The 72,089-nt window shown below is 38.2% G+C and overlaps 2 protein-coding genes across 7 annotated transcripts; both read right to left on the minus strand.

The window, feature by feature from the left end:
- Nucleotides 1-1,939: 1,939 nt before the first annotated feature.
- On the minus strand, nucleotides 1,940-17,833 carry tbca (tubulin cofactor a). Its single transcript, XM_007241204.4, has 4 exons — nucleotides 17,646-17,833; nucleotides 9,444-9,549; nucleotides 7,837-7,923; nucleotides 1,940-2,244 (listed from the first exon to the last, which is right to left on the minus strand). The coding sequence occupies exons 1-4, from the start codon at nucleotides 17,696-17,698 to the stop codon at nucleotides 2,164-2,166; spliced, it is 327 nt and encodes a 108-aa protein (XP_007241266.2). The 5' UTR covers nucleotides 17,699-17,833; the 3' UTR covers nucleotides 1,940-2,163.
- A 6,866-nt stretch (nucleotides 17,834-24,699) lies between these two features.
- On the minus strand, nucleotides 24,700-36,372 carry LOC111194130 (uncharacterized). 6 transcript variants are annotated; one of them, XM_049466627.1, is made up of 12 exons: nucleotides 36,269-36,372; nucleotides 34,111-34,191; nucleotides 32,202-32,317; nucleotides 27,998-28,111; nucleotides 27,727-27,869; nucleotides 27,561-27,645; nucleotides 27,301-27,448; nucleotides 26,927-27,120; nucleotides 26,696-26,846; nucleotides 25,968-26,095; nucleotides 25,516-25,588; nucleotides 24,700-25,351 (listed from the first exon to the last, which is right to left on the minus strand). In XM_049466627.1, exons 2-12 carry the CDS (start codon nucleotides 34,175-34,177, stop codon nucleotides 25,116-25,118), a joined length of 1,455 nt encoding a protein of 484 aa, XP_049322584.1. In that variant the 5' UTR covers nucleotides 34,178-34,191; nucleotides 36,269-36,372; the 3' UTR covers nucleotides 24,700-25,115. The 6 variants fall into 6 exon arrangements, 5 of the variants coding, with proteins under 5 accessions (XP_049322584.1, XP_049322583.1, XP_049322582.1 ...); XM_049466626.1 differs by lacking the exon at nucleotides 36,269-36,372 and adding an exon at nucleotides 36,067-36,203 and having other exon boundaries at nucleotides 27,998-28,102; XM_049466625.1 differs by lacking the exon at nucleotides 36,269-36,372 and adding an exon at nucleotides 36,067-36,203.
- Nucleotides 36,373-72,089: the final 35,717 nt, after the last annotated feature.

The following is a 72,089-nucleotide window of genomic DNA, read 5'->3' on the forward strand; positions in this document are numbered from 1 at the left end:
AGTTTGAATCCAGGGTATTTCATGTTTTGTCTGATCAACTTTTCTTCTTACTTATATTAATTCTTAAGTCTGCAACACATTCCAAAAAGTTTAGACATTAGAGGATTCACCAATTTATGACACTTTTTATTATTTATATATATTATTATTTGGCACTAAGGTTCCAATATTCCTACAAACACATCTAAAGGTATGTAACATAATAGGGTCATTGTCCCATTTTTCGTTCTGGAATTTTACACATTCTCTTTTTTATCAGGATTGCAGACTGCCAGCACACTACCCATACAGTCTTCTTCCACTTCATGGCTTATGCAGCATGCGGTTTTGCATTGTCTTGCTGAAAAATGCATAGATATCCCTGAAAAAGATGTCACTTTAAAGGCAGTATGATGTTGCTGTAAGATCTAAATGTACTTTTCTGCAACAATACTTTGTTAGAGAAGTGTACCCACTGGCACAACCTTATACAATGACAGAACCTGACTTTTTGACTTCTTGCTGATAACAGTCTGGATGGTCCTTTTTGTCTTTGGTCTGGAGCAAATAGCATTATTTTCTTTCAAAAAAAATCTGTAATACTGATTTCTCTAAACACAATACACAGTCCATTTCAGAAGCCTCTGAGCACAGAGAAACTGACACCTCTTCTGGACATCACCAATTGGTCCAGAGAAGTAAGTGACTACTATTATGATCAAAGGATGGCTGGTTTGAATATTGGGTCATGCTGCTTGCCATTGGCAGCTGGCCTATGCGCTTTGTGGGGGACAATCACAGCGTTCACTAATTATCCAGTAGTTTCTTTGAAACATTATTCATACCTTTTAAAAAATTATGTAAACCTATTTTAAAACAAACTTTTGTGCGGTGTCTCCTGTAGTGGATAACAGGCTTCCTACCTACCACTTTGCCTCCATTTTTATTTTAAAAGCAGAATGTTAACTAAGAGACAGAAGGATTTATATTGAAAAATAGTTCCTCAAATATAGCAGTAAAAAAAAACATTTCTAGAACAAAAAATTGTGAAAGGTGGAGGAAGATTTGTAGTGCTTAGATTTGTTTCCTTTGTTGCCCGTTTCGTACGTTCATAAAATCTACATAAAAATAACAGTAACAGTAGGTAACATTTGCTGTGATAAAAAAAAGACTAAAATATATCAAAACCTTATGTTTCTGGGTCTCAGAAAACCCTTTGCCTTACACTCAACTTGTTGAAAGAGGACATTTGAGTGTCTGTGTGATCTTAATTCAACTTGATTGTGGAATCTATACCAACTGGGAGAGTTGTTAGGTCAAAGACCCAGCTTTAGACCACTTTCAAAAGATCTCATCCAAAAATCACTCAACACACGTATTTCTTTTTGTGTGTGGAATAAAGGAAAATATTGTCATTAAGTTTTATAGCATTACATGTTTTGATTGATAGAATGACAATTATATACTACACAAACTGTATTATTATTTTATTTTGTTCTGGTTTTGGTAGTGTACATTTTAAAATGATCAATTCTTTCAAAGCAAAAAAAAAAACATTGCTGAGGACATTATTGAAGACAAAATTAAATAAATTTGACAATACACAGTAATTATCACATCATTGTGACATGTAGACAAAATCCATAAGTAGCAACATACATCTTAAAAACTGCTATCCAAAAAAATTCCAACTAAAAACATGACTAATAACACTCTAAAACAAAATGTGCAGTCAGTCAGAGTTTGTCAAACCGCAACATCCACAAGATGCTTACAAATCCAAACTGTGTTTTTTTTTTTTGACATCTCAGCATCTCCAGTGACTTCAATAAAACATCTTGGAGAATACACTGTAACTGACTGCAACAATACTACTAAGGCTGGGCTCATCAACATCAGGAAAAGAAAGGGTGACAACGCAGTGTAGTAAGAATGTTTATTTTTTATTTAATGTTTTAATGTTTATTTGATGTTCTGTGTAGATGTGAACACTCAGAACGTTGAGGATCAGGTGGCACGTCAATCCGCAAGTTAAAAATAAATACAAAAAGGGAGACAGAGGAACAGACATCTGCTTGCATTGACATTTCTTAACAAGTGCTGACAAATGGAATGGACACTTGGGACTGTGTGTGTGAGTGAGAGTGTGTGTGTTTGTGTGAGAGTAGGTAGTGCATTTCTACATCATCCTTCCAGCTTGACAGAGTCTAAAATGCTTCTGGCCTCCTTGTATTCCTCTGTTTCTGCAAGATCCTCCTCAGTTTCCTGCAACACAAAACACTGCCAGTCAGACATCACCAGCAGACACAGATCTCAGACGTCTGGGAATCAGTTACTGACTGATATCACTGATACAGACATCAGAAGATCCAAAGTCCTTGTGTACAGAGAACAACAAAAAGAAGATTCACAAAGTATCTTAAAAAATTCTTCTAAGAGTGCAGTTCAAATGTGTACTAAGTCAGTAATGCTAAATTATGCTACAATGCAGAACAAAACAGAATGGGAGGAGCTGTAACTAGGGGGTGGGGTAGTGGTAATGATAAAAGTGCAGTGATGCATGTTGGGATAGTTATGCTTAACTACTGTGCGTTAGGACTAAACAGGTTAGCAGTAACATTAGCATTTGTGTTATGTACTAACTAGGGTTGGGCGGTATCCGTTTTTTATAGTGTCAGTAAATTAACACAGTATACGGTATTACAGGAATTTGTATAAGCTGCGCAATTTAAGTCTGTCTGACTTGAACTCCACTTGTATGAATGTTAAAATGAGAATGATAGTGTGAAATAAGAACACTTTTTGTAGCGTTGGATTCTGAAGCTCACTTGATAAACTAGCCTCTAGTACAGATACATATCAGATAGCATCAGACAGCTCAGTACAGCTGTTCTCAACATAAGTACTGATGATAAAAACTCGGAGATAGTAAAGTAAGTCTTAATCCTATCTGGACGCGATTAGAAAAACAAAAACAAGAGGACTAGTGAGTTTTTTGGCTTTCTCCGGCACATGACATCGTGTTCAGTAGCTCCTCCATTTCCACTTGCTGTTGTAATTACGTGGATCTCTGTGGAAACACGCAACCAAAGTGTAATCATGGTGCGTGGCAGTAGACAAATAGGTATTTATAATAAACGCGAGGTGGCAAAACTCCGAGATGTGTGTCAGGGCAGGAATAAAATTACCAGAGGACCACAGAGTTCAGCGAAAAACAGTAGGTAATTCAGCCTGCATTTTTCTCAGCGGACCTCTAAGAAAAACACAGACATGGTCATTTTGGACGGGACTAAATTCACAGAGGACCCCCCCATAAAAGAGAAAATTACCCCAGGACCCCCTGAGAAACTAATCCCGTCCAGACAGGGTTTTAAGCCAGCTAAATCGGCGTCACACTACACGATTTTGGCCCAGTTTTTCAGTTGCCGACAGTTTTTTGTTGATCGCCAACAAAAACTCTGCTCTGAGGGAAAACACTCTTAAATAGCTGTTAAATAATTTATTAAAGAATAGTTATAAAATGAATACTTCCAATCCTCACTTAGTTTATTTCACATTTCGGAAATGTTATCTTTGCTTTGATTGGGCCGTAAAAAATTAATGACGTGGGTTGAAGTGAGTGAATAGAAATAATGATAATATGAGCTGTGTTAAAATGAGAACCTTATTTGTTTTTAAGTTCTTACAGCAACTAATGGGGTGTACTACACCATTTAATGTAAATACTGTGAAAGCTTAATTCTCGTTTGTTGGTACGGATGTACTTGCAAGCTTGACTGAATTAAGTGTATATTAAGTGAGTTCATGTATTTATGCTATCGTTTGCTGCTGGTTTTGCTTACCTGTTCATTTCTGTCTGGTGTTTAACTGCTTAGCGAACATGGGCTGCTTAATTATCCTTCCTTACCTTCATTTAGTATTTCAGCAGATTAAAAGGGGACGACTGTAGGCTAATACATCTCATTTTCTCAACTCAGCCACTTCACCGCTGCAGTGCAGGGGGGGGGGGGTTGGGGGTGGTGCAGATTCCCTGTCACTCTTATGCGTATAAGAGATGTTCAGGGCTGAGTGGAAGCCACTATCTGTAAATATTTCAGCAGATCAGCAGATGTGTCATATTTTTGATCACAACACGCTGTCATTTCTGAACAGCAGAGGTTATGATTAAATAGCGCTTTAACTAAGGGAAAATTCACCTCATTAAAACCATGTAACAGTAATTCAGAGCCTACGAGAAACACTGTGTGATCTGATTAGGGATGCAAGATTATGCAGGAATCACACAATACACTGACATGACAAAAGTCATGGGACAGCATTATGTAACATCTTGATAATGTAATGCCCCTAAGGTGTGAGGTGTTATCTTGTGAATGAGGTTGAACACTGGGCAGGAGAGGGGGGCAATCTCTAGGCACCTTACAATTCAGAGATCTGCCATGCGATTTTAAAACGATTAACGATGCATCTTGATGCTTCTTTTTGTTGCATACAGGATTTCTTTTTCCTCATTACATTACTACTTGGCATTTTACAGTAAAGTATCTGTAATGATTCATAATGAATCCTGCTATTTAACAAGCTCTTTGACACTATTTTTATGCACTTGAAAAAAAAAGCATAATGATTTAAATTAATGAAATGATCTATAAAAAATATATGGTTAATACTGTTAGGGCAATATTAAAACAAGCTACAAAGGAAAGCAGAAATCATATACCAGTGTAATGTATATACAGAGCTGGTTTTAATGTTGTGGATGATCTGTGTTTGATCTGCAAATAAATAAAGTATTATGCAAAGTATATAATAGAGTTTTTTACTGTAGTATAATATCTCAGGGTTGTTCTGATGCTTTTTAAATTTTAATATTGTAATGTCCTGAGTAACTGAGTTTAACAGAGTTTGAATAAACTGCAGCTGTAAAATAAAGTGTAGCTGCATATAAAGGAGATCTTTATATTTCAGATATTTCAATATTGATTCAGAATCATCCACTTCCTAAAGCTTACTTTTTCACTAAATAGGAGGGAGATATATACTAAAAATAAGACATCTTGTTTAACTAGTTTAGCAGTTTCTACTGACATTGAGTGAGAGGAACAAAAAAACTTTAAGGTGGAATGTAAAGGAAATGTTCATGGTAACTTGCTTGCTTAATGCGAGTGAGATATCAAATTTCCTGACATTTTGTTTAAATAATCTAGCAGGCTTTAATAACTGAGTGAAAAAGAAAACACATCAATAAGTGTTAGCTTTCCTATAAGAGCATGGCATGTTTTTGGAAATGCTGGTCTCAATTTGCTGGTCTACAGCTGAAGCTGGCTCTCAGGTTCTGCAAATAGATGACGTTTACATTGGAAAAACAGGCACATTTTCAAGACTGATCTCAGGTTTATATGAATCGATATGGGATCATTTAATTAAACATTGATTTTAAACGAATAAAGGATCTTTAAACCCACCCTTAGTGGGTAATGATCGTAACCAGCGGCGTCTGGTTAGAGTTAACATATGCAGACCTGCCACTACATATCTCAACTCTGAGTAAACTCTAAAGAGTGTTGAGCTAAAAATCCCAGAAAATAAGCAGATTTATAAACACTTACATCAGCCCTTCTGACACCAAAAATCACATTGAGTTTTCCCCTTATTCTGTTGATTGATGTAGACATGACTGGCTTATTTAAATATAAGTGTACAGGTGTCCTGATAAAATGCCAGGTGTGTGTATGTCAGTACAAATAATTGTGATATTTCTTTATAATGCAAATATGCGTTTACTGATGCGTTTACTGAAGATTCAAGATATTAGCTTCAGCCTAGAATTCACATATTGGTGCATCCCTGCCTGTACTATATTAGCATTTGCATATATGCTTTTTAAAACACACCTGAGTGGTCCCCTTTAACACACACACACACACATTCTGTAATTAGCGTAGCTCCCTTGTCTCCTTAGGTCTGCTTCCTCTGCTTGTCAGGAAACAGGAAGTCACAGAGAAAGAGAGAGCGACAGCACATGGACACTGTCTCAGTGACAGACGGACCTCTCTTTTTTAAAATCAGAGGTCTTCTCAAATATGTGTGTGTGTGTGTTTCAGGTTCCAGGCTGAAACACTAATCCTGCATATAAATTCTGCTGCTGTATCTTTGCCAGATGTTTAAAAATATTGCAGCAAGGAGAAAGGCCAGAGGTAAAGGTAAATTAGGCCAGAGACTGGTTTAGTTATCAAGAGGCTGGAATTCCTGATCAGTGTACCTTTATTTATACCATCTCTCCTGTAGGGGTGGGAATCGTTTACTATCTCACGATTCGATTCGATTCCGATTTTGGGGGCCACGATTCGATTCAAAATCGATTTTTGATTCAAAACGATTTGAATTATAAAAATTTCTGCTTCTGGCTTATGAATCTTATTGAAAAAAAACCCTCCATAATATACACTGGTCCTGGAGCAAGTAATGTGTTACAAAAACAATAAAATGTGCAGGAATGTGGGTCCTCAGTGACAGAGGAATCACTGGGATATCACAATGACGTTAATGAACAATAAATAAATAATAAATAACACTGCTTTATTACCAGGCTACTAGCGGTGGTGTGTAGGTGACGCTGCTGGGCTGATGTGATGATAGCACTGGAGCGCTAAAGTTCAGGAGCAGCTGCTGATTAACTAGTTAATTTAAGGTGGTTGTATTTCTTCAGAAAGGGGGCAGGAGGTGGAGAAATTAATTCATATGGTCCATTCCTTAATTCCTCTGTGATGAGGAGCTGAAATTAGCTCTGATTAGCTTATTGTATTTTTCCGTTCCGCCTTAAATGCTGCAGCCCGCTGCCACCTGTAGCGTTATTTAAGGTGGAACTGGAAAGTTAGCTAATTAGCTAGCTAACAGTTACTGAAACTAACTACTAGCGATCTTTTTTATGCTTGTTATGAAGCATTCTGCCATAAAACATTGAAACTACACGTTAATCTAAGGTAATATAGTGCTTGTTCTGCCATCTTACCGGTGATTCTCAAACACCTACGCTCTGTGTGTGTCTGGAAGATCTCCGTTTGAAAGGACAAGCGCTATCCCCAGGGTTGCCAGGTCCAACAAAAATACCCAGCCCAAAATCAGTCTAAAACCCGCCCCTCAGAATCGATTTTGGGACATTTTAAATCGATTCTGAATCGTAGTAAATGAGAATCAAGATTCTTATGTGAATCGATTTTTTGGCACACCTCTACTCTCCTGTGTGTGATGCAAATTCTAATTTCTTTAGAATAAGTGAAACTATTTCAATACAACATCAAAATCTAACAATAATGAAACTATCTATTTACTAACTAACTATCTATGTAAATCTATTAATAAATTATATATTACATTATATAACTATAATGTATAGTCAAATATACACCAACATGTGAATTAGGGGAGGACTTAATGGCAATAAAATTTGATCATGAGGATTTCCCACATTCCTTTAGATGAGAGACCCCAGTTCCAGATCCCAGCCCAAATCGAGATAAGATGATTCAAGATTTTAGAGTTTATTTCCATAAACACAGTAAAACAGGCACTTTAGCCTCAGACACACTAACTGTATTTTTGCATGCAAGTTTGATTTTGTTCTACTTTTAACTTTTTAAGGTTGAAGCAGATCACAGTACCCGTAATTACAGCTCTGATGGCTCAAAATATTTTAATCAAGAAGTGGACAGATGTAATTTTTTGCTTACACCTAACTAGCATGAACACCATGTTCCATCTGGTGCAGAGTTCTACACACATACACTTCTAAAAATGACTTCTCAAAGTGTCTGAGTTCATTGAGGGGAGTGTGTGTCCGTGTGTATGTGTTCTCACCAGCAGTTGCTGCAGGTCAGCATGAGCAATGGATAAACGTCGATGACAGTCAGGAATCATCATTCTGGACTCCTGCAGCACCTCCATCTGTTCTTACACACATCATCGCCCACAAAAACACACAAACACACACACAGATTAATTTATATGAATATCAAAATTAGAAGAAACATTTTGAAGAACCACCAAGCCCGGCAGGAGATCCTGCAGATCCTAATTCAGACGAAATCGACATGAATCGGTTACCATCTTTCCATTTGTCTGTCTGCCTCTGTGTGTGTGTGTGTGTGCAACCCATCAAATACAAAAGGAGACATGTGTGAGGGTTACATCCCCAGAGCTGCTCTCAGTGTGGAGTGAATGCTGTATTGGCTTATCGACCTGTCAAAGCGAGCGCGCACACGCACGCACACACACACACACACACACACACACACACAAAAGGCGTGGACACATATAGGCATACAATCGGCACCCTCTAGTGCAAGGCTGTCTCAGGTAACATTATCAGACACACACATCACAGCAAAGCTCTCTCCACATCCACACCAGATGTGGGATTAGACACAGAGTGAGCAAGAGAGATACGATATGAGAGCGAGAGAGAGGGAATAACAATAACAATAATAATAATAATAATAATAATAATAAATTATTATTATTATTATTATTAATGTATAATGAATATGTACAAACAATACATTATTAATATTATTGTAGTTACTATGAATTATATATTTTTATGCAAATATATTTCTTTTTTTTAATCCCAACTTTCAGTTTGCAATGCACAACACATTTATTTGTTTTTTTTTCTTCCTCTCAAAATCAACTAGTGTATGTCAGTAACTGGCTGAATGTAAGCTAGGAGTAAAGCTAACTCCATTACCTACAGAGAGAATAAGATTAAGGCACAGTTTCCCAAAAAGAGATTAAACTTAGTCTTGGACTACACAGCATTTTGAATGGACATTTTGCATTCAAAGGAAAATATAGCATAGTATTAGGCTTAATCTCTGTCCAGTAAACAGACCCTAAAATTTCAAAAAGTTAAAAAGATTAAATGAAATTATTTTAACACAAATCCCTTTGTGCGGATCCTACATTGATTCTTTTAATTTCCATTTAAATATTTATTACTTTCAGTGTTTGAAAGTGATTTTACATTGATTAATCATGTTAAATCACAGAAAATTATCAACCTGGCCACTGATTAATTGTAAGATATTGCTTTACCTGTGTCACACATCATACTGAGCATTTCCATCGGCACGCATTTTTAAACCATTTTATTATTACTTCATTATGAAAATATAAACTGTTCGAAACAGTTGGGTTCAGTAGGCTGTCCTATTCTGCTGTGGAACAGGTTTAAAAAATTGCTTAAAAAGGTCATAAATAATGTCATGATTCATCATGGCTATGATTAAATATAATCATATTGCACAATTTTAGCTAGAAGCATTTTAGAATAGCAGTAAACCCATAACTATTTACAGTGCAGTGATTAATATATGTGCATATGTACAGCATGCACATAAATACATACATGCGTTTTAAAGGTGCATTTTGTTATGCTGAGCGTGCAATCAGATCTAAACACAGACCTGTTTCTTGATTAGATACTCGTCTCCTGCCTCTGCTTTCAGCTTCTCAATCTTCTCCTCCTGCTGCTTCGCCTCCTTCATGTACAACACCTCCTCTTTAGCCAGCCTGCAAAATAAAGATGATTAGAATGATAAGCTCAGACAATCAATACTGCTATTTCTTCTCACACTGTTTTGAATGCATGGCACATTCTTTCAGTACATTTACCAAACACACATATACATTGTAGATTAATATTAGTCATAAAAAAGTAAGTGACACATGTAGAACTATGTAGCAAAGAAAAAAAAAAGTGTTTGGCCTCCACAGTCCTCTGACCTAAATCCAACTGAGCTAAATGAGGCAACTCAGAAGATTCTAAAGTATTAAAAAAAATCTGGTTTGTTAAACACATTTTGTTTGCAAAATAATTACAATTGTTACTGTATAGCTTTAGAATAGTCTTCAATATTACGATGAGAAATGTGCCCAAACTTTTGATTGGTACTGTATATTTAGTTAACCATAGTGTAAAAACAAAAAGCAGCTTCACATTTGTTCGTCACATGATTTATCACTAAGCCTAGATGCAGTCAATCGGCTAAAATGAACGAAGATCAGGAGGAGTTCTGAGAGACCAAATTATGGGGGCGTAATTTAAGTCAAATGATGACAGTATAAAAAGTGTATTATGCAAAATTAGCTAATTAGAAACATTTGCAATACTGTTGCTCTGAAAACACAATAGTGCTTTTAATGAATAGTTTACATGTAATTCAGATCCCACTGTTTTTTTAACTGTATTATTATTATTTATTTATTTTTTTACTTTTATTTTATGTTATTTTATTTAGACAGTTTTGACAGTTATGGCTGTGTATTAGCTATAACTGGTCAATCAGACTTGTATCAAAAGCAACAGGAGTTGCATGTTAATATATTGAGGAAACATTTATGAAGAAATAATATTATTATTCACCATTAGCCACTATTATTAATAAAACCTGAGTAAAGGAAAAATTAGATTTTCTAAGCAATTAGAACAATGGGATATGAAAACAGAACAGCACTACCATCTAGTGGACAGTTTATACACAACACAAAATCAACCACTGTCCACCAGAAATTTTTACATGCTGTGAGAATCAATACAATACTGTAAAATATAATATCTCAATACTTCACAATATATTATTGGAAACCTCTGGATTATTGCTAATACTAAATATGTAGGGGCTGTTGTCAAGCAAATCTCTCAACTGGCTGTAATTTGATTTGATCAAAGTTCTGATAACCAAACTTCAGAAGTACTCATCCCTATCCAGGCCATACAGCCTACAGAGGCCATCAGTGAGCACTCAAAGTCTACACATCTCCCTGCATCCCTCCATCCCTGTCGTTTATCTGTGTCTGTTGTACACGTCAATCACAGCTACATGCTTGTTAGCAGCACCAGCGTACGGAACACTCACACTCACACACACACACAGAGCAGCAGCGCTTCAGTTCCTTCCTGATCGCTACGCTAATCTGTCTCTTAACTCCATTTATCTGACACACAGACACACACACTTACACACACACACACTGTACTGCCCCTTGTAGGATTAATTGATCATCAATTTAGCCCCTAATTTGGACTAAGTCAGGTGGCAAATGGGCCACTTTTACTTGATTGTTACTGAAAACGGGCCGCGGGAACATTGATAAATTTTGATTATTTATCAATTACGCCCAAATGAACTAAATGCATTGAATAAATTCGGGCGCTGATGGTCGTAATGGAGTTTGAAAATATCACTATTGATAATGATTCAGGCTAATAGTCTTTTTCCGTCTGCCCGCCGCCGCTTGTCCGGATGACATGGCGTCGCAGAATTCATTTTTCATAAAATCACTCGTGTGTGTGTGCGTGTGCGTGCACATCAGTATGTGTGTGTGTGCTTGTGAAAGCTCTTCCTCATTAATCAGACACACTCCAGACAGCGCATGGTATTGCAGATCCGGCCGCAACTCTCACTCATATTTTACATCAATTACGCTTTATTTAACAGCCCTCTTAGCCATGCACACACGGCTTAAATACTCAGCATATGCTCAGGTAAAGTGGTCTCTTAAATATGAAAACACACATACACACACACTTTTTGGAAATAGAAAGAAAGATGAAGGGAGGGAGGGAGGGGGGTGGTTTCAGAGTGTGAGGAGAGATAGATGGACGGATGGGGGGGTTGGTGAAGGCGAAAGGTGTTGAATAATTCCAGTAAAGCTGAAGGACAGGCTAATGAAACCGCGCCACGCTGATGTTAATTTCTTATTTCTGCCTGGGTGAAATAACAGGGGTGGGGCCCGGGCCCGGGCCGGGGGCTTTTAAATGGGGCTGCCAGCATGGTTTCCCTCAGCGTAATGGAAAAAGCATCTCTCTGGAAAATAGAGAAAAGAATTAGAGGCGACACACACATTCGCTCTCCTCTAATACTGTATTTTTGAGGCGCCGAGCCCCCGGCAGCACCCGGTGACAAAAGCAAATTGCTGTTGTCATTTTATTAAGGGCATCCGCTGAGCTAGGCCTGAAACGGACGGCTGGATTGCAACACACACACATGCCCACACAAATAAATAAATAAATAAATAAATAAAAATACATGAGGCTTATTTGAGCATCGAGAGGTGAAACGGTGAAAAGGGGGGGAAAGGAGGGAAGAAAGAGAGAAAGAAAGAGAAAGAGAAGCAAAGGCCAGTGAATGGAGGGCAGTGGGGGCTTAATTTTGTCCTAAGCTAAAAGACTGACCATTTGCAGGCTGGGGTCAGGCCTCTGCACATCACACAATGAACAATAGCTGCAGCAGCAGCAAAAAAACAAGTTAACCCAAATTTTGCACTGACTAACAAATCAAAAAGATGTGTCGCCAAAATCAGAACTTTGTGGGAAAAACAAAGACAGACATAGATATATATAGGTAGATGTTGTGTAAAAAAACTTGTAGGTCCAAAACTGTTAACAAAAAAGGAATAAAAATCCTCACTGGCAACCAGAGTTATTCTGATCATTTCTATTGGTCCAAAAATGATGTATTTAAGATAATGTGAGCTAGTCTAAAGAATAAAGCTTGAGTTCAGGTTTATCTTGGATGCAACAAACAAGTCACCTTAATGAATGAGCTCAAATCCATTACCAGCTCACCTGATTTAAACCTAAGATCTTCAAACCACTGATTTTACAATGCTGTATGCTAACTATAAATAATACTAGATTCCTATGAGAAGTGCTTTATCAAATTTAAAGATATATCAATAAACACAGTGATGTACAATCTCAGCTACTTTTTTGTATGAATATTAAATGCATTCATTCTAATATATTATTTAACTGCCTAAATAAGCACACTTACAGCCCAGGTAAGCAGTATGTCCTTCTAATTTACACAGACCTAAACCATGTATAGTACTGTGCAGTTGAGTCAGTATGTAGATGGGTAGTTTAGGAAGGTATGTATAATTAAGGAGCATGTTTCTGTATCAAAATGCTGTACAGGTTTGCTTTAATATAAGAAATTATAGTGCTGGCTGTGTCAACCAATCTGAGTCAAATTCTGTAGACCACGTCATTACAACAAAACGCTTAATTAAAGAAAGTTATATTCTCCTGTGTGACCTTATTTCACACAGCAATATTACCAAGTTTCTGCTAATGAGACAGCATGTGTGACACCAACCAAGTCAGCTTGGCTAGGGGGATGACCTCATTTATCACATTAGCCATTACATTCCATAGGATCTGAAGCTATCAGTTCTAAAGCAAGATCTGTTAAAAGGCCAGATGGACGAACAGACACACGGCTAGTGGTCTCCAGTCTCTCTGAATTTTTTGGGGGGCAAAAAAAGTCAAATGTAAAAAGTAAAAATGTTGCTAGAGACGTTAAGAAAATGTCAAAGTAACTGATATTACATGTATATCTAAAGAGCTTTCACACTCTTAAAAGATGAGACAAGAAAAAGGCTTAAGTACACAAATGTACTAAAGGCTAATTAGCCATGCAGCCTTAGACTGAGCTCTACAGATCTAGATCTATTTAAAAGACTGCCGATGTAAAACGCTTCATTAACTGAGAATCTAAATGCTTAAATTAAAGTGTGTGCAAGTCAGGGATTCCTAAACGTTCTCAGGTAGTAACTCCGACTTTTTCTCACAATCAAAACTCAGCTCATTTGAAAATCTGCCACTACAGCAGACTGTATATTTATAACAGTGAATATCACCAGGCTCATACCATTTTGCACACACTGTAATAAACGATAAAACGATGGTTTGACTAAAGCGATTCAGAGCTGTTAAGCCATTTTGGCAACACATGCTGTAGTAAAAAGAAGAAACGGCAGCAGACTTCTCACTCTGCACGTGAAGGAATTAGAAAATGTGTGGTCAAATCAACATTGAATGTATATATATATATATATAAAAAAGCAAATCTATCTATGTCTCAGAGTGTTTAGTAAGGGTGGAGCTAAAATATGACAAAACTGTTTTTTGTTAATTCCAAGTATATATTACTGCAATAGAATAAATTAAGTTTCATTTAGTATAAATATAACATTTTCATACAATAGGAAGAAACAAAAAAAAAGCGCACTTGTCTATTTAAGAAACAGCAACTTACCAAGTAATGTAACAAAAATTAAAAAGTAATGTAAAAATAAAAATCTACCAAAAACTAATATTTAAAAAATATCACAATTATTTTAATAGTGTACATTTTTAGATATTATTGATAGGGGTATTGTGCACCCTTAGTCTATTATTTGATAAGATTTTAAAAAAACTGTATATCTTTAGGCATTTTGGACAATTTCTATTTATGCACTGAATAAAAAGAAAAACACGTGTAGCATTGCTGTGGAACTGCTTATTAAGCTACATGTAATGATCTGTTTTTCACATAATGTAAAACGATATATACATTTAATAATTATATATTATGTCTTAAAAATGGATACTTAACAGGTAAAGCAAAAACTTTCTTAGCCTTCAAAGAGGAGTGAAACAACCATTTACCATGAAATTTATAAAGAAATTGATAATGAATATATAAAAACAGCTTACAAACTTGATGGCTGAAGATGGTTTAAAAACAGCAAAATAAAAAAAACAAAATATCAATATTTGTGTCAATATATACAGAAATTTTATGAGCAGGCCTCATGATGGCGCTCAGTGCTTGGGCCCCTCCAATTGCCACTGGTGATGTAATGGTTGGGACAGTCTATATAAATCAGGGTTTTCGATTTATGATACAATTTCATGTGAAAACAAAAATATTAGGTGATTACTTTAGTTACTAACAACCACACTGCGCTTTCTCTCCAAATGAAATAGAGAGAGAGAGAGAGAGAGAGAGAGAGAGAGAAAGAAAGAGAGAAAGAGGAAAAACGTGCACAATTCAAGAGAGAGCCCATCAGCCTGACCACATCTCACGGTCCTGACAAATTAAGAAATGCAATTCAGCACTACGGCAGCCAAAGGTGGACAAAATCAATAATGTGACCTGCAGCTGACGAGGTGCTGCTCACGTGAACATGAGTGTGTGTGTGTGTGTGTGTGTGTGTGTGTGTGTGTGTGTGTGTTTTCGAAGGCTCAGGCTGGGGGAAATCTATAGCAGCTAGAGCTGAGAACATACAGCAGCTGGTTCAGTCCTGATCTGATCAATAGCGACTGCTCAGTGAGAACAGGGAGCAGGAAACACACTTTACAGAGCCATGCTTCTGGATCATGTTCAGCCCATTTCCTGACGTTTGGTGGCACTGGTACACTACAGTGAGCAGCTGTAGAAATAAGGTAGCCACTTTTGGCATAAATAACTGTCCTACGCCAGCCTATTCCAGCAAATAATATATTTGACACAGCACTTATAAAGTTGCAAAACAGCGAAAATTATTTATTTTTGAGTATGAAACCTTGTCTGCCATTCTAACTTGGAAAATGTTCAATTTGCATTCGACTAATATGTTTTGCATCACACAAACACACTCTTCGGGGAATATTGAACATTCAATACAGACTGCATTGAGTTTGCATTGCCCTTAAATTCTATCAGTATATTTTTGTGATTACAATACAATGAAAAATATTTTATTAATAACAAGAATATACTATTTGTTTCAAACAGCAGAAAAAATATCCAAACCTCTGTCTATTTTGTGAGCCCTGAGAACAGGTCTACAAACATTCCACGCTTGTTTCAACATCAGTGCAAATGACTGCTTTATTTGACGAGATGGCATTGGCGAATACTGCTGGGCAATTCACTGCAGAACATTTCTACTCTCCATATGATAAAACACGAGCTTTCCTGAGCAACCACTTGGCACGTCAGGCACCGAGGAACACAGCATCACAATTTTACCACCCAACCCTAGTTGTGCCCTTTGGTCAGTTGGTTTTGTACTCAAACAGGAAGTAGGACAATGACAGGGTACTTTGAGCTGTCAGGAGGTGGTTATAATTTCTAGGACACAGTACATACTGTAGAAACCAGGTATGTGAAAGAAATAACAGCTAAAATACTCCACTGCTTTTGGTGCCTAAATATCTTTTAAGCATTGCAAGAAGGAAAAGCAACATTCCAAATTGGTAACAACTTTTTTGGAATATGCTGCAGGCCTAAAATTAAGGAATAGATGGACCAGATTTGAGTAACTTCATATGTGGTCCTAAATCTGGTTTGTATCTGATTCATGGACATGCAACAAGAATGTGAACGGTAAAATCTAAATTCATGCGTCTTTTTGCTTTTACGCATGCGCTACACGTTTCTCTCTTAAACCCACACATGTCTTGGTGAAGCTGTGCCAGCTATAGCTGCAAAAACGGCAAAAGCAAGCCGCCTAGCCTCTTTTCTCCTCCCCAAATGAATCCACGCTCGACGGTCAAAAGCGAGCATTTATTTTTTCACCAAGCTGTTCATGCAAATTCCATTACAAAAAAATAAAATAATGAAAAGGCTCCAAACACACCCAATTATTAATGCACTGCTGAGAAGAGCACATTGAGCTAACGTGATCTACATTCACTCACTCAAGACCAGACATTTCCTTACTTCAGTGTCATTAACAGCATCATCAGCATCATCATCATCGTGATCAAAAATGCTATATTTATTTTATACCATGGATGACTGTGCTTGACCACATTTGCCCCATCATCAGTTATAATTAGTGGTGCTAACATATACTAGACCAACATGTAAAATCAATAGAATGGCATCATATGCCTGAAGGTGACTCAGCAACCCTGAGTGTAACAACAGTGGGGCCTATGATGACAATCAAGGTTAATCTGTGAAAGAAGCATCAAAATATGATCCTAATAATCCAGCCTAAAGCAGTGAAGAAGTGAAACTGTGTTCCCTGGAATTATGATGCCATTAAAAATTATCACAATAAAATTATCACAATATAGAGACAGATATTCAAACAAAAGCAAACAAACCCCCTTTGAATAAAATTGATTTAGGAAATAAATGTATGAAAAGCAGTCCCTATAGTTGCTTAGTTCATTCAGTGTAGGTTGATGAATTAACCTACATCAGATATTCTACGAGTTATTTTAGACGAAAGAGATATGACGATAAAATTCGTGTCATTAATCAAATCTAGCGTGCAGTATCTCTCATTAATATTTACTGTGATAACTGACTTACTAATTCATAACTGTCTCAGTTTCACATTAATATACTGTCATAGTCATAAAGGCAACCCAAAACTGCTTAAAAAATAAATAAATAAATAAAAGAACTGCAGGCTAATGACAGCCTCGTGAGCGCTAAACAGCTTCATAACACATCACTACGGAACGTTAGCTTAGCTTACTCTATTGCTTAGATAAGTAGTAGTTTACGTTTTAATAGACTATATTTAATTTTTATTATTCCTAATGCACTCTAAGTTGTTTGAAATTTGAGCAGGACAACAGCGGGGCTAATTAAATACGCCTAGCACACCAGCTCTGCTGTGCTTTGCTCTGCTGTGTTGTGCTATGCTAAGCTAATTTTGAAGACAGAGCACCGGCCAAGATTTTGAGCGCTTCCGCCACAGGGCGTCTCCACTCGGTACGAGTGTTCCCTCACAGGCCGGTGTTACGCCGCGGCCTTGCGCCGGGAAATTAGCTAGCACGAATGCTAACCCACACTGGCATTTCAAATAGCGTTGCTCATTCATCCACTTACCGTTTAACAACCCCGGTTTTGATTTTTATCTGCCGTATCCTCGGGTCCGCCATGATTAAATAGAAACGTGGATATAAATCGTGACTGACTAGCGAAAAAGAACTGAAAATAAACTAATAAAGCCGCGAAAACGTTGCTAGCACAAAGACCGCGGGCTCCACAACAGTGAGAGCAACTCCTGAATGAATCGTTCCAACCGATTCTTTTCCATAGGCTGGATGAACCGATTCGGTGAAATGAACTCCATACAGTGTTAAACACCATGGTGAAAACTGAAACAGATTCCAAACATAATATTTTACACTTTATCCCCATAAAATAATAAAATAAACTGATGTTATACATATTAATATAATTAATTTAATTACTGAGGATTGACCGAATTTCGGGCGAAAACAGAACCAATAACCAAAAAAAAAAAGAATGAATCCTGAATACTAAACACGTTTTTCCCCACAGACTTTCTTTCATTTTTATGCTTTTTACCAGCATTTAACGTTAATTAATTAGGTAGCATTAATTTATTTTATTTTGTCTTGCTTTTTACACAGTTAAATATTTATCGAATACAAAACATTGAACAGGTGGCCTGCCTTCACTGCTAAAATAAATTATAGAGAAAAAAACTGCAGTATGACTTAAAGTCTAATAAACGAGTCATTGTTTGATATAAGCAGAAAAGGTGCTTTTTAAATACAAGTCTCTGCAACCGTGTTTTTTTTTTATGTTAGTGTTATGCTGGACGTAAACGACACATTACTGAAGCTAGTTTGACTTCACTAACAAGCAGAATCAGAACATATCAGATACGCTATCTGTCACTTTACATGGAGAATAAGAGACAGAATAAAGTTGACTTTTCTAATCACTGATGAGTTTAAAATAAAGCTGTAGGAATGAAAGAGGGCTTGTCTTAGCCAATCACGGTGGGGATGACACTAATTATTGAATTATTGTGCCTCAATTGCTCTCTGCACGGCACGTTCGAATCATTACCACGAACAATTCTAAAGAGTCGGTTTGGTAAACTGAATCAAAAGACCCACTGGATCATCGGGGAACAGATTGTGCGCATGTGCAAAGCCAGTACCACAGTGAACGTTGTTCTGTAGGCTGCAATACTAGTATAATATAGTATAATACCATCACCATTACTATCACAATTATCATTGCCAAAAAACGTCAAAATTGTCTGATCAATCAGGCCGTTTTCCCATGACATATTTTCCCAGGTCATTATTTACCCCAGTTCTACATAGGCGTTTATTTCTATATTATATATATATATATTTATATTTAGATATTACCCAGTTATTGCAAAGGTTTGAATTTAATACAGCTTTTACCCATGCCTTTATTTTACACAGCTATTGCCCAAACCTGCATTTTACCCCGCTATCAGGCCTTTATTTCACCCCGCTATTACACAGACCTATATTTTACCCACCTATTACCAGCCTATTACGCTTTTACTCAGCTATTACCCAGACCTGTATTCTACCCAGCTATTGACCAGTCCTTTGTTTTACCTAGCTACAGCCCTGTGTTTTACCCATGGTATTACTCAGGCCTGTATTTTACCCAGCTATTACCAAGATGTTTATTTACACAGCTATTATCCAGTTATTACCAATGTCTGTATTTTACCCAGCTATTACCCAGTTATTACATAGTCCTATATTTTTGTCCATCATTACCAAAGCCTTTATTTTAACCAGTCATTACCAATGCCTGTATTTTACCCAGCTATTACCCAGTTATTACATAGACAGTCATTGCCAATGCCTTTTTTTTACCCAGGTATTAAAATTCCTGTATTTACCCAGCCAATAAACAGGCCTGTATTGTAAACAGAAAATACAAAACCTGTATTTTACCCAGCTACTTCCCTGGCCTGCATTTTACCCAAATAATACCCAAGACTTGTATTTTAACCAGCAAATACCCCTATTACCAAGGCCTGTATTTTACCCAGCTATTATCCCACCTTGTATTTTACCCAGCTATTGCACAGGCTTGCTGAATTACTGAATCACTGCTCTCCAGTGATGCTCTTTACTGAAAAATTTATTATTTACTTTAATTCTCCTTAACACGCTTTTCATTCCAAAATTAACACGCTTAGGAAGAGAAAATGAGCCATTAGGCTTTTTCTTAAATTCCCTGTTTTATGTTTGCTTTTATCAGTTGGACACGTTTACAAGAGATGGGTTGGGGGTGGGGGTGTCTCAGGCTTATTAGATGATTTTTCTCTAATGAAATAAATAAATAAAATCAGTCGTCATTAACTCCTGTTTCAGCGAGGCTAAAGAGGTTAGAGAGAGAGGGCGAGAGAGAGAAAATACTTATTCATTCTCACTGCTACCGGAACGACCTAATGATGTAGGATTTCAGACTTGTCACGCGTTAATGCGATTCATTACAGCCAAAAGTGAGTTGAAAAAGCCTGAGATATTACCCTGTCTAACACACTTTCTCCTCTGTGATGAGCAGAAGTGGGTTTCGATACCAGGCTGGAGCTGCATTCTTATTTACCATTCTGTTTACCATTCCACCCTAATTGATGCAGCAGCTACATTCTGGAATTAATTCAACCTTAAATTGTGCAGCAGTTCATTTCCTGTTCTTATTCCTAAAATGTCCTGGTTTGTCCTGGGTTTGCTATTCCACCTTTAAAAAGATGCAGCAGATTCATTCTAAGTCTACTCTCCACATAGTGCAGCAGGTGCATCCTGGCATCAGTTTCACATTAAATGATGCTGCAGGCATGGGCGTGGTAGTGGGGGGAAAAGTGGACCTGACTACCCAGGGCCCGAGTAGGGAGAGGGGCCCATGAAAATCCTGATTTTTTTTTCGCTCACTTTCCTTTGTTTACTGGCATGGATAGGGCATACCTGTCAAGTCTCCCGTTTTGGCCGGGAAACTACCGTATTTTACTCCTCTTTCCCGCCGTCCTCCCGTATTAGTATTTTCCCGTAAATTTCCCGTATTATACTAAATAAAAAAAATATATAGGCCACAGGCGACAAAGCACTGTGTGTCTCTTAACCAATCGTGTTGCCGGTTCAAGGAGAAAGTCCCGCCTTTCAGGAGAAACAGCCAATCAGATTGCTGGTTTTGCGGAGCGCAGTTTAGTGTCGGGCAGAGCCAGCCCCGCCCCTCCCCTCGCTGTGAGTTCAGGCAGCTAGTCGGAGCAGCTGTCGTTAAAAATAATCTGGATATACGGAGATTTTTCTAAAAGAAAGGTAACTAACCATGTAAACTGTGATGAGATTGTTTCTGATAGCTGGTTAAAAAGACTCTTCTCTAAATCAAAACATAAATTCAACCCATTGTGTGTTTAATAAAATCCAGCTTGTGACTCAGTTAGCTTAGCTTTAGAATTAGCTAGATAGATATTCAGGGTTTGAGAAAAATCTACATACATATAATGCCCTGCCCTGATGTGCCTGATCAGCCAATAACTATAATTTCCAAACTCTATTAGTTCAGGGCTAGTTTTAGGGTTTGTTAGAATTTGTTTAAATCTCAAGTATTGTGGTGTAATGTATTATTTAGAAGGGGTAGAAGAGATGGTTGAGCTGGAGAGAGAGAAAATGTGGAGAGGGCTGAAATTAACTGAACTGATCAGGAGTGGACTGAATGATAGAAAGAAGTATTAATGAAAGATTATTAATTGTGTAGGCCCCTTAGGACTATTATTTACTTATGGAATATATCTGATCCATGTCCTTTTTGTAAATTTGTGCACCCTTCAATTTCAATTTTAAATCTATTAAATAATAATAAAAAAAATATATATGTATATATGTATATATATATATATATATATATATATATATATATATATATATATATATATATATATATATATATATACATTTTTAGCCCTCGGTTGGGCTGTTGGGGCGGCGGAAAAAAATCCCTTATTTTTAAGTCCAAAACTTGACAGGTATGGGATAGGGGCCCATTAACATAGAGGGCGTACAGGGCCCAGAATTTGCTGCTACACCCCTGGCTGCAGGTACATTCTGGCAGAATGCTGCTTTATTTAAGGTAGAACAGAACATTTGTACAAGAAACCAATACCACAGGTACCAGAATGTAAATGCTGAGCCATTTAAGGTGGAACAAACTCTAGAATGTAACTACTGGACGATTTAAGGTGGAACGAACTCTAAAAAAAATTAAGGTGGAATATGACAAGTTGAGATGTTAAGGGCAAGAACGTGCTGCATTGTTAAAGGTATTTCAGCATGTTGTTTCACTTAACCTTTTTGTGTGTTTAAGGTGGAATCTAACAGCTGAACCTTTAATATAGGAATGGACACCAACAGGTAACCGCTACACTGCTTAAGGGGGAATCAGAAGTGAACCTTTGAAGTGAACGGATAATTGAGGTGGAATGGAATGTAGCATATTCTGTAACTTATACATAATTAAAGGTGGCACAAATAAATTATCTGTTCTGTTTAAGGTGGACTCTGGCATGCACGTAATTCCTGCATTATTTGAAGTGGAAGAGGAAATTGACCGCTGCTCTATTTAAAGTAAAACAAACTTTTTGATGTATCTACTGTATTATTAAAGGTGGGACAGGTGATAGAAAATGGCACAATCATCGCTTAATCTGTAACATAGGGTGGGATGGATGAATGTAAAAGTGATGCATTTTTAAGGTGGAACGGGTAATCGAATATGACGCAAATTAGTAAAAGCTAGCTTTATATGACGGTAACTGAGTCCAGTAGTACGTTTAGACTAAGAGAAGAACTCAGACCCCTCCCCCCACTGACGGTTGATTATTGGTATTTTCCTACTTTTCCAAACCAATAAGAGGCACCATCAAACAGACGGGCACGCGTGTGTGCGCGCTCCCGTTCCGTCTCTCTTTCTCTCTCTCTCTCTCTCTAAAGCCACGACGCCTTAATTGATATTGAGCGCGCGCGTCGCGCGGGGCCGCTGCTGCCTCTAATTAGCGCTTTAATCAGTGGCCGTAATGAGAGCGGCTGATTAGCGCGCGCTGGAAAAATACAACACAGAACCTATACGAGCGCACAGAGCGAACACGCAATGCAGCCCTAAACGGAGCTGATTAGAGTTCAACCGCAGGAGTTCTGGAGTTTCGGCACAGAGTGTGCGTGTGTGTGTGTATGTGTGTGTGTGAGAGAGAGATACACACATAGCTGTACAAAACTACAAGCTCTATTACTCTTTATTATAAATCATATGTTTTTTTTCTTATAGTAATTAATTTAATTGCTTACTTAAACTTGTGTTCAAATTTACCTGTACAGTTATCTTATGTTATATTTTGTCAGGAAAAATAAATAAATAAATATATATATATATATATATATATGTGTGTGTGTGTGTGTGTGTGTTAATCACAGCTTTGGCAATACAAGTGTGAATATTTGTCATGCTAATAAAGCAACTTTGAATTGAATTGAATTGAGAGAGAGAGAAAGAGAGATAGAGAGAGAGTGTGAGTGTGTTACTCTATGGCTCTATGAAGTTAGGGCAAAAAGAGCTCGTGCCCTCTGTTCTCTAACAGGCCGAGAGCGCAGTCTGTAGTTTTCTGTTGATTATTCATTTGCATATCTGTTTGTTCTTTTAATCATCTCCTCATTAATGCACTCATTGATTTTTAATTTAACCGATCAGCGCGCGCTCATTTATCAATCACTTCTCCCCTTCATCTAATTATTCACCCACTTTCACATTTCTTTCTTTCTTTCTTTCTTTCTTTCTTTCTTTCTTTCTTTCTTTCTTCTTGCTTATTATATATATATATATATATATATATATATATATATATATATATATATATATATTGCACTTTGCACATATTTTGCAATTAATGTATTATAGTTTACTGCTTATAATTTCTGACTATGTATATGCCTAAATATTGTTTGGTTATTCGTTTAGCTCTTTTTAAATTTGTATTATTCATCAATTTTTGTTTTCCTTTTTTTGTACTTGTATTTTTAACATTTTTATTTTTTATTGATTCTTTCTGTTTTATATTTACTTATATTGGTGTTAATTGAAATGATTACATCTGGTTCTTAAATTCTCTCAGCTTATTCCAGTTTTTTTTAAGGTAGATCTGTTGAATTATACCAGCACACACTATGTGATTTCTATTTAGGAGTGTGTGTGTGCTTGTGCAAATTGCAACTGAATGGAGGCTGAATCCTCCCACACTTATTATCAAACAAAACAGTTATCTATTCTATTTTATTCAGTTATATTATATTGCATTTTATTCTATTCTATTCTATCAACCTGATTGATCAATTTATTAATTTATTTATTGGGCACCCCAGCCATGACTGAGAGGTGTGTGGTTTCCTTGTGGAATAGTAAATGGGAAATTATTGTGGGTCTGTGTGTGTGTGAACACACAGTTACTCAATTAGCACGCAGAGAGACAAAATCTGCTGGATCCTCCTGTGCTTGAGCTGCGGGAACAACACCTGCTGCCATCTCTCTCTCTCTTTCTCTCTCTCATGCACACACACACACACCACACACACTTTCTGCATCTCGCTGAGACAGAGAGTCAAAGATATGAAACATGAGAAACATGGATGTAAAATCTGAATATTCAGTCTTAGTCTTACAGTGCAGTCAATAGCAAAGATCATATAGTGCTATAATATGTAGTATAGACTAAAATAGTATACAGTATAGCCAATAGACAAATGTCTATAGTACACTCTAAAAAACATTGGGTTGAAATTAACCCAAATTGGGTTGTTTTCACAACCCAGCGCTGGGTCAATATTGGACAAACACAGCATTGGGTAGAATTGACCCAGCATATTTGGTTATTTATTTGACCATGCATTTTGGGTCAAGCATTCAACCCAAATGCTATGTAATTTCAACTAGATTGCTGGGTTAAATGAACCAAAGTTTGGGTTGATTTTTGAGTACAAATAAATGTATAATTTAGACCCCTAATGCAAGTTTTGTTTTTTTACTTTGACACCCATTTTATATTCTTACACTATAAACATTGAAAGAATAAAATACACAAGGATTAACAATAAAATGCTTTATTGTTTTTGTAATTTTTCAACAAAGTAATTTCTCAAAACCATAACACCATTTCTTCTCAACAACATCTCAATAACCATTTCATTAACATCATTTCAACATTATTTCTCACCAACAACCATTCTCCGTTTCATCAACATTTCATCATTTCTCATCAACATATATTAACATCAACCATTCTCCGTTTCATCAACATTTCATCATTTCTCATCAACATATATTAACATCAACCATTCTCCATTTCATCAACATTTCTCATCATCAACTATTCTTCATTTCATAAACATTTCTAATTAACAACAACCGTTCTCTATTTTACATCAACAAAAACATCTCAGTAACAACATTTTTTTTTTTACAAACATGTATAATATACAAAGGAGCTGCAAACGAGCTTCACTACTGGGTGGAAAAAATAAATGCCCGCAAAAGTCTTACAGAGGGAGATTCCTGACCTGGCAGTTCATAGACGACAGTCTGTAAAAACTCCCACACTGAAGAACACTGTCTGGGGTAGTTTATGTCAAAGACATAGTATGCTTTAAAACAAACATCAACAGCTCCAATAAGTGTACTCTGCTCCATGGCCTCCCCATTGATGACCACAAATGATTGTGAGCAACGCTGATCATCACCTGCAAGAAGATAATCCTTTATTAGTCCCACAGTGCTGACACAGCATCAAAGGCAGAGCATAACAGAGGCTACAAAATAAACCAATACTATAAATAAAAATCTTCCAACACATAAAACCTGCACTGCACATTAAAATACTACACAGTGGTATGTTGGTACGTACCTAGAGCCAAAACAAACGGGTAAGGTCTTGTGCCTTGTGCCTCGGACAGGAATTCCACCATATTAGTCCCAACCTGTTGTAAACATAGAAATGAACAGAATTAGTACTTTTATTACTTTGAATTAGTACAAACAAGTTTAAACTACACACTGAACATAAGCGGTTATCAATCCAATGTTTGTAAAGTACTTATAGACATGTCAGTTCATTTGGTGACCATCTTTGCAATGCGACCAGGCGCTTAGGTAATACAAGACTTATTTAATGCAATTCTTTTCAAACAAGGCCATGTTGGTTGCTTTAATAAATTAAATTGTACAATTTAAATAGTTTTATATTTACTCAGATTACATTTGTCTAATATTAACATGTGTTTGTAGGTCTGAAATATGTAAATGACAAAAAAGGCAAAAAGATAATATGTAAGGTCACAGCACTGAAAATCAACTTACTGGTTGCAGATCAATAAATGATTTTTTTGTTTCTTCACAGCTTGGACGGAAGCTCTTCCGACCAATCCTATAGACAGAAGCTGGAAGGATTACTGGCAATAATCTCAAAGCCATATCACCTTGTGCATCTGAAAAGAAAAACCTTTTATTAGGAATAATACAGGGATAATATATGTTTTAGATTCACATGATGTTTTTGAGCCAATTTTCCTGATCATACGATTGATTTTACATCAGTGCAGACATGGGCAATAAAACTAAAAATCCATCTGAGTTCAGTATGACTATATCTTACCTAAACTATTTTAAATATCTTGTGATTTGAATAATTTTTTTTTAGCAAAGATGACACACAATCTTCAGCTCAGGCCTATTTTAGACACGGCCTATTCAAACATGAAATACAATCTTTAGTTGAAATCTTTTAACAGAATCAGTTTTTAAATATAATCTAATTTGAAATATCTGTGCCACATTAGTGCTGACTTAACCCCTACAGCGCTCACTTCTAAACACAGCGCTCTGCGTGGTCTGATTGTAGGCAATAGGGCAGCACTGCAGGTGGCAGGGTATGTGAATGATTTACAAAAAACATTAATTAGTAGTAAAAACCATTACAATTGTTTTTACTACTTGTTTTTTTCTCTCATGTGATGTAAATCAGGGAATACATTTTCCTGTTCATTAAATGTGTATTAGATTATTAACATATCCTTTGTGAAGAGTACCTGTACACACAGAATCCACTTTGGAAATAATTCCAGAAGCTTGCTTCTCCTGGCTAGCAAATCGTAAAATTTTGTCTTTGAAAACAGGCATCCACTTTTCTGCAAGTTTCCCGGCACAGGCTGGGTGTAAAATGGAAAAGTCCTGAGCAATCTTTAGAAAAATAAAATATATATTACTTTTCCAAATAACTTTTATATTCAGCAATTCTGACAAAATTTTGTATATCCTACCATTCCTGGTGTATCCAGCAGACGTGGATACTCTCTCTTGATCTCTTCCATGGTCTTTGACCCATGCTCCCTTATCCACTTAGCTCTATGGATGGCTGTCTGCTTCATGTATTCTTCAACTTGGCTTAGGGGTCTGATGTTATTTTTTAGCCACTCCATCATTGCCTCTGCCCTCTCATCAGATATTTCAGTCTCTGTAAAAAACAAAAAAACAAAACAGAAAGATAATGTTTTCACGGTTTGTTTTATTTATTTATTCATCTTCTTTTCTCCACAATTTGGAATCCCCCCCCCCAATACTCCCTAACAGAAGATCTCATCAGAATCAGTTACTCAAAACCTTTCTTGGTATTATAAGCTGTTTGTGCATGTACCTGGCAAAACCAAACTACTGATTACGTTGTTCTCCACATGGCTAGGTCTGCTCGTTCCACTACGGAGCCTCTTCCGTACATTTCTTAAACGTTCTTCAATGAAGCCAGTTGCTGGTCTGTGGTTTCGACCTGGACTATACCATGCTTCCTAAAAAAATAAAAAAATAAATAAATACATTTTATTTAACATGCCACATCTAAAATAACCACACACAGCACTTTTACCAGGCCTATGTACTTTGATTTTTACTGGTACTTACATTGCCATTCCCATGCTGATCTTTTAGACATGGAAATTCAGTCACCAAAGAAGAGGCCATGTTTTTCTTTGTTTCCGATGATGGACTGTAAACAGAGGTCAGATGTATTTAAAAACACATTCTAAGTAGTCATATTGAAACATACCAGTCAAAATAGCACACTTACGTCTCTCCAAACCGCTCGATGAGATATGACACTAGGATTCGAACCATAGCCCTCCGCTGCTTAAGCGAGAGGCACTGTTCTGTGTCAAGACTGCACACTATGTCTCTACCATCTGGTGTTTTGTTGAGGGCCTCCCTAATTTTCTGGGAAGAAGAAAAAGAAGAGAAAAAAAAAAAAAAAAAACAAGGGATGGCACAAATAGCCATTGTGAATGGCGTGCCTTACCCAAATAGTAAAGTAACAAAAGATAAAAACAACAAAAAACACATACAAACAATTCTCCTTGTCCTGAAGACATGGCCTCATGCTGCTGGTCCATTGATGGTCCTGCTGTAGGGCCATACTCAACCAGCTCATGCTGAGGATCCTTTGAAGACTGAATAAACTGAATAAAATTAGTATTGTGAAGAACAGCAAAACATATGAAAGGCAGCACATACTCTATGAAATCAGAAATCTTTGGAAAAAATAAGATTATTTCTTGAATATTAAAATTTATATGTTTGGTAACTGAATAACATCTATAGTTTTGCATTATGAAGTAGGCCTTTACAACAGTTAAAAACTAAAAGGTGCCAAATGCGATTTTTTGCATTAAAACAACTCCTTTAATTTTTTTCAACTTACCTAAACTCCTTAGAGGCAAAACCTGCTAGGAGGCTTATGGGTTAGGGTCACAGGTTAAAACAGTTACATTTCATGTAATAATCACATCCTTAAAGGACAACTGCGGTGTAAAACTGACTTTTATTGTAGTAAAACATGATAAAAAGTACTTACCTTTGATATAGCACACCTCCGTTCTCCCACAGCATTTCGAGATGCAGAAATGTCCGAACATCCATCAGAGTGACACAGGGCATGATTTTCCCTTTCCACCATTATTCAGCCCAAAGTAGTTCCACATTTAAAACAAGGAATTAATCATTTAAAAAGTGCGCAAGAAGCTTATTAAAAAACACTGTTTACATCCTATAATGTGAGCTTCAGCTCCAAGCACCGCCATCACTGTACTGATAATGACAGACACACATACATAGATTCTGCATAGCCTGCCTCCTGGCGCCGGCTGCTACGCTATGCAGAGTCTATGTATACATATGGCTATTTTTTTATCAGTTCAAAGATGGCGGCGCACTGAGCTGAAGCTAGCGTTATGGGATGTAAACAGTGTTTTTTAATAAGCCTTTTGTGCACTTTTTAAATTATTAATGCCTTATTTTAAATGTCAGGGCTCTCCAGATTCTAGCAAGGAGGTGTGGAGCTACTTTGAACTGGATAACGGTGGAAAAAAAACTATTTATGGGGGCAAATTATGCCCCGTGTCTCCCAGTCTGAAGGGTGTTCGAACAAACTGTCAACATTTCTGGATCTCGAAACCTTTGATCTTTTCATCAAATGTAATAACTTTTTATCATGTTTTACTACACCAAAAGCCCATTTTACACGGGTGTTCTCCTTTAATGCAAACATCTATTAACATTAGTTTCACTTTTTACTAATGTGAAGCCCATAATGTAGCACAGGACGAGCAGATCAAACTAATTTCGTAAATCTTTTACCAATCAAATAGGTTTTCATACAATACAAATTGTTCTGAATTTCAGAACAGCGTGACCACATTTCTGAATGTTAGTGCACATGCAAATGCAAGGCAGGCAAGACGTAAATTTTTGTATCAAAATAGTGTACCTGTATCAAAAATAAAAACACATTTAAATTGTTACTGTGCACAATGCACAACAGAGGACAGATGGGGCAATGCATGCCTTCAATAGAAGAATGTAAAGGGTAATCACACAGTCAAAAATGTAAATGCCTAAAACACAACTAAAACAATTACAATGAATGTTTAAAACAGTCTGTAGCGCAGAGAAACATAGAGATTATCATCTCCCTCTTTATATGACCTTCCAATGTGGAGAGGGTGGTGATCATCAAGAGAGTTCACATCAACTACATCAAGCTCAGATGCAGGATACACACAGTAGGAAAAATAGTGTCTTTCAAATCCTACAGTATCATACTTCCTCACAATCAGTTTGACAGAGGATTCCACTGATAGAATGCTCTCTATCATAGCAAACTGAGGTTCACCATCACAAGAATGAGAGACTAGAAGAGACATTCCAGGCCTGTATTCAGTGCCCCTCCATCTCACCCATGATGGAACATACACTTCAGTAAAGAGTGGCGTGTCAAATTTGTGCTTGATGCGGTCATAACCATCAATACAGCCCAACAGATTTGTGCATCCTGCACCAACTTCTACATTGTGGGTGAACAAATTACCCGAGAGGAGATGGTAACAAAGTAGCATCTGATGTCTGTAAGCCATTGTTTTGCAGATGTTGCGAAAGTTACAAGTAACATGGCTGAGTCTTTTGAAAAAGCCATGTTTGGCCTCAAATCGCATAGCCCACAACAGAACCACAGGTCCCAACTTCCTGATTGCACCAGGATAATGGACCATAAAGTGGTGTTTTGGTTTTAGGTGCCTACTAGGGTAAAGCTCCAGAAAAAGACTGTGGTGCTCCTGGATGAGGTAACCCAAGAAAATGGATGCTTCTTGTGTTAGTGATGGAGAAAAAATGAACTCCATGCAACTCAGTAAAAGAAGAAGCAACTCCCAGTATTGGTTACCCTCTGGGATAAGGTCACCAATGGCAAGAGGAAGTAATCTTAACAGACACCAGGTCTGTGATGCTGTTTGCCTGAGAGCTCCATCTGGGGTTTTGAGCTCATGTGATTTAATGAGGGAAGGCTTGTTATGACTGTCAATGAATCCATAATCAAAACTTGTAAGCCTGTAGTTGATCTGATCTAGGGTTATAAGCTTTTGCTCAATAAGAGAATTGAGAACAAGCTTGACTTCATATCCACCAATTCCTTCCAGAATGTCATGCATGATATCTGGTGTAACATTGTCAACCACTTTGTAGAACTCCAGCCTGTTAAGTGCACTCTCTCGCTTGAGACCAGTCTCTGTTGGGTTATTGAGACACAAGTCTGCTTGATAGTTGAGGTTATTTCTCAACAATGATTCATCCTCAACAGTTTGCACATGAAGGATTTCCTTTTGGACACGGCACCAGCGGCACACACTTTTCGCATTAAAGCTTTCTGTGTAGCCAAGGACAGCATTGAGCCCCAAGTTATCACCACAAATCTGGGCAATTCCAACCTTGACTACTTCCTGAAAACAAGGCGTGTCAATTTGAAGTCCATTAACTTCCAGACTTCGGATCTCATTCACAACTGGCTCCAAGACCACATCTATGCCATAAGTTTTGACATCATCTGTCTTGTACACTGCCAACAGAAAGTGGGCACTGAGACTGGAAAGAAACTCTGGTGGCAAGCATTTCAATGTGAAATAAAGGAACCCTAATTTGTGGACAGATGTCTTTGATCCCAAAGGATTTACTGTCTCACATTCATCACAGTAAAGCAGAAGTGGAATTGCAAACTCTTTGGAAAAAAGAGAACTCGTCTTGAACATGGTGCCATCCCTAAAATCCTGGAGAGCACAAACTTCCTGCTCTCGCCATGCCAGTATTTTCTCCATAGTTCCTGGACTCTCAAGGACTAGCTTGAGCAAAGGGCCCAACGGCACACGCTGAAAGGAATCCCGAACAGCTACCTGCCTAACACATCCTGTTGATGAATCTGTCCTTTGAGTGAAGGAAAACCCAGGAAGAGGTTCCTCTACAGGTTGAACAAAGTACCCAGTACTAGCAAAATATTTCATTTGCTTGTACTCAGATTCTAAATTCCTAAATGGCTCAGCAGCTGCTGCAAACTTCTGATCCAATTCATTACCCCCTGGGGTCTCAGCTTGTCCTATCTTTTTTAAGAAAGACATGGTGTTTTTCCTCAGACTACTCACTATGTCATTCACTAGGGTAGATGTTTGCTGAACAACATAAGTAACAGCTGTGAGTGTCTGTGACGAATTTGCCCTCAACTTAGCAAGAAAGAGTGCCACCCTATGCATTACATTACTTTCTTCCAATTCATCCCATTCCTCCACATCACATTCGGCTGCGGAGCAGTGCGCCTCACCGGCCGCGGAGCAGTGCGCCTCACCGGCCGCGGAGCAGTGCGCCTCCTCACCGGCCGCGGAGCAGTGCGCCTCCTCACCGGCCGCGGAGCAGTGCGCCTCCTCACCGGCCGCGGAGCAGTGCGCCTCCTCACCGGCCGCGGAGCAGTGCGCCTCCTCACCGGCCGCGGAGCAGTGCGCCTCCTCACCGGCCGCGGAGCAGTGCGCCTCATTATGCTGTAGCAAATGCCTTGCAAATGAACGAATATAGCCAAAACTTCTACAACACCCAGCTTCGGCACACTGAAAGTATGTGCTAGAACTGTGTATATTATGGACTGCTCTGAGGTGCGCAAAAAGATGACCAAGATTACGACCTGCAAATGTACATCTAAAACAGGAATACCCCATTAGTAGACTGGTGTCTACTTACCTCGGTTAGTTTTCTGAGGTGTGACCTCAGTTTCAGTCTGGGTCCAATTACTGGAACTAGCGCCGCAATGGAAGCATCATCCAGTAATATAAAACTCTCCTTGTCGATTTCTTCAACTAAGAACAAGTGTGCACGCAATAAAAAAAATAAAAAAAGACAACAACAAATCAATGCTTTTGCAGAACTGAAATTTTTACATATGGTAAAAATATGGGTCCCTGAAGAAAAAGGTTGGGAACCACTGAGCTAGATTAAATTGTTTTTAACTTTTAAATATTTGTATATGTTTTTTAATTAAACATATTTCACATTTAAACTGTTAACACGCCCTGGCCCGCCGGTGTGCCAGAAAAATATAATATTTAATATCTGGCTGTGTTCATGAATAATTATGGGCTCAATATAGACACCCAATATGCCATTTTAAAGCTTAAAATCTCTGCTTTTCAGTTATTTAGCCATTTTGCTGTATCCCCTTTCAGAAAATAAACATTTAGGGCGAAATATGCCTTGTTTATGAAAATTATGAAACATTTGCGTTTTTCGTACGTCCATATTTGATCGAATGTGGACGCTATACACCATTCGAACCGTCTGCCCCTCCGGATTACGGAACTGTGCTCCGTTTTACTGTAGGATGTACGGTTCCTGAATTAGATCTTAAGCTCCAAGCCTATTTTTACTAATTTCCGCCTGAAATTACATACTCACGTTTGAAGGCTTTTCACTCTAACTTAAATAGTTCAGAGGCGATTTTATGAATTAATATTACTTAGAAGCCATTACAAAATTCATTTAAGACACTTTAATTATTCAATTGAACATGTAATGGCCAAAATATGGTAAAAACCAGAAACATTTTTAGGCGCTTTTCAGATTTTCTATTTTCAGACACATAAAATGAAATATTTATATGGCTGAATTGTTTTTGCAGCTCTATATTTTGTTATAAAGTGTTTACATTCGTTATATAAAATTATAAACTGCTCCCTTTCACTGGTTAGATATTAGTGTGATCTGAACCTGTAATGGTCTTTTCTTTCTCCAAAGGACTGTAAACTTAATAAGAATAAAAACTACTAATTTTATACTTTATTTTGCAGTAAAGAAGTTGTTTTTGTATGTTCTACTCCTGATAGAAAGATAATTGTGCGGTGTTTCTTTAAAAGTGCTCCCCCGCCCTCAGGAAAATCTCTTGCTCTCAGTGTCTCTGGGTCTTATTTACATATAGTCATGTCTGTTGATTCATTAGATATGCAGAAACTCGTGGAGAGTCCAATAATACGCAATTAATAAAGCGTTAAAGTTTATATAAAATGTTTTCCTGCCTCAAATTATTTCAAGCACAGGTTGAACATAAATGAGTATTACTGGCGACTGGATTGATGGATTTTGGAGGCATTTTGAAGGTAATCGCTGGTGGGGCTTGGGTGTGTGTGAGGAGTGTCCTCAGCTCACCCCGCAGTGTAAAAAAAGCAGATGTAAACTGTATACACACAGTGTAACGCACTCTTTCGGCTCTAATGTCCGCATTTGATCAAATATGGACTTACGAAAAACGCAAATATTTAAAAAGATATTCATAATTTTTTATAATGATTCATAATTTTTATAAACAAGGCATATTTCGCCCTAAATGTTTATTTTCTGAAAGGAGATACAGGTCAATCTGGAGGGCCAGGGCGTGTTAAGAGGTTAACCATGTATTTCACATTCAATATTAAAAATAAGACTGGTGAAACTCCCCTTAACATTTAACATGAAAATTCTGCTGTACCTTTGTTCTAAAAAAACAGAAAAGTTCTCTGACTTTAGATCAAACCTTTTCTCATACTTTGCTGCAGACTCATCCATTCTGACCATCATGAAATCAAATACTTTCAAGTTATTTTTATGAAGGTTAACTTACGCTCAAACCTGGGAATCAGAGAGTCCAGTTTCCACTCTTTCAGTTTCTCCTTCACAAATGTATCCATGAAACAGAACAGAACTGAAGAAAAAGAAAATATGTTTTAACAAAACCACAATAATTAACAGCATTTCATTTTATTAAGTGGAACCCAGCAGATTGTTTATCCTCAAGTTAGATTTTTAGAAGCAAGGACGATAAAATGGCGCCTAAAGAAGCTAGCTAGCTACCCAGATAATTAGCAGCAAGGACGATAAAATGGCGCCTAAAGAAGCTAGCTAGCTACCCAGATAATTAGCAGCAAGGACGATAAAATGGCGCCTAAAGAAGCTAGCTAGCTACCCAGATAATTAGCAGCAAGGACGATAAAATGGCGCCTAAAGAAGCTAGCTAGCTACCCAGATAATTAGCAGCAAGGACGATAAACTGGCGCCTAAAGAAGCTACCTAGCTACCCAGATAATTAGCAGCAAGGACGATAAAATGGCGCCTAAAGAAGCTAGCTAGCTACCCAGATAATTAGCAGCAAGGACGATAAACTGGTGCCTAAAGAAGCTAGCTAGCTACCCAGATAATTAGCAGCAAGGACAATAAAATGGTGCCTAAAGAAGCTAGCTAGCTACCCAGATAATTAGCAGCAAGGACGATAAAATGGCGCCTAAAGAAGCTAGCTAGCTACCCAGATAATTAGCAGCAAGGACGATAAAATGGCGCCTAAAGAAGCTAGCTAGCTACCCAGATAATTAGCAGCAAGGACGATAAAATGGCGCCTAAAGAAGCTAGCTAGCTACCCAGATAATTAGCAGCAAGGACGATAAAATGGCGCCTAAAGAAGCTAGCTAGCTACCCATATAATTAGCAGCAAGGACGATAAACTGGTGCCTAAAGAAGCTAGCTAGCTACCCAGATAATTAGCAGCAAGGACAATAAAATGGTGCCTAAAGAAGCTAGCTAGCTACCCATATAATTAGCAGCAAGGACGATAAACTGGCACCTAAAGAAGCTAGCTAGCTACCCAGATAATTAGCAGCAAGGACGATAAAATGGCGCCTAAAGAAGCTAGCTAGCTACCCAGATAATTAGCAGCAAGGACGATAAAATGGCGCCTAAAGAAGCTAGCTAGCTACCCAGATAATTAGCAGCAAGGACGATAAAATGGCGCCTAAAGAAGCTAGCTAGCTACCCATATAATTAGCAGCAAGGACGATAAACTGGCGCCTGAAGAAGCTAGCTAGCTACCCAGATAATTAGCAGCAAGGACGATAAAATGGCGCCTAAAGAAGCTAGCTAGCTACCCAGATAATTAGCAGCAAGGACGATAAAATGGCGCCTAAAGAAGCTAGCTAGCTACCCAGATAATTAGCAGCAAGGACGATAAAATGGTGCCTAAAGAAGCTAGCTAGCTACCCAGATAATTAGCAGCAAGGACGATAAAATGGCGCCTAAAGAAGCTAGCTAGCTACCCAGATAATTAGCAGCAAGGACGATAAAATGGCGCCTAAAGAAGCTAGCTAGCTACCCAGCAAGGACATTAAAAATTGCAATACAAAAAAGAATAGCCAAGATATAAAATAATGCTAGGTTTGTGAAACCTCTTTCTTAAAAAGCACAGGTTAGCTAGCTAGCTAACCTAGGTAACTTATGTGTAGGCTTAATTACAGACTCATATTATATTGTTACCTCTGTGTCCCTTATAACACAGTAAATTGTCAATATAGAGCACAAAAATGTTAGTTTTTCAGTAGTACATAATAACTTGCAGTGGTTTTAAGTAAGTGAGGTGTAGAAGTAACTTAGCTTAGCTTAGCTAGCTAGCGTTAGTCAGCAAAATATAATTATCTAGCTGGCTAGCTAACCTGTAGTGCAGCTAACATAACAGTTACTAATTTGATGTTAAACAATATAAAGTTAATTCCACACAAGCAAATTTATATATTTTTCCGTCATTGCAACTTACTCATCCAGACGAAGATGCTGTGTCCAAAGGTTTACCTAGCTCGCTAAGGCTGCAGAAATCTAACAGGCTAATTTACGTAAGTTACAATGCTTTTAATACGTTTTTAACCTCAAATTGTGAGGGAGAATGAAACTAAACACCTTGTGCCTAGTATAAAATCAGTATATTTGAGCAAAAAGTCAAGATTAATCACTTTACTTACTTATTTCTTTCGGCTGAGTACTTTTCCTCTTTCAGCGGGAGGGAAATGGTGTGGCGGGTGTCCAGGGCGTGGCGGGGAGGGGCAGGGAGGGGCAGGACGGGACGTGGCGTGCTTGACGTGCATGTTCCCTCTCAGGTCCGCACTGCAAACCCAGCAGTGCTGGGTTTTTTTAAATGACCCAACAAACGAAAAAATAACCCATATTTTTCACCCAAACTCAGTAACATAGCAGCTGGGTAGTTTAAATAACCCAGCATTTTTTAGGGTGTACAGTCTATAGTATAGATTAATGTGATAAATAGCACTGAAACACTCTTGACCGCACTATAGATTACTTTACTCTATACTATAGACTGTGCATACTATATTAGTCTATATTATATACTATTATATACTATATATATGTTACATTTTAGTCTATATTATAGACTGCTGCATATACTACAGTCTATATAATTGACTGCACTCTATACTACAATAGTATATATTACAGTCTATACTATAGACTTCACTATATACTACATTATATGTTACATATTAGTCTATAATATAGACTGTGCTCTATACTATATTAGTCTATACTATAGACTGCGCGCTATACTATATTAATCTATACTATAGACTGAGCTCTATTCTACATTAATCTGTACTATAGACTGCTCTCTGTACTCCATTAATCTATATTGCACACTGTGCTGTGTACTACATTACACTGAAAAAAATGTGGAGTAGGATTTACTTAAAAAAACCTTGTACACGTTTTACACACAGAAATACTAAGTAAATTTAACATAGCATTTTTTTAAGTAAAATTTACTTGCATCTCCTTACAGTTTTTATTAGTAATACCAAAGTAAAATTTACTACTGAAAGCAAGTATTTTTTACTTAGTTATATTTTGATTAAAAATTACTAGTAAAAACCTTGTACACGTTTTACACACAGAAATACTAAGTAAATTTAACATAGCATTTTTTTAAGTAAAATTTACTTGCATCTCCTTACAGTTTTTATTAGTAATACCAAAGTAATATTTACCACTGAAAGCAAGTATTTTTTTACTTAGTTACATTTTGATTAAAATTTCTGGTAAAAAACTAGTACACATATTACACTAAAAACTCCAAGTATTTTGTTAATAATGGGCACTGCTTAAAACACCTCCCTGAAAAATGAAGACACACAATATCCACAAAATATAATTTTATTTTTAAACACAAAACACACAGTAGTGCTTGAAAATATCAACCCTTTTATTTGAGGCAAAGCTACAAGGTTTACACAGCCACCTCATGGTGGGACACCTAGGGTAAAAAATAAAAATAAAAAACTTGTAAAATTATATTTCTGGTGCACAAACGCACATGCGCGCACACACACACACACACACGCACGCACACAAGTAATTACTGAGGCAAAAGGTGAAACCCCCGCGGAAAAGCGCTGGCCAAGGGCATAGTTACTGAGGCAAGTAGCTAATGCTAGTGAGGGCCATATACTACACAGTAAGCTCGGCTAGCCTCGTGGTAACTGAGCCAAGTAGCTAATTCTAGTGAGGGCCATAGACTACACAGTAAGCTCGGCTAGCCTCGTGGTAACTGAGGCAAGCAGTTAATGCTAGTGAGGGCCATATACTACACAGTAAGCTCGGCTAGCCTCGTGGTAACTGAGGCAAGCAGTTAATGCTAGTGAGGGCCATATACTACACAGTAAGCTCGGCTAGCCTCGTGGTAACTGAGGCAAGCAGTTAATGCTAGTGAGGGCCATATACTACACAGTAAGCTCGGCTAGCCTCGTGGTAACTGAGCCAAGTAGCTAATGCTAGTGAGGGCCATATACTAGCTCGGCTAGCCTCGTGGTAACTGAGCCAAGTAGCTAATTCTAGTGAGGGCCATAGACTACACAGTAAGCTCGGCTAGCCTCGTGGTAACTGAGGCAAGCAGTTAATGCTAGTGAGGGCCATAGACTACACAGTAAGCTCGGCTAGCCTCGTGGTAACTGAGGAGTTAGCAAATGCTAACGGGAGTCATATAATACACAGTAAACATGGCTAGCCTCATGGTAACTGAGAGGAGGTAGCTAATGCTAGCGGGAGAATAGACTAGGGCACTTTGTCATAAAGCTGGGGGGTTAGCTAAATGCTATCCGGAGAAATTAGCAAACAATAGCGGTGGCCAGGCGCCGAGTTAATTAGCCGCGGTAGCTAACGCTAACACGATACCGGGGCGGCTCATATTACACACAACACACTTATACCCATATCAACACTCTTATACCCATATCACATTATACACTTCAACATTTACTTATTTCCCACCTGGATAAAAGGATGAAGAAAGACGCGTTCAGCAATCATCTGACAGGCAGTACCTGTTATCCCAGAGCCACACTCTAGCGCCCTGCATTAAGTTGGGGCGTGTCTAACGTCTGACGTCACACGAGCGTTCTTTTGGCAACATTTTACTTGAATTTCTTTAGTTAATGTAATGATGACAACATTTCAGTAATTTTTACTACAGTTACTACAGTTAAATTTACTGAATGTATTTAACTAAATGGGAAGACACACAATTACGCAGAAACTCCAAGTATTACACTGAATTATACATTACATTTTTGAGTAATTCTCAGAATTGATGTTTTCATGTAGAAATTACTTTAATTGTCCTTGTTGTATTTACAAAGTCAAAAAATCATTTTTTACAGTGTAGTCTATACTACTGAATGCACTATATAGCATATTAGTCTATAATACAGCCTGCACTATATACACTACAATAGTTCATACTATAGACTGCACTATATAGCACCTCTGTTCATGCTATAGACTGCACTGTATACTATATTAGTCTACACTGTTGTCTGCACCAAATACTACAATAGTATATATTATAGACTGCACTGTAGACTTTATTAGTATATGCTATAGATGACACTATATACTTCAATAGTCCAGACTACAGACTGCACTGTAGACTAGAGTATACAATGTACACTGCAGTGTACGCTAAACTACACTTATCTGTACTATAGACTGTGTAGCCTAAATTATTCTATACTATAGATGGCACAATATACTAACATAGTCTATAACAGACTATTCTATAGAATGAACTGTATACTGCATTAGTCTTTACTATAGATATCGTCAATCTAAACTATCTATACTATTGTGCTACAGTGTAATCTATAGTATGGACTAATGCAGTTTTTGCTGAACAGACACTGGAGGTTAGAAGCTGTGGTTCAGTAGTGAAGCTGGAGCTTGGGCTCACTGCAGTGTGATGGGTTTGGGCTAATCGGGCCGAGCAGTGCAGACGGATTTATGCTGTTTTAGTGTTGTTGTCCTCGTGACCCCACCTGTCCTGGGCCCACCCGGAGCAGCCGGATCGATCCCGGATCGCCCGCTATTCTAATGTCGCCATTGATGGTGATAAATATTTGCCGGAAGATGAGGTGAAGAGGAGCGTGTCGGTGTCTGCTGGAGAGAACCATTGAGTAAACACAGTGTGTATGTGTGTGTGTGTGTTGGGGGGGGGGGGGGGGCGTTTGTGCTGATTACTCACACAAATAGACCACAGACTTACCCTGCCTCACGAGACACATCCTCACACATGGACAGAGGTGCAGGATGCATCCCAACACACATACACACACACACGATTCCCCCCTGCTGTTCTCACTTTGTCCTCCATCAATCACCACTGCTGTGTCCTGGATGGAAGATAGAGTCACTCAATATCCCCTTCTTCATCTGGAGAGAGAGAAAGAGAGAGAGAGAGAGAGAGAGAAAGAGATAATGAGAGAGTGAGATACACACAGGCAGTGGGTGACAGGGTGAAAGAGAGTGAATGGGGAGGAAAGAGAAAGAACAATGAAAGAGAAACAGGTGACTAGAGAAAATAGAAGAGAAAAGAAGGTAAAGAGAGAGAAAGGTGGAGAGTAATTAAGACAGAGAGAGCAACACATTATGTCGTGATCTGAAGAAGTTCAAAAACAGATCAAAATACAGAGTCATTGATCATCTATGAGTCTGGAAAAGGTTACAAAGTCATTTCTAAAGATTTGGGACTCCAGGGGACCGCAGTGAGAGCAATTATTCATAAATGGCCGGGAGTGGCTGGCCGACCAACATTATTCCAAAAGGGCATGAACAACTCATCCAGGAGGTCACAAAAAAAAAGAAGATTTCGGAGAGGCCTAGTCAAAGTCTGATTGAGATGTGGTGGCATGATCTTAAACAGGCAATTCATGCTGGAAAATCCTTCAATGTGTCTAAATAAAACAATTCTGCTATGAAAAGTGAGCCAAAATACTTTCGCAGGGATATGAAAGACTTGTTGCCAGTTATAGGTAAAGCTTAATTGCAGTTGTTATAAGGTTTAGGGGCAAACATTTTTTCACACAGGGATTTTTTTCCTTTAATGAATAAAATTATTGTTAATGAAATTTATCTTTGTCTGATATTAAAGTTAATTTGATACTCTGAAAAAAGTATGAAAAAAATAAAAGAAATCTGTAAGTGGGCAAATACTTTCTCACGCCACTGTACTGTACACTGTAAATACACAAGAAAATGCACATGTAACCAACAGAACTTTTCCAGGCAGGGCCAGTGTGTGTGCATGTGTGTGTGTGTGTGCTGCAGTCAGTACTGTAGAACTATATTTTAGGGGCACTAAATGACATGGCTAGTAGCCCTGAATTAAACTCAATTTGGAGAATTAGGCACAGATTACTCACGGTGGCGAATCTGGAAGATGAGATTTATTAAGGTGGAATGGCCGTTTCACAGCGGCGCTGCCATCTAACTGCCCCTCCATCACCACAGCTACACACACACACACACACCAGCAGCACCCACTTACACTGTTCCTGCAGACAGCATACACACCAAACACACAACAGAGCTTTCAACACACTACAGCAGCCCCCCACCTTCCCCCTGCAGAGCCGTGACGTCCCGCAGGCAGAGGCCCGACTGAGGCCTTCCTGCCGCTCTGTACAGTTGACTGCTACAATTAGCGTCAACGCCGCAGTCATTACTGACCGCATTATTCACGTATTAGACTCAAAGCCAGTTCATAATTACTCCCACAAACACCACGACACGGTTAAAGGGCGAGGAGATTTGAAAAATAGCCCCTTTCATTCCGCACAACCCTCTTAACAAATAATAAATTGACCTCTTAATAAGAGCGCCATGTTGGAACCTCCAGCAGCCGCTCAGCTAATTGCAATTAAATCCCAGAGCATTAGAACTCGCTAATTTGCCGATTAAAAATGAGTTACGGAGCGCGGCGGCGGATGAAGGCTCAGACTGACACCCTGTCCCAGCAGCATCTGCAAAAGTTTAACTCCAAATATCTGCTGTTTGTCTCCAGACGTTTATTGGTGATGAGATTTTCCAACCAGTAGACAACTGACTCTTTATTCTGTTCACATGTAAATGGGATACAGTAAATGATCAGAGTAAATATATTTCTTAAATCTGCAAAACATCTAAACTATGATTGACCTCTAACCCCAGATTCTGTTTACAACAGGAGATTCTAGGCTAACATTGCTAATTTTGCTATTAATGCTAAAACTTGGAGAGCATGGCTTTCACCAATCTTACCTCTATAAATATGGCCAGAAATCATTTGTTTCTCAACATGTCTCTCAAAGAAACTTACCCTAAAAAAAGTTTGTTAGATGAATAAGAATACATTTTAGTTAGACGTTGTTGTATTTGTACTGAGTATGAATAAATGTTGGTTAGATGTTGGGTAATGAATATGAATAAAGATTAGATATATGTTAATGTGTATGTTCTAGCTATGAATTAATGTTGCATATACATGGCTATATGTGGGTTGTCTAGGAATTTTAGATGTTGCTGCATGTAAATTAAAAATAAATATATGTATGTGTGCTGAGTATAAATAAATGTTGGTTAAATGTTGGTATATGTGTTCTAAGTATGAATAAACAAACGTTAGATATTGCTGCAATTGGGTTGGCTATGATGAAATGTTGTTTAAATGTTGCTCTATATGTGCTGAAAATGCATAAATGTAAGTTAAATGTTGCTGTATGTGTGCTGAGTAGAAATAAAAGTTATGTAGATGTTAATGTATGTGTGATGACTATGAATAAATATTGTTTCTGTCTGTAAACTGAGCATGAATAAATCTGAGTATAAAGTTAAAGTTAAGCTGTATAATAAATATGAATAAATGTTGGTTAGTTAGATGTTGCTGATATGAGCTGAATGTAGATAAATAGTAGTTAAATAATGGTTAGATATTGCTGTATATGTAATAAATATGAATAAATGTTGGTTAGTTAGAGGTTGCTTTATGTGAGCTGAATGTAGATAAATATTAGTTAAATTTTGTTAGATTTTGTTATATGTGCATTGAAAATAAATAAGTGTTAAATTTTGTATTTGTGCTGATTATGAATAAATGTTAGTTAAACGCTGCTGGATGTGTGCTGCATATAAATAAATGTTGGTTAGATGTTGCTGTATTTGTGTTGAATATGAATAAATGTTGGTTAGATGTTGCTGTATTTGTGTTGAATATGAATAAATGTTGGTTAGACGTTGCTGTATTTGTGCTGAATATGAATATGTTAGATAGACGTGTGTGCTGAATATAAAAATGTTAATTAGATGTTGGTGTATGTGTGCTGAGTATGAACAGATGTTAGTTAGATGTTGGTGTATGTGTGGAGAATATGAATAAATGTTAGTTAGATGCTGCTGTATGTATGGTGAACATGAATATGTTAGAAATATGCTACTGTGTATGTTCTGGTTATGAATAAATGTTAGTTAGGTGTTGCCGTATGTGTGTTGTATATGAATAAATGTTGGTTAGATGTTGCTGTATTTGTAGTAAATATGAAAAAAACGTTAGTTAGATGTTGCTGTATGTGTGGAGAATATAAATATATGTTAGATATATGCTGCTCTGTATGTTGGGGTTATGAGTAAATGTTAGTTAGATGTGTCCCTCCTATCTTGCGAGAATAAACAGAGTGAATTGGGGTGGCTTTTTTCCCCCATGCCTCCATGCAGGCCTTTTTTCCGGTGAACGGAGTGCATGCAGAACTAGATCAGGAAAATATTGTATAAATTTCCCTCTAATTTATTTCATCATTCCACATTACGGACATATGAATTGTTCAAATTCGATAACAAGTACTCAGTTCAGTTCATTATGTAAGATAAATTAGACTTGGGTGAAAAAAAGGGAAAGTCAGCAGCGTGTGGCGCTTCCTCCAACGAAATGTAATTTGTGCGAGAATTTGTTTTATCTGTCACAAATATTCCCAATTAGTCTGCGTAATTATTTGATAGTTTCTGCAATTATGGGCCGAGCCGGGTGGGTTTGGGACCGTGCGGCGCCGTAATTGGCCTAAATGTGATATTTTGCATATTTGCATAATGAGGAAATTGGGAGAAAATTGTGTTCATTCGTTTGTGAAAAATCCTATGAATTTTATGAATTTGAAAGGTCTGTTCCTGGAAGCGGTGACTTTGCCGGCTGCTCCCCCGAGGAGGGAGAGAGGGGGAGACTGAGAGAGAGAGAGAGAGAGAGAGAGAGAGAGATGAAGAGAAAGAGAGAGATGAGGAGAAAGAGAGAGGGGGAGACTGAGAGAGAGAGATAAAGAGAGAGAGAGATGAGGAGAGAGGGGGAGAGATAAAGAGAAAGAGAGAGAGAGAGAGAGAGAGAGAGAGAGAGAGAGAGAGAGATAAAGAGAGAGAGATTAGGAGAGAGGACAAGAGATAAAGAGAGAGAGATGAGGTGAGAGAGAAAGAGAGAAAAAGAAAGAGGGATAAAGAAAGAAAGAATGCAGGGGTCCAAACTCAGGCTTCCCAGTCCAGTAGCTGCACCTGAATGACCGCACAGTATAAGTAGGTTAAACTCCAGCAGTTTACTACTCCTCCACTACCACTCTGAACTGGTTTAACTGGGGTTGTTTGAGGTTTTCTGCAGCGGACTGACACACTGCACACTGCTCAACAACACTGCAGTGCAGTTAGCATGACCCACCTCATGGTGGAAATTTAAATAGTTAATTGAAATTCATTAATTACAAAATACAAACTACTGTGTGAATGATTTTAGTGACATTAAGGGTTTTTAAGAGTTATTGATCCACAAACATAATAATAATTGTAGAAGAAGAATACACCAATGGATCATAATATTGTGCTTTGCTTATTGTAGTATTATTGTTATTATCATGTTATTACAATTGTGTAATTACAATATTACTATTGTTTTACAATGCTATTAGTACTGGCTAGTACTGTCTTATTAACATTTTATAACCATGTTAGTATTATGGCAATTTTTTTGTGTTATTCATCGTCATTATAAATTGTCATAATGTTATTAAATGCTATTTTTACTGTTATTTGTCTTACTATTGTGTTATAACTGTGTTATTAATATTACTATTGGGTATTCCTATAGTGTTATTGTATTATGTCTTTACTATTCTGCTATTGCTATGTTACTATGGTGTTATTACCCTCTATCACTACTATGTTATAACTACTAGGGTGCCGCTATTACTAAACTGAAAATGACACAGACATATATATACATAGACTCCGCATAGCGTAGCAGCAAGCACCAGGAGGCAGTCTATGTATATATTTATTTCTATGTTATTATCAGTTCAGTGATGGCGGCGCACGGAGCTGAAGCTCCCGTGTCACCCAGTCTTGGTAAATCCAATGCAGAGTTAGCTGCTCAGATTGATAACTAGTGATAACTTGCTTTTACATCCAACAGCATAAAGGCCAGAGTTAACCACCATACATAGCTAACACATGTACCTGGTAGCTTGGGGAGAATGACTACAAACTGAAGGCGAGTGTCAGTGACTGGATAACTTGTCCAGTATACAAACAGATGGTGCCAGCACCCATTAAAAAATATCTTATCAATTGCAATAGACCAACTCAGTTATTGCTAAATTAATTCAACTCAAAGTTTATTAAACTCACATTTGAATGTATAAAGTTAACACAAATGTTGCCCTAACTCAAATAAGTTGATTAATGTTATAACATATTTGTAATATTGAGTTTTTTTTCTCTCTCTCTCTCTCTCTCTCTCTCTCTCTCTCTCTCCATTTTCAAAAGGACAGACAGACAGCTGTGCTAAAACACTCAGTAGCTCACACTGCTGTATATTACAATAATGTGAGTCAGAGGAACTGAAAGACATAAAATGCTCAAACTCGCTCTCTCTGAATCTCTCTCTCTCTCTTTCTCTCTCACCCGGCTGCCAGCCCATCCTCTTCCTGCCATAATGATCCCGCCATTTCATGGGGTGTTAGGCTGTAATGATGATGGCGACGCCATTTGCATGAGAGGCAACAGCCAACTCCATCTTACCTGCAGATCACTGAGACGAGCGGGTTAGAGAGAGAGAGAGAGAGAGAGAGAGAGAGAGAGAGAATGAGGTAGTAAAGGGATGGTAGAGAGAGGGACAAAAAGAAAGATAGAGAAAGATAACAGAGAGAGGTATAGACAGATGGAGAGAAGAGGGTAGAGAGATAGTGAGACAGAGAGAGAGAAGGTAGGTAGAGAGATAGAGGAATAGAAAGATGGTATAGAGAGAGAAAAGCCAGAGATAGACAGATAGTGGAGAGAGATAGTGGAATAGATATATAGAGATAGGGTAGGAGGTAGAGAGATGGAGGGATAGACATATAAAAATATAGTGGGGTAGAGGCATAATGAGAGTAAGAGAACTGAGGTACAGAGATGGGGCAGAGGGAGAATGGAAAGAGAAAGATAGATGAGAGAGGGAGAGGTGGAGAGACACAGCGAGCTACAGAGAAAGAAGGGGGTGTAGAGAGACATAGTTGAGGATGAGAGAAATAGAAAGAAAGATAAGAGATACAGTAGAGTAGGATGGAAAGAATAGTAGAAGGATAGAAAAGCCAGAGATAGACAGATGGAATGGAATGAATTTAGAGAGAGAATTGAAAGAGAGGGACAGATGGAGAGAAAGAGACATAAATAGAGAGAGTGAGGTACAGAGACAGAGGCATAGAAAGATAGCGAGAGATGGTGTGATAAGGGCAGAGAGAGAGCAATGTTGAGAGATAGAGGGACAGAAGATGGTGAGAGAGAGTGGGATAGAGGTAGAGACAAAAAGAAAAAAGAAAAATAGATGAACTGAGAGAGAGGGGTAGAGAGACAAAGCATGGTGGAGAGATAGAGGGATAATTAGTGTGATAGATAGTGAGAGTACAAAAAGATAGACTGGTGTAATGAGAGAGGTAAAGAGAAACAGCGAGGTTTAGAGGGATAGAATGATAGTGAAAGATAGTGGAATAGAGGTAAATAGAGAATGGAAAAAGAAAGATAGATGGAGAGAGAGAGGGATAGAAAGATAGTGAGAGATAGTGGTATAGAGGTAAAGGGAGAATGGAGAGAGAAAGATAGATGAAGAGAGAGAGGTAGAGAAAGATTCAGTGAGTTAGAAAGAGAAGATAGCGAGAGATAGTGGGATAGAGGTAAAGGGAGAATGAAAAGAGAGAAAGACAGGTGAGAGAGAGGTAGAGAGAAAGAGGAATAGAAAGATAGTGGGATAGAGGCAAAGAGAGAATGGAAAGAAAAAGATAGATGGAGAGAGAGAGGTAGAGAGATACAGCAAGTAGAGAGAGAGAGAGAGAGAGAGAGAGAGAGAGGGAGGGAGGTAGAGAGATGAAGATGTACACTAAGCCTCCACTGATGACAGCCAATAAAAGATTATGGGGGTGAGGACGGAGGAGGGGAGGGGGCGGATTTGGAAAAGTGGGGGCTCGTAAAGGTGTTCCTGAAAAGGAACAACACACACAAACACACACACACACACACACACACACACACACAAAATCAGCCCTCCCATAAAAGTGTTCCTCTGCAGATAATTCTCTACAAGCATCCTGTGCAAACATAAAACACACACACACAGATGCACAAGACAATTCTCTTACTCCACACACACACACACACACACACACACACACTGGTGCGTGCGCTGGGGGCTGGCGGTGAGCGTATTTTAGCGTGGGAGTTAATGGGAATGAAATACCTGGGTGGATGAGTGCAGATGTGTTTGATACAAATAGTCATTTTCCTATTTGCTGCCTCATTGAGTTTGATGAATGATGGGAGTCTGGGAGATGCAGTGATGAATGGCAGCACCTTGGCTCCACTGCATGCCCTATTGATTCTCCTTCTTTATTACTGAAACAACCCAGCTGCCTGAAGCCCCCCCCCCCCCCACCCCAACACACACACACACACACACACACTCTCATCCTCACTGGAAACTGCACCGCTGCCCTCATCCACACCACTCCATAACGAGGAGGAAGAGCCATTCAGGACGTTCACCTTTAGAGGGACGGGGGTGCTCAGGATGGGGTATTGATCCGCTGAGGGGGGTTCAGGGCAGCGGAGAGAGCGGCTCGTCCCAGTGTTTTCGTGTACTTAAACAGGTTCAAGTGGAACGGGCTGTTGGTCATCTTCTTGTGTTCCCATAGCAACATCATCGGACAGATAGAGAGAAGTAGGTAAAGAGGGACGAGAGAGGGAAGAATCGAGATGAACCGAGACTTAAAAGGAGAACCCCTCTAAAAGGCAGCAAGGACCCAAGATTTGAAAAGGAGAACCCCTTAAAGTGGGAAAACCACTGAAATGAACCAAGAGTACAAAGAAGAACCAATACTAGGTCATGCAAGGAACCAAGAACCTCTCTAAAGGAGAACCTCTCTGAAAGCATAACAACCAATCACTAAGAAGAACGGCGACTCAAAATGAGGACCTCTTTAGGAGTGTAAGAGGAACTAAGGCTCTAATCAATAGAGCCTTTCTGGGAGCATGAGAGGATCCAAGCATCTAAAAAGAGACTCTCTGAGAACATTAAGAAAAAAATAAAAAAGTAGGACCAAGACTCAAACAGAGGACCTTGGGAGGAGTCAAATCTTAAAAGAGTGAAAAAATCTAAAATCACCTGCAATACTCACCAAAAGCAACAACCAAGACTGAAAGAGAAACCATAATTGAGACCATAAAGAAGAATCACTAAGAAGTCTCAAATTAACCTTAAAAAGGATCTCTCCAAGAGCTGGAGAGGAACCAAGTCTTCAAAGGAGAAACTCTCAAGACCACAAGAAAGAACCACTGAGTACACTCAGCACTACAATTGAGATCCTTTTTTGAGAGTATGAGGAAGAGTCACATAGAACTTACCATTCTCAAAAAGGGCAATCTCTCAAATAATCTTATACTCAAAAAACAAATGATCGTATAGCATGAGAAAAAAACATCAAAGAAGAACCTATCAAAGAGCCTAAATGTACTGTAACTAATTATCAAAATGACAAACTCTGTAAGAACATGAGGGAGAACCACCAATATAGAAACCATGACTTCCATGTTAAAACTGTAAGAAAAGAAGTAGAACCACTGAAAAGAATCAAGGCTCAAAAGAAGAACCACTGGAAGAGTATCTGAGAGCGTTAGGAAAAAAACAAAAAGAAGGATCAAGACTTAAACAGAGGGCCTCACCAGAAGTCTTGAAATGAGAATCTCTCTGAGAACATAATGAAGAATCACTAGGAAGAACCGAGACTCAAACAGAGGACCTCTCCAGGAGCGAAAGAGGTACCAAGCCTTGTAAGAAGAACCACTGAGTAGAACCTGGACTACAAAGGATAATCACTGGTAGGCATAAGAAAATCCAAAACTCTAATGGAGAAACTGAGAGCATAAGGAAGAACCACTGAGAGGACCCAAGACTCTAATGGAGGAACTCTCGAAGAGCATAAGTAAGAACCACTGGGAGAACCAAGGCTTAAAAGGAAAATCTCTTTTTAAAACGAAGAGGTCCAAGACTGAAATAGAGAAACTATTAAAGAGCATGAAGAAATAGAATGAATAGTTATATAGTTTTGTTTTAATTTTGTTACAACAATAAATTAATAGATTTATCTATATGCTTGGTACATGTGTTTTAGACTTGCTCTGGAACGACTGTAGGATTGGAAAGCACTGGAATCGTGTCCAAATACTACTTGAGTTCTAAGTTCAGTAAGAAATCTAAGCACACAAAACGAAACACTTCACTGCCCAAAACTCTGCAGAACTTAATAAAGCTCCAAGCAGCCTCAAAGGCTTAGAATAACGATCGGCCTACAGCAATACTATCCAGTCCCAGGGTTCCACTGCAGCTCCTTTTGCTTTCAATTCAGCCAATCGCTAATTCTACTCCCAGTGCATCTGATTACAGCAATTAAAAGTCAAACATCAGGCTTTTAAGGCCCAGTCAGGAGGCACAGTGGTTGATAAGTTAGTTTTGAAGAACTTCCAATTCAATCAACATTTCCAACAAGACAGAAACACTTGCTAAAGCAGTGTTCTTTGGTCATAGGTTTAGTCTGTACATTACTATTGTAGTACTGATCAGCCAAAATATCTTCCATAAGATTGAGGCATGGACTCCAGAAGATCTTAGAAGGTGTCCTGTGTCATCTGGCACCTATACCTATGTTAGCATCAGATCTCAGCAGAAGTCATGTAAATTGTGAGGTGAGATCTATAAGCATCATTGAGTATTGGGCACCCATGACCCTGACTCTCTTTCACTAGTTGTCCTTTCTTGGAGTACTATTGGTAGGTTCTGACCATTGCAGACCAGAAACACCCCACCAGACCTGCCTGATGTTTTTGAGATGTTCTAATCCAGTAACAGTTTGGTTCTTCAACTTTAAGGACTGGCTATTCACAAGCTTTCAAATATGTTCACCCTTTGATGAGTGACATTGGAACAAGATAATCAGGGCCTTCAAACAAACCCAAGTTTGATCTAGAAAAAGACTAGATTCTTTTTAAGCATTCTGGTTGACCAGCTTGATGTTCTCATCCTGTTGTGGCTTCTGCGCAAGTTTATCGTATGTGTTAATGATCAAAACTTGAGTCAGCCTGGTTATTGTGATTGAATTGAAGTTAAATTGACAGATTCGCTTTATAAGTGCATGTTTTTAATGGAACATATACATTAAGAGTAAACCCAACAGTCTTTGTAACATTTTTATCTGGGACATGCATGGCCATATTCTACAACTAATTTTACTGGCCAATGACCACAAGTTTGGGGCTTAAACAATTTATTTGGTAAGTGTAACCTTTGTGAGAAAACCCTATGCAGTTCCTATTGCCTCTATTTGCATATTGGGCACGTTCTCCTCTATCAATCACCATCAGTGTGTAGTCATTACTCCTAGAAAACCGTACCTTAAGCTGTTACGCTGTAAGCCCGGATAAGTTGAATTTACTTAAACGTTTGGGGCAACCGGTTGCCTTATAAAAGTTAAGTAATGGTTAACGAAAACTTACATTAGCATAACCTAAAACGTCAAGCTATTACAACTAAAAGGTTGATTAAAAAGTTGATTTAACTTTATGATTTTTGTTATAATGTAAGACCAGATAAGTTGAGTTTTCTTCACTTTTTTAAGGCAACCGCTTTGCTAAAAAGTTTTAAGTATTGGGGGATGAGCTAGCTATAAACTAAATCATCAAGTTATTACAACTAAAATAGAAGTTGATTTAACTTTTTTATATTTGTTATATCAATTAATTTGCTTTAAAATTCTACTTGTGTCTTGTTCCAAATAAATAAATACATTTTTATTATGTTTTTTACTTTTATTTTGAATTCTATTTTACTTAAATATTTATTTTATAAATATTCAAGCATGGAAAAAGGTGAATTTAGAGGCCAGATAGTTAATGAAAATATATTATCTACAAGTTTAGCAAAGGTAGCAACGGGGGGAATTAAACTGGTGGTCACACCCAAAATGCAAATAGTTTGTCCCAACAGACTTTAAGGAAAGATTTTTCAAACATAACTTGATAACATGCTGGCCGACTCAATCAACTTGGTTATGCTAATCATGATGGTCAATCTAATTGGTCTTGCTTGTCATGCTGGGGCTCGTTTCCCAAAAGCAACTGTGCTAACTACCTAAGGAACTAACATAGTTGAAACAATGCAGTTACCATGCAAGTGTTTCCCAAAACTGTAGTCTCAACCACAGAAGTAACTATGTTGGTAACCATCAAAGTCCAAATTATCAATAAGTCACACAGGTGTTTTCAAAAACCATAGTTCCACCAAATGTTTGTGAAAACTGTTAAGTTGCTTAGTTGGAACTATGGCTTAAGAGCTGTGATTTAAGCTTAATTTCCGCTGATTGCGTCATCGATGATGGAGGATGCAGTAGCAGAAGCATGTCAGTAAGCTGAAAATTATCATCAATCAATCTTAGCAGCAAGTAGTACATTATGTCTCAAGTTTTCCACCTGTTCCAAACGACTTCATTACTGCTTGACTCACCCACAGCACGAAAATAAACTCATGACTGTGCCTTTCAATGCGTCCTTTCTGTTTTTGTTGGTACGTGTGTTTTCAGACATATAAAAGAAATGTTATCACATTATCCTTTACCACAGACAGATGTAAGGAGAAAAAAGGGGAAATCTTAATAGTACTTTAATCAGTTGATTAATTAATGAAAACAATCGTTACTATTATGGCAAAAAAATATGTTGTCAGCAGAAGGTCACAATCTATTTGCATACTGGGTGTGTCCAACAGTTTCTGACACTCACCATCAGTGTGGAGTGATTCACCCTTGACTACCCTAGAAATAAATAAAGTTCCCCTTTAGTTGTAATAACTTGATGTTTTAATTTATGCTAACACAAGATTTCATTGCCCATTATTTTTAAGCAAACCGGCTGCCTTAAAAAAGTTACAGAAACGTATCCGGTCTTACAGTATAACAAAAAGAAAAAAGTTAAATCAAATTTAGTTGATTTTATCTGTAATAACTTGATGTTCTAAGTTATGCTAATTTAATTTGGCACTATTTTTCACTTAACTTTTTTAAGGCAACTGGTTTCCTCAATTTTTTTAAGTAAATTCAACTTATCCGGGCAGTGTACTAAAATAATTTACATATTAATGTTGATTGTGCTTCGTTGTATGATTGCAATACGAAAAAGTGAGTATCTCCTAAATAATACATTCATTAACATTATGTATTTGGGTAGCATAGCATCACAAAGTTTGTGAGTTTTTTCCCCATTTCTCTCTGTGGAAATCAGTCCAAACACATTAAGGAGCATCATAGTTAGAACTACAGTGCTTCAAAACAACATAGTTTAGACTGCTGTGGTACGAATTAAGTATGTACTTCAGATGTTTGTTAGTTTGATGCTAGCCTCCATCGTTGTACAGGAAACACACCCCTGCTTGATTGGCATGGCATCGATGATCTTGTTGGTCAACCTACATGGTCAAGCTTGGTCATACGTGTTTTTAGGTTGGTCAGGTAGAGCATCAGGTTTAGACCAGCTAAACCATTAAACTCAAACAATTCAAACTCTATAATGGCCAAGAGAAAATGAAGACCCCTGAGGTTATCTGACATATTTTGACGTGTTATGACAATTTCCTCTAGTCTGTGAAGTAAAACATTTTCAGTAGTCAGAGAAGAACCTCAAACTCATCCCACAGGGTCTGGCAACTTAGACTGTGTGTAAGAGAGGGAGAAAGAGAGTGTTGATGTCCCAGTAGTCCCAGTCTGAAGACTCGGAACACAAACTCAGTGAAGCTCCGTCACACACAGGAGGGCCGGGCTTCACTCGGGTCACTGCCGTCGCCCACAGCAACGACAGGTGTGGGAAACAGAGCTGGCGGCGTCCAGTCAGATATCAGTGTGCAGCAGCAGACAGGACTATTCCGCAGCTCAGTGCCTCAAGTACACACACACTCAGGTACAGACACACACATAATATATATATATATATGTATACATGCTTACTGAACACATAAACACACTCATACACTATATTTACAGTACCTGGCCCATTTTAGGTCCAAATATTTGTGGACACCTCTCTATAATGAATGCATTTATCTCTTATAAGTTGCACCCATTGCTGAAATAGATGTTCACACATAATAGAATAGGACTAATTTGAGTAGTCCTCCCCGAAAAATGTTGCTAGGAACCTGGGTGTTTGATGACCAGCTCTCCTTCACGCATCATGTGGCCTCAGTTGCTCGATCCTGCCACTTTGCGCTGTTCAACATCAGAAAAATTTGACCGTTTTTGGTGCAACTGGCCACCCAACTCCTGGTACGAGCAGTGGTCGTCTAACGCCTCGACTACTGCAATGCCATACTAGCTGGTCTCCCAGTCTGTGTCGTAAAACCACTCCAAATGATCCAGAATGCAGCAGCACGCCTGGTCTTCAACCAACCAAAACGGGCACATGTCACCCAACTGCTCATTGAGCTCCACTGGCTACCAGTTGATGCTCGCATCAAATTCAAAGCTCTCTCAATCGCCTACAGGGTGATGACAGAACAGCTCCTTCCTACCTGCACTCACTCCTGAAGGCTTACGCTACCTCCCGGCTGCTGCGCTCCTCCGATGAACGTCACCTCGCTTTTCCAAACACAATCCACACAAAGCAATCCAGACTGTTCTCATAGAGAGTTCCCCAATGGTGGAACAAACTACCAGATCAGGAGAATCTCTCGCTATCTTTAAGAAACTCCTGAAGACAGAGCTCTTCAAAGAGCACTTACTCTCCTAACACCTCGAACAAACTAACTACTTCTAAGCTAATTTCCTTTTCCCTTCTTTTCCTCTATTCCTCTATTTTCCTTTGACCTCCTTTAGGCCCTATCCAAAAATATATATATTTTTTACCTTAACTTCTATTACTCTATAGACATCACTATTGTAAGTCACTTTGGACAAACAATAATGTAATGTAATGTAACGTAATGTTATGTAGTTAAATATGAACCTACTGGCAACATGCCTAATGCTAGGTGTGGAATAAAGAGGTTATCAAATACGTTTGAGAGCATTTAAGGAGTTTGAGATTAAATGTTGATCATCCAACACTGTGACCTCACTGATGCATGCTTTGTCACTGAATTCCATCAAATTCTCACAGCAATAATCCAATACTCCAAAACACCTAGCAGAAAGTTTACCCTAGACATTAGAGACAGTTCTTCCAAAAAAATTAGAAAATACTCTTTTTAGTACCTTTGAATTAAAAAAAAAAAACAAAGAAAGACAAGAGTCCCAATTCTTTTGTCCTCTAAACTAAAACATAACACAAAGAAAGGAAATTTAGACAACGATTCATGAGAAGTTTAACAGGCACTGCACAACTCTGGTGGCCTTCCTTTTTCAGCTGTCAATCACCCGATCGAGCTGACCGAGAGGAGGTGGGGGCGGGATCGATGGCCACAGCTGATTGGATCTAATTAACCAAATCACTGGAATCAGAATGACTATTGAGCCGATTTGCTTGGGGGATCACAAGGAACAGGTAGCACAGACTGATTCCACAGAGCTACATGTAGCACCACAGATATATAGACCCAATTACACAACCACTACAATGAGTGTTACTTGATAAAATAATTAGGATAGTTCTAGGACCAGTTAGGTTCGCTCTAGGAGCAATACACATGGAAGAAATGAGACCAGAATTTGTGCAGCAATAAAGTGTATTAAAATGTCAATCAATGCCAGTAGGTAAATAAAACAATGTAACAAAATAAATTCTGTAAATAAATAAATAAAAAACAATTCAGTTACTCAGTTTCCAAAAGAATTCACCCTTCAATAACCTTGGTCAACAATGAAAATGGTAAGTATACCCTTTGTATTCCAGTATTTGTATATTTAATATTATATTAATTACTATTATTTCTCTAATCACCTGTGTTCTCTATTTTAGATGTATTTATGCAGTTAAGGTAAGTATTATTTTATTTAGTGTTATCCAATTAAACCTCTAGGTTATTTTACACCAATAGTATACCCTTTAACAATCAACAAAAAAATAAAAAATAACAATTCTCTGTAGCAGAAACAATAAATGAATATCAAAACCACTTAGAAATTATCAAAATTAAATAACAGTAATCCAACCAATTAAAGTTTAACCCTTTTCAGTATCTTTGTATTCAAGAGTGTCCTTTTTCTTTCAAAAAAAATAAACAATCCACGAATTTTCTTTAATGTTCACTATCAAGTGTTTGAAAAATGTGAATGAAGTGTAATGAAGGGTCCTCGGGCTTGGCTCGCCATCCTAGCACCGCGCACTGCACCGGCCGTGTGCAGCTGAACGACACGAGGAGTGTTCGGGAAGATCCATTTCCAATCCATTTCACCCAACAAAAAAACTGGCCTGTTTACATAAAACAGTGTCTGAGTTTCACATAACTCTTAACTTTTTTTTTAAATACACTTACATAACCGAACTCAGTAAAAAACATTACTTTTAACAGTATTACATTCAAAACAGGTCTTAAACATCCAAAATACAGCTTAATAAATCTCCACCGTTCCATAAAATTACATTTATAAGTGGATAAACTCATTTCACACCTTAACCAATAGCGTTAGCATAGCCTCAGGCTTGAAATATATACACGAGGGTTAGCTTAGCATAAGCTTAATAAGCTAAATTCAACACATTAGCTTAGCGTAGGCTAAATTAGCTTAGCATAACAAAACGCGTTAGCCGCTAGGCTAATTAGCGCTATTTTATTCCTCTATTTATTCGGCAATTTGGTCAGAAAACATGTTTAAATATACTCTAAACTCACCGAATCCTATCCAAGGTTTTCACACACCACCCCAGGGCACATGGACACCAGGTTCTACCTCCACCTGGAGATTACCGGAGCGTGTAACTGGCAAAGTTTCACGAGGCACAATAAGTGAGCCTTTCCCCCTTTCTCCACTCTGCAGCCTCAACTCTAACAGCGGTCAGCTTGGTAGTGATTTACTCACTAACCACAACGCTGAATTCTAGCGTTTTCTAGTATTTTTTTTAATACTTTAAGCAGAGAACTTCTTGCATGACCTGTCTCTTCTCCTCCCGCAGAACTTTCTGGGTAAAACAGCCAGGGATTGACGTCCACTAACCAACAGGCTCCGCCTCTGTCTCTTAGAGGATTATTATGATTGGCTGCTGTTTAGCGCCTAAAAGTTTTATTTCATTTATTATCTAAAATAAATAAAAACGATTTCCTTTTCATTTTAAACACTGTTTGGGAGTTTTCTTTTTTTTTCTATTAATTAATTTATACTGTTTCAGAATAATTAAAGAAATAATAAAAATATATATTCATTATTTACTTTCTGCAGTTATCTAATTTATCTGTCTTTGTGACCCATTTAAGACCTGGGTTACATACAGACCTCCACACACCAAGTTAGAGACCTATGGAGGCATGTGCACCTTTTATAGGCATCAAGTCTAGCATCTGTTATTGTCATTTCAGAAATGATTGGAGCTTTAGGGTCAAAGATTGCTCCTGTGAATGTTTCACCACATATCTAGTTGGTGGAAAAAGGCTGACAAAACACTAACTAATGGTGAATTAAGTAGCCAAACTATACTTGATCTAAAGCAGAGATTCAAATCGATACAAAGTAAGTTTTACAGTGACAGAAGATAGAAACATCTGTAAATTCATAATCAAATCCATAAGAAGTTGGTCCTGCCAACAGGTGTGAAGCTATTGGTGGAATATCTAAAAGAAAAGACATTTTATCAGCTGATTTGTTGCAGTGGTCACAAAAGAGTAAAACAAGTTTAGTGAGCTCTTAACTCCGCCCATTCTTTCACTAATGTTTGTAATGGCAGACTGCATGCCTATAGGATTGACCTGTGGCAATGGAACTCCTGAAATCATTGATAGGAGTGTCCTCGTTAATTAGGATCATTCTTTTCATACCTTTTTATGATGAACCATCATTTTGGATAATTTCTATTGGTCCATTTCAGTATAAGTCATAATGTTTGGGCATTTTATTGGTCCATTCATCATAAATCTTAATTGTGGAGCATTTCCATTGGTCTATTTCTTATGGATTGTCACACTGGAGCATTTCTAGAAGTCGATTCTTGATGTATCTTCATTTGTGGGCATTTTTATTGGTCTATTCATCCACAACCATCATTGTGAAGCACTTCATTTCATCATACTTATTTTTGGGGACAGACAATTCAATTGTTTTATTCATCAAAAAAATCCCAAATAAAAAATAAAGAAAGAAAAAAAACAAAATGTCAATACAAGATTTTAATTGCATGACAGCAACACAATTGATTATCATATCTTTCCAGTTCACTATATAATAGCTGGATGATGTATTGCTCTAGCCAAATTCTATTTCCGCTACACAGCCATAATTTGCAATGTTCACGCAATTGTTCATAATTTAATCATAAGCTTCTTAAGGAGCCTCTGCAAGATAAATGAACATATACACATGTTCCAGCCCCCAGTTAATTACCAATCTATAGCATGGAGAACATGACAGTGTACAGAGCACCTGGACTTCCAGGATGAGGCTGGGAAGCACTGCAGTAGTTGGAGTGGCATGTCCCAGTGCATAGCAGCTTTATTCAGTTCAAATCTCCTTCAGACTGAGAACTGTAACGACCTCCAGTTTTACCCTAGCACGTGTAAAATGTAATTGGCTAATTGTGGTCAGTGAAAGCTTCTCTTTCGTCCAATCCCGCCCTCTGTAGGTCTCTCCCAGAGCTGGGAGCGGAGTGTGTGGTCTGTAATGAAGCGATGTGGCGTGGTGAGATGTAATTAACTCGCTCTTCTGAGCCTCCTGGGTGAGAGGAAAGATGAATTACTGAAGTAACAAAGCAGTGAGCTCTCCAAGCTTAATTCACCTTCTGTATCATGCCCCCCTAAAACACACACAAACACAATGTACAAAGCAGACAGTTTTGAGTCATACCTAGGGAATTTTGTGTGTGAAGAAAAAGAAGAAGAAGAAGAAGAAGAAGAAGAGTAAAAAGCAGAGGAAACAAAACAGTAAATAAATAAATATAAGCAAAGAGAAGAGAAGAGGATTTGCATTGTCTTTGGTTGACTTTTTTCATTTTTACATTTACAATTTACCACCAGGATCTGTTATCAGAAGGTCGCAGATTTAATAATTGGTGATGCCCTAGACCAGTGTTTCTCAACCAGGGTGCCGCGGCACCCTGGGGTGCCGTCTGGCTTCATCGGGGGTGCCGTCAAAATATTGCGCCTCACGTGCATATTTCCTTTCCAGAGTCAGCTCGTGTCGGGGTGTGTCCCAATTCACAGGCAGCATACTCTGAAGGATGCGACCCACAGAGGCGGTGTATTACTGCGCAGCTGTGACGCAATCTGTCTTCGAATACAGCCTCTGAAGGATGCAGCCCCTAAATTGGGACACACTGTAAAGTTTTTGTCCCCCACGCGATGCACGCGCTATTTTATTTCATATTCCGCGAGCAACACCCCTCGTTCTCACCTGAAATACTGCGCCAGCACCCACAAACCCCCCCCCCCCCACAGTCCTCACCTGAAGTACTGCGCCAGCACCCCCCACCCCCCCCCCGTTCTCACCTGAAGTACTGCGCCAGCACCCACAAACCCCCCCCCCCCCACAGTCCTCACCTGAAGTACTGCGCCAGCACCCCCACCCCCCCCCCCCCCCGTTCTCACCTGAAGTACTGCGCCAGCAACCACCCCCCCACCCCGTTCTCACCTGAAGTACTGCGACACCCCCAGATTTATGGGAGATGTCAATAAATTTAAAGGGTGTCCTGATAGAAAAAAGGTTGAGAACCGCTGCCCTAGACATCCGTCAGTTGTAAGGGAGTCCCAGAGAGCATAAGACAGCATAGAGAGTCTTTCCTCTTTCAGTGTCAGTAAAGTAGAACAAAGAAAGGTGCTACAAAGGATCATTCGATAAAGCGAAGCAAACACAACTGAGGAAAAAGGCTAGATGAGAAGAAAAGAGGAGAAGAGAAAAGAAAAGAGAAGGCAAGAAGAGAAGAATAAACACGTAAGAGGGGAAACAAGATGGGATGAGAAGAGAAGAGACAAAAAAACAAAAGAGAAGAAAAGTTGTGAAGAAACAGAAAGAGGGGAATAGAAGCAAGAGCAGAGAAGAGATGGTTGGATGGTCAGTGGAAGGAGACTAGTTTTTACAAAGCCTGGCAGCTCTGACCAAATCTGCTGATCACAGACCTTCAGCTCATGTTCACTCATTTCCTCCAGAGAGAGAGACAGAGAGAGAGAGAGAGAGAGAGAGAGGGAGAGAGAGAGAGAGAGAGAGAGAGAGAGAGAGAAAGAGAGAGACAGAGAGAGAGAGAGAGAAAGAAAGAAAGAAAGAAAGAAAGAAAGAAAGAAAGAAAGAAAGAAAGAAAGAAAGAGAAAGAGAGAGAGAAAGAAAGAGAGGTCTCCGGTGAGTATCAACCCTGTGCTCTAGAGCTGCTTTGAAAAGAAATGTGGTGACTGTGTCCATGCATTATGCATCAAGGACTGTGTGTGTGTGTTTTTGTGTGTGTGTGTGTGTCTGTGTGTGTGTGAGACAGCCTCACCTCCGCCAGCCTACTCACCAATGGGCTCCGCTGCTAATCAAAGACGACATGTCCCAATGTCCAAACACACATACACACTCACACACACACTCTGAAACATACTAATCAAAAAGTGTATTTCCTAGAGTGCCCCCCCAAAATCCCCCCACCCCCCAACCTCCACCCCCGTCTCCCTGGAGAAATCCGGTCTGGGAGAAATTGGAATAATTTATTAGCTTACAAGTTTTGGTTGACAGTGAGCGCGGGGGCTATTTATCTCGGTAATAGAGAAACGTCTCCAATGTGGCAAAATTGACCAAATCAAACGGCTTTGATCGGAAAATGAAGCTGGCAAGGCTGTCCGTCTCCAAGCGCCCCTCGAGGAACGAGGGAAACAAACATCTAGAAAGAGAGAGACCGAGAGAGAGGGATGGGGTGGGGAGGGGTGCACTGCACCTGTGTAGAAGGAAAACTCAGCATGCCTGCTCCATATTCCCTCCCAACAGTGTGGATGTGAGAGTGCTAATAGCTGGAATTTGAGCATGATAATTGGGTAACAGATGGAGAAAAGGTTGAGATAGGAGAAGCGGAGATGCTCCGGCAGGCAGCTAAATCTGGTTATGCTCATGCTAAACTGACAACAACCTAGAGTCTGTGATCAAACTGTTAGCAATACTGGCTGAGTTTAGAACCTGCATCATTGCCTTTTATGGGTACTGCTGCTGGTAGGCCTCATAAACCATCTTTAGCTCCAAGCATTGAACTGTCATGTCTGGATGGGAGTCCTCCGAATAATTGGGAAAATTCAAGAGACGACAGGAGAAAAGAAGAGACATTTAGAAGTTTAGGTGATTCAATGGTGCTGTCACCTGCTGGTAGGCCTTGGGTGCAGAGAAGAGAAGAGAAGAGAAGAGAAGAGAAGAGAAGAGAAGAGAAGAGAAGAGAAGAGAAGAGAAGAGAAGAGAAGAGAAGAGAAGAGAAGAGAAGAGCCTTGAATTGTAGGTTACTATGGACCTAACTAGGATCCTGTCTGAATTTGGGTTGTCAAAAAGTTTGGGAAACACAAGAGATGAGAGGAGAAGAGAAGAGACATTGATAAGTGTTGGTGATTTAATGGTGCTGTTACCTACAGGCCTTGGTTGAGAGAAGAGAAGAGAAGAGAAGAGAAGAGAAGAGATGTTTCAAAAGTGCTGTAACCTGCTGGTAGGTCTGCAGACACCTAGACCCCAAGAGCCTTGGATTGGAGGTCACAGTGGAGAAAAGAAGAGAAAAGAAATTCTTTCTGAATTTGGGTTGTCTGAAAGTTTGGGAAACACAAGAGACGAGAGGAGAGGAGAAGAGAAAAGAAGTGAAGAGACATTTAGAAGTTTAGGTGATTCAATGTTGCTGTCACCTGCTGGTAGGCCTTGGTTGCAAGCACTGATCTAAGCCTCATGGACGTCCAACGAGAAGAGAAGAGAAGAGAAGAGAAGAGATGTTTCAAAGATGCTGTAACCTGCTAAATATTTGGGAAACACAAGAGACGAGAGGAGAAGGGAAGAGTCATTTAGAAGTGTTGGTTATTCAATGGTGCTGTACCCTACTGGTAGGCCTTGGTTGAGAGAGGAGAAGAGAAGAGAAGAGAAGAGAAGAGAAGATGTTTCAAAGGTGCTGTAACCTGCTGGTAGGTCTGTAGGCACCTAGACTCCAAGAACCTTGGATTGCAGGTCACTATGGACCTGACATGGATCCTGTCTGAATTCAGGTTTTCTTGGGAAACACAAGAGACAAAAGTAGAGAAGAAGAGACATTTAGACGTGTTGGTGATACAATGGTGCTGTCACTTGCTGTATTTGCTTGAATTGTAGGTTACTATGGACCTAACTAGGATCCTGTCTGAATTTGGGTTGTCAAAAAGTTTGGGAAACACAAGAGATGAGAGGAGAAGAGAAGAGACATTGATAAGTGTTGGTGATTTAATGGTGCTGTTACCTACAGGCCTTGGTTGAGAGAAGAGAAGAGAAGAGAAGAGAAGAGAAGAGAAGATGTTTCAAAAGTGCTGTAACCTGCTGGTAGGTCTGCAGATACCTAGACCCCAAGAGCCTTGGATTGGAGGTCACAGTGGAGAAAAGAAGAGAAAAGAAATTCTTTCTGAATTTGGGTTGTCTGAAAGTTTGGGAAACACAAGAGACGAGAGGAGAGGAGAAGAGAAAAGAAGTGAAGAGACATTTAGAAGTTTAGGTGATTCAATGTTGCTGTCACCTGCTGGTAGGCCTTGGTTGCAAGCACTGATCTAAGCCTCATGGACGTCCAACGAGAAGAGAAGAGAAGAGAAGAGAAGAGAAGAGAAGAGAAGAGAAGAGAAGAGAAGAGAAGAGAAGAGAAGAGATGTTTCAAAGATGCTGTAACCTGCTAAATATTTGGGAAACACAAGAGACGAGAGGAGAAGGGAAGAGTCATTTAGAAGTGTTGGTTATTCAATGGTGCTGTACCCTACTGGTAGGCCTTGGTTGAGAGAGGAGAAGAGAAGAGAAGAGAAGAGAAGAGAAGAGAAGAGAAGAGAAGAGAAGAGAAGAGAAGAGAAGAGAAGAGAAGATGTTTCAAAGGTGCTGTAACCTGCTGGTAGGTCTGCAGGCACCTAGACTCCAAGAACCTTGGATTGCAGGTCACTATGGACCTGACTAGGATCCTGTCTGAATTCAGGTTTTCTTGGGAAACACAAGAGACAAAAGTAGAGAAGAAGAGACATTTAGACGTGTTGGTGATACAATGGTGCTGTCACTTGCTGGTAGGCCTTGGTTGCAGGTACTGATCTAAGCTTCAGGCTTAGGCTGTCTGGTGTCATGATGGACCTGACAAGGGTCCTGTCTAGATGGAGATCCTCTAAAAGCTTTGGAAATACAATATATTTTGGTTTCTAATCATCTAACTTCATTGTTAAAGAAAGTTCTTCTCTAAATCATCTTGACAGTAAATGCAGTCATTTTGTATCATATGCTTTATCAAATGGTTCTAATGTATGCAAAGTGATTTCAGTCTGAAGAAGTAAAAGCTGAGAAAAATTACCACGAAGTAGTTAAATTAATACATACATTTCAAAACAAACAATTTAATGTCATTTAGGTCTATTTGAAGCATAAACGTCATCCAAAGAATAAGACCTATATCTTTGGCTTACTTTGCTCAATTTTACATTTACACTTACATTTTGATCCGTGGAGATGCCACAGCCATCTGTCAGTTGTATGGGAGTCCTAAAGAGCCTAACTGTCCTTTCTGTCTTAGTATTAATAAGATTCTAAAAATAAAGGTGCTATAGAGGGTTTTTTAAACAATGCTATAGAAGAACTATGTTTGTTTTTTAATCTATAAATTCTGATACACTATTAACTGAGCAGTGCTCGGGACTGCTGGAGAAGAACCTCTCCTGCTTTTTATTACAGTAGATAGATGGTTGGGATCATTAAAATGAACAATATTACCATCCTTATTAATAATAAAAAAAATGTATTACAAAAATAAAAATAAATAAATACCTTAAAATTCAGCTCGAACTTGAGACGTTTCTATAAATATTACTAAGTGAATTATTAGTACTGTTTTTGTTTTTTGTTTTTTACGTATTGCATTATTGCCTTTTTACATGCATAAATATTAATATCATTTTAATAATGTAATGATTAGGTATAATAAAATTGCAGTGTTAGTGATGAATGATTAATGGCACAATAATGCCATTATTAACAGTGATATTAATTATAATATGTTAAATGAAATGTCTGTTAGTACTCATTAAAATCTTTATTCTATTATAATGATGGTTGGAAAAATGTTGTAATAATAATAATAATAATAATAATAATAATAATAATAATAATAATAATAATAATAATAATAATTAGAAAAACTTGTTTTTGTTTGTTTGTCCATGTATCCTTCAGAAGGTCGTTGTGACAGGGTGGTCAGTCAGCTCGTGCTGTGTGAGATTTCACACCCGTTCAGAATGTCAAATCCTTTCTGACCCGTAGGACACACGCAAACACACACAAACACACACACATGACAGGTCACTCATCAAGGCCTAAAACAGCCCGTGACAACTTTCAGGACATGGGGTATGAGGGGAGTGTCTACATCAGGCTCGAGACAGACACGCTGATTTGCGCGGGAGATTGACGGTTCAAAGGGTCTCTGGTTTGACACCGAGGAGCGACACGCGGACTGTGTTTAAGTGCTTCAATTAGACAGCGACGCTTTGATGCGGGCGCGTGAGAGACGCCTTGATGTAACATCAACCGCGGTTAACTGGGTCTCGCTCACCAGCAATACACCAACAATAAGGAAAAAAAAAATCAATACATAAAAAAAGTGCATTTTTTTAAAATACATTAAGTAAGAAAGAAAGAAAGAAAAGCATATACATTAAGTGTCGTTACATTTATCGCACATAAACAAACAACAAAACACTAATAAACATATTAATAAATAAATAAATGAATGAGAAAGAAGTAGGTTTACAAAGTAAATAAGTATGTAAATGAGTAAGGATGCATGTAAGTAGGTAAGTAAATGCATAAAATAAATGTGTAGATATATGTCAATTAATGGATAAAGAAAGAAAGAAAGAAAGAAAGAAAGAAAGAAAGAAAGAACGAAAGAAAAAAAAGCATGTAATTAAGTACACTAAGTGTGGTTATATGTGTCTCACATAAACAAACAACAAAACACTAATAAACAAATTAATTAATTAATTAATATATGTAGAAGGAAAGAAGATATAAGAAAGAAAGAAAAAAGAAAGAAAGAAAGAAAGAAAGAAAGAAGTAGGTTAACTAAGTAAGTATTTAAATGAGTAAGTATGGATGTAAATAAGTAAGTAAATCCATCAAATAAATGTGTAGATAAATTTCAATTAATGAATAAAGAAATGAAGAAAGAACTAATAAAGTAAATAAATATACTAAATCAATTATATTAAATTAATAAATAAGTAACTATGTAAGAAAGAAAATAATTAATTGAGAAATTAAATAAAAAAGTAGGTAAGTCAAGTAAGTACGTATAAGTAAGTGAGTGAGTAAAAATATAAATATATAAATATATAAATAAGCGGGGACGCAAACAGCAGTCCGTGAGCCTGCGTGGGTTAAGGTCCATGTACGCGCTCTCGGCCATCTGCGCGCTGGCCGCAGCCACGTCATTCAGAGCTACTGATTGGTGGATACCTTCCAGCGGGCCGCGCGCACCGCCTGCCTGTAGACCTGGGAGGCAAGTGGGGAACGTAGATCATCTGCGCGCGCGAGCAGAACCGTTTACCCGGTACCGTTTCACACAAACACGCGCGCGCGCCTCTACCGCCCCCACACGCTACCTCACTCCCCGCGCGCTGAATTTGCACCTCGCGCAGGCTGCGCTTCAGAGCGGCTGGACTCGAGCCTGCAATTAGCCGCCTCCTCGCGCGCTGCAGCGGGTAGCTCTAATTAGTATGCGTTATCAATTAACGCCCTTAATCAGCGGCAGATTGATCACATCCTCACACCCAGCAGCAGAACAGAGAGAACACACACTCTCTCACACATCACTTTCTCTTTAACACCCCAAAACATGCTGTCTCTCTCTCTCCTTCTCTCTCGCTCTCCCTTTCTCTTTTTATCTCTCTTTCTATCATTATGTCCAAATGTTCGTGGACACTACTTCCAATAAATGCACTTCAAGCTGCACCCATTGCTGACACATATGTGCAAATGCACAAACAGCTAGTCCTGTCCCTGTCCAGCTCATTTCTGTGGAAAAGTGTTGCCAATATAACTCTATGGAATAAGATATAACAGACATAGATATAATAATAATAGATATAATAGTATAATACAATAGATATAACGCTATGGAATATTCTATGAATAAATACAGTATAAATCTATTGGCAACATGATCTTACTTTTACTACACATATCAATGCTCTTTCCACAGTGTTGGTTTACAGTTTTCCCATAAGGCTTCTGGCACCATATATTTGCATATTAGGTGTGGCCTCTCCCTTACTTACCATCTTAGTGTTGTCTGTTGCCAAAAGCTACCTTTTCCTAGGCATGCAAATTATTTTTATTCTATGTTCTTATCACAGTATGTTGCCCCAGATCTCTAAACACTAAGCAATTACTCCATCTTTTCCGAAGGAGCCACATGTTCTTTGCTTAAATAAAGGGTTCTTTGGCTTAAATTACTTGCTGTAGTATTAACACAAATCTGGTGTAAGTGATTCAGCTGTTCAACCAAAAATTCTAATCTCTTGTTAAACTGAATGTTTTTTTTTTCACTAATGTTGTTTAAAACTTGCCAAAAATAGCAGCAGTTGCAAAATGAAGTTGTGGACAAAGACACCAGTGATCAAAACAGGTCTATTTGTTGTTATATTTACAAATGTTGGTGGACACCCATTCCTTCTAAACATTTTGTGTTTTGGTCAAATTTGACTAGAAGTGATTTAGAAGTTTTTGATCTGAAAATGTATGGTAGCATGAGTTATACTATAATAATTAAAGTATGTGTATAAAATTAGGCTTAAGCACATATCTATTAGACGCTCTATCAACCCACACATGCATGTGGGCACATCAGGTTTGTGGTATAAGGTGAATCTAGACTGAAAACTGGGAATGTTCATCAAGAGGAAACTATCCTGAGAACAATATCTTCTTCTGCTGTTTTCTAGTTTGTCCTGCAGATGAACTGTCTTTTTTACACACTTTCTTGTGTGCAGATGATACTAGGTACCACAGCAACTACTTATAAACACCTAATCAACCACCTGATACACCTTTGTAATCACTAGGGACACCACAGCAACTGCCTATAGCATGCACTAAGTAACTTTATATCAACCACCAGTGTTTGGTGCACAATTCACCGTTCTGTTCTTTATTGTGTTTAAACATGAATTTTGTAATATGGTTTCACCTGTTTTTTAATTATGCCTTTTATTTACTATACTGATTGGGAACACAATATGCTCCAACACTACTAAAAAAATTAAAACAATCAAATAATCTTGTTAAACTTTGACACAAAATAGTCTATGAAAAATAGCTTCAATTGTTTCATTAAAATATTAATAAAAATAATAATAAAAAAGTACTCGTATGTTATATAAGCTGGTCTATCACAACCATAGGTACTAAAATATTCTTTGTTGTGCATTATTAGGCATTTTTATTAAACTGAAATTGGCCGATAATTTTGATCTGGAACACAAAACTAGTGAAAATATAAAAAACACAACAGGGCAGTTAAGTCGCGGTCTCTTTCTTATGGTGGAGTCATGAATGCTGACCTTAACTGAGGCGAGTGAGGCCCTGCAGTTCTTTGGATGTTGTTGTGGGCTCTTTTGTGACCTCTTGGATGAGTCTTTTCTGTGCTTTTGGGGTAATTGTGATCAGCCAGCCTCTCTTGGGAAGGTTCAACACTTTCACGTTTTCACCATGCTATAATGGCTCTCACTGTGATTCGATATAGTCTCAAAAATGAAAAGGCTTTATAACATTTTCCAGACTTGTAGATTTGAATTACTTTCTTTTTAATTTGTTCACAAATTTATTTGGATATCGGCATGATATCTAGCTTTTTAGTATCTTTTGGTCTACTTTGCTTTGTCAGGCAGGTCCTATTTAACTGATTTGGTGATTGAGAACAGGTGTGGCAGTAATCAGACCTGGGTGTGGCTAGAGAAATTGAACTCAGGTGTAATAAACCATAGTTAGGTTATGTTTTAACTGAGGGGCCAAACAGGTTTGGATTTTTTATTTAACCTTTATTTAAACCTTATTTTACTTGTATCATCTTTGACTAATATTTACATTTGTTTTGATGATCTGAAGCATTAAACAGTGACAAACGTGCAGAAGAATAAAAAAATCATGAAGGGGGCAAACACTTTTACACTGTTGTCGTAGTTTTACAAATTTAAAGCTGGACATTAAAGAGTAAAGGTGGATGGTAGGAAGATAAGCAGTAGGTTTTCTGTTAGTTTTAGATGTAGATTGACTCTACTGTTCATCTTTGTAAATGTGGTCCTTTGTCTTTGGCCTACAGCAGAATGAAGTAAAAGGCCTGTAGTAAATAAGTGAACAAACCTTCATTATAGATCCTCATTAAAACAGTGAATTGCTGTCCGTTCAGCATTAGAATTCATTAGTAACTCTATCAGTACTGACCACTGTGGGGAACATGGCTGGACAGTGGGTGTGTTAACAGGTAACAGGGTGGTAGAGTGGTGTTTGCCTGTGATCAGCACTATGAGCTACTTCTACAGTGCTCCTGCTGAAGAACACACAGACCATTTCCAAAACTAAAAGAGGTCCTAACGTTTTTTTTTTGTTATCAATGCCATAGATAAAAAGTTTTTGGCTCCATGAAGAACCATTATTGTAAAATAGATGTGAGTGTGAAGAACATTGGCCGACCTTTCATAACTTGTCCAAAAACCCTTTACATTATCTTCTTTATCCTTTGAAACAATAGGTATGTTTGTTTTAACACTCTATGGCATATTTTGCTGAATCTGTGCCATTCCTACCCCAGAAAATTACATGTATAAATGGTACATTGACCTAATTGTGAAAGTAAAATATGTCATTAAAAACATTAATGAAACTTAGAACATTGAAAAAAATTGTATTCTATCTATGCTTTAAATATGTTTTTTTTTTAATAATAAATCCATAATATTTGAGTTAGAATACACATTTTAGTTGTGTTCCTAGGTTTTTCACTCAGTCCTGTTAGCGTAAAATATTACCCTATCATTTTAATCATTCTACAAGTCACATCTACAACAGGAAGTCAACACATCAGCTGGTTCTTCTGAAGACCATGGGAAGACCAAACTAAGTTCCCTCATTTGTTTTTCTGTATTTGATCTTATTGTAACTATGAATGAGGAGGTCAATCTCAACACTCATTCCTAATTCTAAATTAGATATTATTTGTTTATTTTTAATATACACATTTTGGGAAAATCATTCAAATGTGCTCAGTGTCCTCATGCTATTTGCGTAGCTGCTATTTAGCCTTTTTTTTTTTAGTTTTTGCTAAGTTTATGCTAAAAACTCATTCCTGTTACTCATGACATAAAAAGTAACATGACTGAGTGCCTATAACAGCATTGAGTTCCAGTAACAGGACTGAGTGCCAGTAACATGACTGAGTGTCAGTAACAGGACATAGAGAGTGCTAGTAACAGGAGTGAGTTCCAGTAACAGAACTGAGTGCCAGTAACACGACTGAGTGCCAGTAAAGGCCTCGGCATACTTCATGCGGAGACAACGTTCGCGTGGCTCTAGCGAACAATGTGACGTAATTGCGGAGAAAACGAACAGGCGCGGACGTCGCACAGGGGCTTCGTTCGCTGTGTCGTGCACATGGAAGCTGGGCGAACTCCACGGCCGAAGACACAACGCGACAAAGGCTGTGATTGGTCGTTAAAAAAGAGGCGTGCCAAGAAAACAAACATGGACGATTTTGAAGAAATCTTCTAGGGTATGTTTATACACCTCGAGTATTTCACACGTTGCCATACCGGAGCTTGTTTAGACAGAGCCCGATGGTTTTCCAGTAGTCATGAAACTAAGCGTTACTAACGTAACAGCACCACCTGCAGTTGTGGAGCATGCGAGACAGGCAAAGCGAAGCCACAGAAAGTATGCCAGCTCGAAAGCTCGCGAAAGCGTGCTTGACTTCGTGCAAAGCTCACGAAATTCGTTTCGCTGAAGTATGCCGAGGCCTTAACAGGAGTGAGTTCCAGTAACAGGACTGAGTGCCAATAACAGGAGTGAGTTCCAGTAACAGGACTAAGTGCCAGCAACAGGAGGGAGTTTCAGTAACAGGACTGAGTGCCAGTAACAAACAAATCTGATTAAAACTTGTATTAAGTTAAATTTTCTGAGGTCATCTAGTGTACAACCCTGATGTGCTTTGCTTTGCATGCCACCTGTACACGTACCACAGTTTGAGAACCACTAACTTAAACCAACAATTACTAAAACTACTATGTTCCAATTACTCTTATTTAGTAACCATTTAGCATATTGTATGGGTTCAATTTTAGGGTCTATGGAATTGATGTTAATTGGTGTTTATTATAAGAATTAATTTAATTGGATGAAGAACTGAATGGTAGGTTTTAAGGAGTAAACATGCTGTGCTGTAACATAGCTTATCCTGTGCTCTTACCTTGACCTGGATGGAACTGACAGAAAGGCTACTGAAGCACAACAATATAGTTATTAAAAGGATATTTATGGGGGGGGGGATGTGTCAAAATTCTGAACATTTGTTGGAACATCAGAACTGGACTTCAGAGTAATGGAAGTAGGTGTCCTGGTCTTATAAAAATACTATTTTTCTTTACAGGCAGTGGTTGCCCAATGGGTTAATATATAGAATTTATCCACAAGGTTGTGGATTAAAAGTCCAGTCTGCAGCAGCTCCACCTCACAATTTACAAGACTTGATTTATATTTTTTTTAGGGTTTGTAACGCGAGTTTTTCTTTTCCTAATAAGGATGTGTAAAAAGGAACAAGCTAGTAGGTGGCCTTAATGTTTTTGTTCATATCTGTATTTATAAGTGACTAATCCATTGTTAAACCCCTTCCATAGGTGTGTGAATCTATGAGAAGCAGAGTAAAAGTCCAAAAAGTCCAAGACGTCCAAAAAGTTCTTCATCTCCTTTTTAAAGAAGGGATTAAATTGTTTGCTTATTTGAATAAACATTGATACAAACAATTAGCTGAATGATGTGGCCTGTTGATTACAACTTATGCATCAAAAATGCACTTAATTTTCATTAGGGGGAATAAAATGAGATGATTATTATATTAATTAGACTGATTACAAACAATTACTCCACTCAGGCAGCCGCGCTCCTGTAAACTGGGGCGGTTTGATGTATTATTTCAACGTGGCCCAGATTCCAGATACAAGGATCTGCAATGGAAATTAAGACCACATGTACAGAACTGCTGTATTTGTAAGAACCGTAACCTGAACATTATCTTCTGTCTCTAATGTAGAGAACAGTACAGTAGCTTAATTATTAGTCACACTGTTACATTGTTTACTATGATTAAATATTTTAGATTTTTCAGATATCATATAGTCTACATACAGTATAATAATACAATTGTAATATAACAAAAGCCTTCAACTTCCAATATTTACACTTCTACAGAGAGATTTTATTGACGACCATTACATTCTCTGGTGGGTCTAGTAATTCAAAGAATCATCACTTAAAATAATTGACAAAATATTTAACCTTTTTGTCTGCTTAAATAATAGTAAAAAATAATATATTTTTAATAAAACAATAAATGTGTCACCCAGTTAAAAAAAGGTTATTAAAGCACAACAAACACAACAAAATCTATTTTAGGCTTTTTATGTCTTTAAATTTGTTTTTTTTCTATATGGTTTAATAAAGATGAACAGTTCATTTAAACGAATGATTCTTGTCTGACTAAATGGTTCTTTATTATGATAAAAAAGTATTTTGTAATGTTTCTTTGAAAAAACAGTTCAGTATACTAATTATATCGTTAATTATTCTTATACATCTGTATACATCACTTAGAGAACTTTCTGAGAAATTAAACAGTATTGACTTAAAAATAAGTATTTATTGTAATATTTACACAATGAAAACCACAAAATATGCATAATTACGATAAAAGTAATACTTCCACATAATACTCGCAATTTTATGATTATAACAAAAATATAATATCGTCTACAAATATTACTGTAAAAAAACTTATAATTACAAAAATATGACAACTGCAAAAACAGAAATAATCACAAAAAAATAATAATGATTAATATATATATATATAATAACAGAGCCCTCGATGCCTGACTGCCAGCGGGTAACACCCTCAGTCCGGTAATGCTGCTTTCGAGTCGGGGAAACGGCGGGATTGAGGAGTCAGAAATGATGAGCATCACCCGGTGAGACCGGGCGCAGAAGCCGGTTGCGGGTGCGCTGTTTCGGGTGCAGCGCGTGCAAAATCAATGCACGGGCGTTGTGAATGTGTGTGCACGTGTATTCGTTATTGCTGTTTTGAATACTGGACAGATGGATGAAAGCTCGCGGACAATGAAATATACATCAGCCAACCAGCCGGCGCGGGGCTTTCAGCACGCGCACGCGCGCGACACGCGCACGGCTGGTTGGCTGATGTATATTTCATTGTCCGCGAGCTTAATTTTGATTTATCGTCTGTGCACAAATTAGAAAAATATGTTTTAGAATTCCATCTCGGGCGAGAGAAAAAAACAAAAAGGCGCGCGCCACACCGAGCCACCAA

The sequence above is a fragment of the Astyanax mexicanus genome, chromosome 17 (assembly GCF_023375975.1).
Source record: "Astyanax mexicanus isolate ESR-SI-001 chromosome 17, AstMex3_surface, whole genome shotgun sequence".
In the NCBI taxonomy this organism is placed as follows: Eukaryota; Metazoa; Chordata; class Actinopteri; order Characiformes; family Acestrorhamphidae; genus Astyanax; species Astyanax mexicanus.

Coding starts and splice junctions, on each gene's coding strand:
- tbca (XM_007241204.4), bottom strand. CDS start 17,698: ATGGCGGACCCGAGGATACGGCAGATAAAAATCAAAACCGGGGTTGTT. Junction 7,924..9,443: donor AGTATCTAATCAAGAAACAG/GTCTGTGTTTAG, acceptor GTGTAAGAACAG/ATGGAGGTGCTGCAGGAGTC. Junction 2,245..7,836: donor CTGACCTGCAGCAACTGCTG/GTGAGAACACAT, acceptor TTTGTGTTGCAG/GAAACTGAGGAGGATCTTGC.
- LOC111194130 (XM_049466625.1), bottom strand. Junction 27,646..27,726: donor ATCGAGCGGTTTGGAGAGAC/GTAAGTGTGCTA, acceptor CTCTGTTTACAG/TCCATCATCGGAAACAAAGA. Junction 26,096..26,695: donor AGTGGATTCTGTGTGTACAG/GTACTCTTCACA, acceptor TTTTCTTTTCAG/ATGCACAAGGTGATATGGCT.